Below are 72,089 nucleotides of genomic sequence, written 5' to 3'. Positions count from 1 at the left end.
ATGAATACGTGTTTGTTTTTCGAATTTGAGCTCTTTCTGCAATGGGCACTTTTCATGCTCTAAGCAGTTTTTCCTAACAAATGCAAGATATAGCATGGGCTATCTCCGCAAGGAAACTTCAGATGTGCAAAAGTCATGGTTTTTTCATCTTCGGGGAGGCAGGGGAACAGGAATATGTGTTTGTTTTGCGAATTTGAGCTCTATCTGCATTGGGCACTTTTCATGGTATAAGCAGTTTTTCCTAACAAATGCAAGATATAACATGGGCTATCTCCGCAAGGAAACTTCATATCTGCAAAAGTCATGGTTTTTTGGTCTTTGGGGAGGCAGGGGAACAGGAATATGTGTTTGTTTTTCGAATTTGAGCTCTATCTGCATTGGGCACTTTTCATGCTATAAGCCGTTTTTCCTAACAAATGCAAGATATAACATGGACTATCTCCGCAAGGAGACATCAGATCTGCAAAACTCATGGTTTTTTGGTGTTCAGTGAGCCGGGGGAACATGAATACGTGTTTGTTTTTCGAATTTGAACTCTTTCTGCAATGGGCACTTTTCATGCTCTAAGCAGTTTTTCCTAACAAATGCAAGATATAGCATGGGCTATCTCCGCAAGGAAACTTCAGATGTGCAAAAGTCATCGTTTTTTCATCTTCGGGGAGGCAGGGGAACAGGAATATGTGTTTGTTTTGCGAATTTTAGCTCTATCTGCATTGGGCACTTTTCATGCTATAAGCAGTTTTTCCTAACAAATGCAAGATATAATATGGGCTATCTCCGCAAGGAAACTTCATATCTGCAAAAGTCATGGTTTTTTGGTCTTTGGGGAGGCAGGGGAACAAGAATATGTGTTTGTTTTTCGAATTTGAGCTCTTTCTGCAATGGGCACTTTTCATACTATAAGCGGTTTTTCCTAACAAATGCGGGATATAGCATGGGCTCTCTCCGCAAGGAAACATCAGATCTGCAAAACTCATGGTTATTTGGTGTTCAGTGAGCCGGGGGAACATGAATACGTGTTGGTTTTTCGAATTTGAGCTCTTTCTGCAATGGGCACTTTTCATGCTCTAAGCAGTTTTTCCTAACAAATGCAAGATATCGCATGGGCTATCTCCGCAAGGAAACTTCAGATGTGCAAAAGTCATGGTTTTTTAGTCTTCGGGGAGGCAGGGGAATAGGAATATGTGTTTATTTTTCGAATTTGAGCTCTTTCTGCAATGGGCACTTTTCATACTATAAGCAGTTTTTCCTAACAAATGCAAGATATAGCATGGGATATCTCCGCAAGGAAACTTCAGATCTGCAAAAGTCATGGTTTTTTTTGTCTTCGGGGAGGCAGGGGAACATGAATATGTGTTTGTTTTGCGAATTTGAGCTCTATCTGCAATGGGCACTTTTCATGCTCTAAGCAGTTTTTACTAACAAATGCAAGATATAGCATGGGCTATCTCCGCAAGGAAACTTCAGATCTGCAAAAGTCATGGCTTTTTCATCTTCGGGGAGGCAGGGGAACAGGAATATGTGTTTGTTTTGCGAATTTGAGCTCTATCTGCATTGGGCACTTTTCATGCTATAAGCCGTTTTTCCTAACAAATGCAAGATATAACATGGGCTATCTCCGCAAGGAGACATCAGATCTGCAAAACTCATGGTTTTTTGGTGTTCAGTCAGCCGGGGGAACATGAATACGTGTTTATTTTTCGAATTTTTGCTCTTTCTGCAATGGGCACTTTTCATGCTCTAAGCAGTTTTTCCTAACAAATGCAAGATATAGCATGGACTATCTCCGGAAGGAAACTTCAGATGTGCAAAAGTCATGGTTTTTAGTCTTTGGGGAGGCAGGGGAACAGGAATATGTGTTTGTTTTTCGAATTTGAGCTCTTTCTGCATTGGGCACTTTTCATACTATAAGCGGTTTTTCCTAACAAATGCGGGATATAGCATGGGCTCTCTCCGCAAGGAAACATCAGATCTGCAAAACTCATGGTTTTCTGGTGTTCAGTGAGCCGGGGGAACATGAATACGTGTTTGTTTTTCGAATTTGAGCTCTTTCTGCAATGGGCACTTTTCATGCTCTAAGCAGTTTTTCCTAACAAATGCAAGATATAGCATGGGCAATCTCCGCAAGGAAACATCAGATCTGCAAACGTCATGGTTTTTTTTGTCTTCGGGGAGGCAGGGGAACAGGAATATGTGTTTGTTTTGCGAATTTGAGCTCTATCTGCAATGGACACTTTTCATGCTATAAGCAGTTTTTCCTAACAAATGCAAGATATAACATGGGCTCTCTCCGCAAGGAAACATCAGATCTCCAAAACTCATGGTTTTTTGGTGTTCAGTGAGCCGGGGGAACATGAATACGTGTTTGTTTTTCGAATTTGAGCTCTTTCTGCAATGGGCACTTTTCATGCTCTAAGCAGTTTTTCCTAACAAATGCAAGATATAGCATGGGCTATCTCCGCAAGGAAACTTCACATCTGCAAAAGTCATGGTTTTTTGGTCTTTGGGGAGGAAGGGGAACAGGAATATGTGTTTGTTTTGCGAATTTGAGCTCTATCTGCATTGGGCACTTTTCATGCTCTAAGCAGTTTTTCCTAACAAATGCAAGATATAACATGGGCTATCTCCGCAAGGAAACTTCACATCTGCAAAAGTCATGGTTTTTTGGTCTTTGGGGAGGCAGGGGAACAGGAATATGTGTTTGTTTTTCGAATTTGAGCTCTTTCTGCATTGGGCACTTTTCATACTATAAGCAGTTTTTCCTAACAAATGCAAGATATAGCATGGTCTATCTCCGCAAGGAAACTTCAGATCTGCAAAAGTCATGGTTTTTTCATCTTCGGGGAGGCAGGGGAACAGGAATATGTGTTTGTTTTGCGAATTTGAGCTCTTTCTGCAATGGGCACTTTTCATACTATAAGCAGTTTTTCCTAACAAATGCAAGATATAGCATGGGCAATCTGCAAGGAAACATCAGATCTGCAAAAGTCATGGTTTTTTTGTCTTCGGGGAGGCAGGGGAACAGGAATATGTGTTTGTTTTGCGAATTTGAGCTCTTTCTGCAATGGGCACTTTTCATGCTCTAAGCAGTTTTTCCTAACAAATGCAAGATATAGCATGGGCAATCTCCGCAAGGAAACTTCAGATCTGCAAAAGTCATTTTTTTTTGTGTTCGGGGAGGCAGGGGAACATGAATATGTGTGTGTTTTGCGAATTTGAGCTCTATCTGCAATGGGCACTTTTCATGCTATAAGCAGTTTTTCCTAACAAATGCGGGATATAGCATGGGCTATCACCGCAAGGAAACTTCAAATCTGCAAAAGTCATGGTTTTTTCATCTTCGGGGAGGCAGGGGAACAGGAATATGTGTTTGTTTTGCGAATTTGAGCTCTATCTGCATTGGGCACTTTTCATGCTCTAAGCAGTTTTTCCTAACAAATGCAAGATATAGCATGGGCTATCTCCGCAAGGAAACTTCAGATGTGCAAAAGTCATGGTTTTTTCATCTTCGGGGAGGCAGGGGAACAGGAATATGTGTTTGTTTTGCGAATTTGAGCTCTTTCTGCAATGGGCACTTTTCATGCTCTAAGCAGTTTTTCCTAACAAATGCAAGATATAGCATGGGCTATCTCCGCAAGGAGACATCAGATCTGCAAAACTCATGGTTCTTTGGTGTTCAGTCAGCCGGGGGAACATGAATACGTGTTTGTTTTTCGAATTTGAGCTCTTTCTGCAATGGGCACTTTTCATGCTCTAAGCAGTTTTTCCTAACAAATGAAAGATATAGCATGGGCTCTCTCCGCAAGGAGACATCAGATCTGCAAAACTCATAGTTTTTTGGTGTTCAGTGAGCCGGAGGAACATGAATACGTGTTTGTTTTTCGAATTTGAGCTCTTTCTGCTATGGGCACTTTTCATGCTCTAAGCAGTTTTTCCTAACAAATGCAAGATATAGCATGGGATATCTCCGCAAGGAAACTTCAGATCTGCAAAAGTCATGGTTTTTTGGTGTTCAGTCCGCCGGGGGAACATGAATACGTGTTTGTTTTTCGAATTTGAGCTCTTTCTGCAATGGGCACTTTTCATGCTCTAAGCAGTTTTTCCTAACAAATGCAAGATATAGCATGGGCTATCTCCGCAAGGAAACTTCAGATGTGCAAAAGTCATGGTTTTTTCATCTTCGGGGAGGCAGGGGAACAGGAATATGTGTTTGTTTTTCGAATTTGAGCTCTTTCTGCAATGGGCACTTTTCATACTATAAGCAGTTTTTCCTAACAAATGCAAGATATAGCATGGGCAATCTGCAAGGAAACATCAGATCTGCAAAAGTCATGGTTTTTTTGTCTTCGGGGAGGCAGGGGAATAGGAATATGTGTTTGTTTTGCGAATTTGAGCTCTTTCTGCAATGGGCACTTTTCATGCTCTAAGCAGTTTTTCCTAACAAATGCAAGATATAGCATGGGCAATCTCCGCAAGGAAACTTCAGATCTGCAAAAGTCATTTTTTTTTGTGTTCGGGGAGGCAGGGGAACATGAATATGTGTGTGTTTTGCGAATTTGAGCTCTATCTGCAATGGGCACTTTTCATGCTATAAGCAGTTTTTCCTAACAAATGCGGGATATAGCATGGGCTATCACCGCAAGGAAACTTCAAATCTGCAAAAGTCATGGTTTTTTCATCTTCGGGGAGGCAGGGGAACATGAATACGTGTTTGTTTTTCGAATTTGAGCTCTTTCTGCAATGGGCACTTTTCATGCTCTAAGCAGTTTTTCCTAACAAATGAAAGATATAGCATGGGCTCTCTCCGCAAGGAGACATCAGATCTGCAAAACTCATGGTTTTTTGGTGTTCAGTGAGCCGGGGGAACATGAATACGTGTTTGTTTTTCGAATTTGAGCTCTTTCTGCAATGGGCACTTTTCATGCTCTAAGCAGTTTTTCCTAACAAATGCAAGATATAGCATGGGCTATCTCCGCAAGGAAACTTCAGATGTGCAAAAGTCATCGTTTTTTCATCTTCGGGGAGGCAGGGGAACAGGAATATGTGTTTGTTTTGCGAATTTGAGCTCTATCTGCATTGGGCACTTTTCATGCTATAAGCAGTTTTTCCTAACAAATGCAAGATATAACATGGGCTATCTCCGCAAGGAAACTTCATATCTGCAAAAGTCATGTTTTTTTGGTCTTTGGGGAGGCAGGGGAACAGGAATATGTGTTTGTTTTTCGAATTTGAGCTCTTTCTGCAATGGGCACTTTTCATACTATAAGCGGTTTTTCCTAACAAATGCGGGATATAGCATGGGCTCTCTCCGCAAGGAAACATCAGATCTGCAAAACTCATGGTTTTTTGGTGTTCAGTGAGCCGGAGGAACATGAATACGTGTTTGTTTTTCGAATTTGAGCTCTTTCTGCAATGGGCACTTTTCATGCTCTAAGCAGTTTTTCCTAACAAATGCAAGATATAGCATGGGCTATCTCCGCAAGGAAACTTCAGATGTGCAAAAGTCATGGTTTTTTCATCTTCGGGAGGCAGGGGAACAGGAATATGTGTTTGTTTTGCGAATTTGAGCTCTATCTGCATTGGGCACTTTTTATGGTATAAGCAGTTTTTCCTAACAAATGCAAGATATAACATGGGCTATCTCCGCAAGGAAACTTCATATCTGCAAAAGTCATGGTTTTTTGGTCTTTGGGGAGGCAGGGGAACAGGAATATGTGTTTGTTTTTCGAATTTGAGCTCTATCTGCATTGGGCACTTTTCATGCTATAAGCCGTTTTTCCTAACAAATGCAAGATATAACATGGACTATCTCCGCAAGGAGACATCAGATCTGCAAAACTCATGGTTTTTTGGTGTTCAGTGAGCCGGGGGAACATGAATACGTGTTTGTTTTTCGAATTTGAACTCTTTCTGCAATGGGCACTTTTCATGCTCTAAGCAGTTTTTCCTAACAAATGCAAGATATAGCATGGGCTATCTCTGCAAGGAAACTTCAGATGTGCAAAAGTCATCGTTTTTTCATCTTCGGGGAGGCAGGGGAACAGGAATATGTGTTTGTTTTGCGAATTTTAGCTCTATCTGCATTGGGCACTTTTCATGCTATAAGCAGTTTTTCCTAACAAATGCAAGATATAATATGGGCTATCTCCGCAAGGAAACTTCATATCTGCAAAAGTCATGGTTTTTTGGTCTTTGGGGAGGCAGGGGAACAGGAATATGTGTTTGTTTTTCGAATTTGAGCTCTTTCTGCAATGGGCACTTTTCATACTATAAGCGGTTTTTCCTAACAAATGCGGGATATAGCATGGGCTCTCTCCGCAAGGAAACATCAGATCTGCAAAACTCATGGTTTTTTGGTGTTCAGTGAGCCGGGGGAACATGAATACGTGTTTGTTTTTCGAATTTGAGCTCTTTCTGCAATGGGCACTTTTCATGCTCTAAGCAGTTTTTCCTAACAAATGCAAGATATAGCATGGGCAATCTCCGCAAGGAAACATCAGATCTGCAAACGTCATGGTTTTTTTTGTCTTCGGGGAGGCAGGGGAACAGGAATATGTGTTTGTTTTGCGAATTTGAGCTCTTTCTGCAATGGGCACTTTTCATACTATAAGCAGTTTTTCCTAACAAATGCGGGATATAGCATGTGCTATCTCCGCAAGGAAACTTCAGATCTGCAAAAGTCATGGTTTTTTCATCTTCGGGGAGGCAGGGGAACAGGAATATGTGTTTGTTTTTCGAATTTGAGCTCTATCTGCATTGGGCACTTTTCATGCTATAAGCCGTTTTTCCTAACAAATGCAAGATATAACATGGACTATCTCCGCAAGGAGACATCAGATCTGCAAAACTCATGGTTTTTTGGTGTTCAGTGAGCCGGGGGAACATAAATACGTGTTTGTTTTTCGAATTTGAGCTCTTTCTGCAATGGGCACTTTTCATGCTCTAAGCAGTTTTTCCAAACAAATGCAAGATATAGCATGGGCAATCTGCAAGGAAACATCAGATCTGCAAAAGTCATGGTTTTTTTGTCTTCGGGGAGGCAGGGGAACAGGAATATGTGTTTGTTTTGCGAATTTGAGCTCTTTCTGCAATGGGCACTTTTCATGCTCTAAGCAGTTTTTCCTAACAAATGCAAGATATAGCATGGGCAATCTCCGCAAGGAAACTTCAGATCTGCAAAAGTCATTTTTTTTGTGTTCGGGGAGGCAGGGGAACATGAATATGTGTGTGTTTTGCGAATTTGAGCTCTATCTGCAATGGGCACTTTTCATGCTATAAGCAGTTTTTCCTAACAAATGCGGGATATAGCATGGGCTATCACCGCAAGGAAACTTCAAATCTGCAAAAGTCATGGTTTTTTCATCTTCGGGGAGGCAGGGGAACAGGAATATGTGTTTGTTTTGCGAATTTGAGCTCTATCTGCATTGGGCACTTTTCATGCTATAAGCAGTTTTTCCTAACAAATGCAAGATATAACATGGGCTATCTCTGCAAGGAGACATCAGATCTGCAAAACTCATGGTTTTTTGGTGTTCAGTCAGCCGGGGGAACATGAATACGTGTTTGTTTTTCGAATTTGAGCTCTTTCTGCAATGGGCACTTTTCATGCTCTAAGCAGTTTTTCCTAACAAATGAAAGATATAGCATGGGCTCTCTCCGCAAGGAGACATCAGATCTGCAAAACTCATGGTTTTTTGGTGTTCAGTGAGCCGGAGGAACATGAATACGTGTTTGTTTTTCGAATTTGAGCTCTTTCTGCAATGGGCACTTTTCATGCTCTAAGCAGTTTTTCCTAACAAATGCAAGATATAGCATGGGCTATCTCCGCAAGGAAACTTCAGATGTGCAAAAGTCATCGTTTTTTCATCTTCGGGGAGGCAGGGGAACAGGAATATGTGTTTGTTTTGCGAATTTGAGCTCTATCTGCATTGGGCACTTTTCATGCTATAAGCAGTTTTTCCTAACAAATGCAAGATATAACATGGGCTATCTCCGCAAGGAAACTTCATATCTGCAAAAGTCATGGTTTTTTGGTCTTTGGGGAGGCAGGGGAACAGGAATATGTGTTTGTTTTTCGAATTTGAGCTCTTTCTGCAATGGGCACTTTTCATACTATAAGCGGTTTTTCCTAACAAATGCGGGATATAGCATGGGCTCTCTCCGCAAGGAAACATCAGATCTGCAAAACTCATGGTTTTTTGGTGTTCAGTGAGCCGGAGGAACATGAATACGTGTTTGTTTTTCGAATTTGAGCTCTTTCTGCAATGGGCACTTTTCATGCTCTAAGCAGTTTTTCCTAACAAATGCAAGATATAGCATGGGCTATCTCCGCAAGGAAACTTCAGATGTGCAAAAGTCATGGTTTTTTCATCTTCGGGGAGGCAGGGGAACAGGAATATGTGTTTGTTTTGCGAATTTGAGCTCTATCTGCATTGGGCACTTTTCATGGTATAAGCAGTTTTTCCTAACAAATGCAAGATATAACATGGGCTATCTCCGCAAGGAAACTTCATATCTGCAAAAGTCATGGTTTTTTGGTCTTTGGGGAGGCAGGGGAACAGGAATATGTGTTTGTTTTTCGAATTTGAGCTCTATCTGCATTGGGCACTTTTCATGCTATAAGCCGTTTTTCCTAACAAATGCAAGATATAACATGGACTATCTCCGCAAGGAGACATCAGATCTGCAAAACTCATGGTTTTTTGGTGTTCAGTGAGCCGGGGGAACATGAATACGTGTTTGTTTTTCGAATTTGAACTCTTTCTGCAATGGGCACTTTTCATGCTCTAAGCAGTTTTTCCTAACAAATGCAAGATATAGCATGGGATATCTCCGCAAGGAAACTTCAGATCTGCAAAAGTCATCGTTTTTTCATCTTCGGGGAGGCAGGGGAACAGGAATATGTGTTTGTTTTGCGAATTTTAGCTCTATCTGCATTGGGCACTTTTCATGCTATAAGCAGTTTTTCCTAACAAATGCAAGATATAATATGGGCTATCTCCGCAAGGAAACTTCATATCTGCAAAAGTCATGGTTTTTTGGTCTTTGGGGAGGCAGGGGAACAGGAATATGTGTTTGTTTTTCGAATTTGAGCTCTTTCTGCAATGGGCACTTTTCATACTGTAAGCGGTTTTTCCTAACAAATGCGGGATATAGCATGGGCTCTCTCCGCAAGGAAACATCAGATCTGCAAAACTCATGGTTATTTGGTGTTCAGTGAGCCGGGGGAACATGAATACGTGTTGGTTTTTCGAATTTGAGCTCTTTCTGCAATGGGCACTTTTCATGCTCTAAGCAGTTTTTCCTAACAAATGCAAGATATCGCATGGGCTATCTCCGCAAGGAAACTTCAGATGTGCAAAAGTCATGGTTTTTTAGTCTTCGGGGAGGCAGGGGAATAGGAATATGTGTTTATTTTTCGAATTTGAGCTCTTTCTGCAATGGGCACTTTTCATACTATAAGCAGTTTTTCCTAACAAATGCAAGATATAGCATGGGATATCTCCGCAAGGAAACTTCAGATCTGCAAAAGTCATGGTTTTTTTTGTCTTCGGGGAGGCAGGGGAACATGAATATGTGTTTGTTTTGCGAATTTGAGCTCTATCTGCAATGGGCACTTTTCATGCTATAAGCAGTTTTTACTAACAAATGCAAGATATAACATGGGCTCTCTCCGCAAGGAAACATCAGATCTGCAAAACCCATGGTTTTTTTGTGTTCAGTGAGCCGGGGGAACATGAATATGTGTTTGTTTTTCGAATTTGAGCTCTATCTGCAATGGGCACTTTTCATGCTCTAAGCAGTTTTTCCTAACAAATGCAAGATATAGCATGGGCTATCTCCGCAAGGAAACTTCAGATGTGCAAAAGTCATGGCTTTTTCATCTTCGGGGAGGCAGGGGAACAGGAATATGTGTTTGTTTTGCGAATTTGAGCTCTATCTGCATTGGGCACTTTTCATGCTATAAGCAGTTTTTCCTAACAAATGCAAGATATAACATGGGCTATCTCCGCTAGGAAACTTCACATCTGCAAAAGTCATGGTTTTTTGGTCTTTGGGGAGGCAGGGGAACAGGAATATGTGTTTGTTTTTCAAATTTGAGCTCTTTCTGCAATGGGCACTTTTCATACTAGAAGCAGTTTTTCCTAACAAATGCGGGATATAGCATGGGCTATCTCCGCAAGGAAACTTCAGATCTGCAAAAGTCATGGTTTTTTCATCTTCGGGGAGGCAGGGGAACAGGAATATGTGTTTGTTTTTCGAATTTGAGCTCTATCTGCATTGGGCACTTTTCATGCTATAAGCCGTTTTTCCTAACAAATGCAAGATATAACATGGGCTATCTCCGCAAGGAGACATCAGATCTGCAAAACTCATGGTTTTTTGGTGTTCAGTCAGCCGGGGGAACATGAATACGTGTTTGTTTTTCGAATTTTTGCTCTTTCTGCAATGGGCACTTTTCATGCTCTAAGCAGTTTTTCCTAACAAATGCAAGATATAGCATGGACTATCTCCGCAAGGAAACTTCAGATGTGCAAAAGTCATGGTTTTTTAGTCTTCGGGGAGGCAGGGGAATAGGAATATGTGTTTGTTTTTCGAATTTGAGCTCTTTCTGCAATGGGCACTTTTCATACTATAAGCAGTTTTTCCTAACAAATGCAAGATATAGCATGGGATATCTCCGCAAGGAAACATCAGATCTGCAAAACTCATGGTTTTTTGGTGTTCAGTGAGCCGGGGGAACATGAATACGTGTTTGTTTTTCGAATTTGAGCTCTTTCTGCAATGGGCACTTTTCATGCTCTAAGCAGTTTTTCCAAACAAATGCAAGATATAGCATGGGCTATCTCCGCAAGGAAACTTCAGATGTGCAAAAGTCATGGTTTTTTCATCTTCGGGGAGGCAGGGGAACAGGAATATGTGTTTGTTTTGCGAATTTGAGCTCTATCTGCATTGGGCACTTTTCATGCTAAAAGCAGTTTTTCCTAACAAATGCAAGATATAACATGGGCTATCTCCGCAAGGAAACTTCATATCTGCAAAAGTCATGGTTTTTTGGTCTTTGGGGAGGCAGGGGAACAGGAATATGTGTTTGTTTTTCGAATTTGAGCTCTTTCTGCATTGGGCACTTTTCATACTATAAGCGGTTTTTCCTAACAAATGCGGGATATAGCATGGGCTCTCTCCGCAAGGAAACATCAGATCTGCAAAACTCATGGTTTTTTGGTGTTCAGTGCGCCGGGGGAACATGAATACGTGTTTGTTTTTCGAATTTGAGCTCTTTCTGCAATGGGCACTTTTCATGCTCTAAGCAGTTTTTCCTAACAAATGCAAGATATAGCATGGGCAATCTCCGCAAGGAAACATCAGATCTGCAAACGTCATGGTTTTTTTTGTCTTCGGGGAGGCAGGGGAACAGGAATATGTGTTTGTTTTGCGAATTTGAGCTCTATCTGCAATGGGCACTTTTCATGCTATAAGCAGTTTTTCCTAACAAATGCAAGATATAACATGGGCTCTCTCCGCAAGGAAACATCAGATCTCCAAAACTCATGGTTTTTTGGTGTTCAGTGAGCCGGGGGAACATGAATACGTGTTTGTTTTTCGAATTTGAGCTCTTTCTGCAATGGGCACTTTTCATGCTCTAAGCAGTTTTTCCTAACAAATGCAAGATATAGCATGGGCAATCTCCGCAAGGAAACATCAGATCTGCAAACGTCATGGTTTTTTTTGTCTTCGGGGAGGCAGGGGAACAGGAATATGTGTTTGTTTTTCGAATTTGAGCTCTTTCTGCATTGGGCACTTTTCATACTATAAGCAGTTTTTCCTAACAAATGCAAGATATAGCATGGTCTATCTCCGCAAGGAAACTTCAGATCTGCAAAAGTCATGGTTTTTTCATCTTCGGGGAGGCAGGGGAACAGGAATATGTGTTTGTTTTGCGAATTTGAACTCTATCTGCATTGGGCACTTTTCATGCTATAAGCAGTTTTTCCTAACAAATGCAAGATATAACATGGTCTATCTCCGGAAGGAGACATCAGATCTGCAAAACTCATGGTTTTTTGGTGTTCAGTCAGCCGGGGGAACATGAATACGTGTTTGTTTTTCGAATTTGAGCTCTTTCTGCTATGGGCACTTTTCATGCTCTAAGCAGTTTTTCCTAACAAATGCAAGATATAGCATGGGATATCTCCGCAAGGAAACTTCAGATCTGCAAAAGTCATGGTTTTTTGGTGTTCAGTCCGCCGGGGGAACATGAATACGTGTTTGTTTTTCGAATTTGAGCTCTTTCTGCAATGGGCACTTTTCATGCTCTAAGCAGTTTTTCCTAACAAATGCAAGATATAGCATGGGCTATCTCCGCAAGGAAACTTCAGATGTGCAAAAGTCATGGTTTTTTCATCTTCGGGGAGGCAGGGGAACAGGAATATGTGTTTGTTTTTCGAATTTGAGCTCTTTCTGCAATGGGCACTTTTCAAACTATAAGCAGTTTTTCCTAACAAATGCAAGATATAGCATGGGCAATCTGCAAGGAAACATCAGATCTGCAAAAGTCATGGTTTTTTTGTCTTCGGGGAGGCAGGGGAACAGGAATATGTGTTTGTTTTGCGAATTTGAGCTCTTTCTGCAATGGGCACTTTTCATGCTCTAAGCAGTTTTTCCTAACAAATGCAAGATATAGCATGGGCAATCTCCGCAAGGAAACTTCAGATCTGCAAAAGTCATTTTTTTTTGTGTTCGGGGAGGCAGGGGAACATGAATATGTGTGTGTTTTGCGAATTTGAGCTCTATCTGCAATGGGCACTTTTCATGCTATAAGCAGTTTTTCCTAACAAATGCGGGATATAGCATGGGCTATCACCGCAAGGAAACTTCAAATCTGCAAAAGTCATGGTTTTTTCATCTTCGGGGAGGCAGGGGAACAGGAATATGTGTTTGTTTTGCGAATTTGAGCTCTATCTGCATTGGGCACTTTTCATGCTATAAGCAGTTTTTCCTAACAAATGCAAGATATAACATGGGCTATCTCTGCAAGGAGACATCAGATCTGCAAAACTCATGGTTTTTTGGTGTTCAGTCAGCCGGGGGAACATGAATACGTGTTTGTTTTTCGAATTTGAGCTCTTTCTGCAATGGGCACTTTTCATGCTCTAAGCAGTTTTTCCTAACAAATGAAAGATATAGCATGGGCTCTCTCCGCAAGGAGACATCAGATCTGCAAAACTCATGGTTTTTTGGTGTTCAGTGAGCCGGGGGAACATGAATACGTGTTTGTTTTTCGAATTTGAGCTCTTTCTGCAATGGGCACTTTTCATGCTCTAAGCAGTTTTTCCTAACAAATGCAAGATATAGCATGGGCTATCTCCGCAAGGAAACTTCAGATGTGCAAAAGTCATCGTTTTTTCATCTTCGGGGAGGCAGGGGAACAGGAATATGTGTTTGTTTTGCGAATTTGAGCTCTATCTGCATTGGGCACTTTTCATGCTATAAGCAGTTTTTCCTAACAAATGCAAGATATAACATGGGCTATCTCCGCAAGGAAACTTCATATCTGCAAAAGTCATGTTTTTTTGGTCTTTGGGGAGGCAGGGGAACAGGAATATGTGTTTGTTTTTCGAATTTGAGCTCTTTCTGCAATGGGCACTTTTCATACTATAAGCGGTTTTTCCTAACAAATGCGGGATATAGCATGGGCTCTCTCCGCAAGGAAACATCAGATCTGCAAAACTCATGGTTTTTTGGTGTTCAGTGAGCCGGAGGAACATGAATACGTGTTTGTTTTTCGAATTTGAGCTCTTTCTGCAATGGGCACTTTTCATGCTCTAAGCAGTTTTTCCTAACAAATGCAAGATATAGCATGGGCTATCTCCGCAAGGAAACTTCAGATGTGCAAAAGTCATGGTTTTTTCATCTTCGGGGAGGCAGGGGAACAGGAATATGTGTTTGTTTTGCGAATTTTAGCTCTATCTGCATTGGGCACTTTTCATGCTATAAGCAGTTTTTCCTAACAAATGCAAGATATAATATGGGCTATCTCCGCAAGGAAACTTCATATCTGCAAAAGTCATGGTTTTTTGGTCTTTGGGGAGGCAGGGGAACAGGAATATGTGTTTGTTTTTCGAATTTGAGCTCTTTCTGCAATGGGCACTTTTCATACTATAAGCGGTTTTTCCTAACAAATGCGGGATATAGCATGGGCTCTCTCCGCAAGGAAACATCAGATCTGCAAAACTCATGGTTTTTTGGTGTTCAGTGAGCCGGGGGAACATGAATACGTGTTTGTTTTTCGAATTTGAGCTCTTTCTGCAATGGGCACTTTTCATGCTCTAAGCAGTTTTTCCTAACAAATGCAAGATATAGCATGGGCAATCTCCGCAAGGAAACATCAGATCTGCAAACGTCATGGTTTTTTTTGTCTTCGGGGAGGCAGGGGAACAGGAATATGTGTTTGTTTTGCGAATTTGAGCTCTATCTGCAATGGGCACTTTTCATGCTATAAGCAGTTTTTCCTAACAAATGCAAGATATAACATGGGCTCTCTCCGCAAGGAAACATCAGATCTGCAAAAGTCATGGTTTTTTCATCTTCGGGAGGCAGGGGAACAGGAATATGTGTTTGTTTTGCGAATTTGAGCTCTATCTGCATTGGGCACTTTTTATGGTATAAGCAGTTTTTCCTAACAAATGCAAGATATAACATGGGCTATCTCCGCAAGGAAACTTCACATCTGCAAAAGTCATGGTTTTTTGGTCTTTGGGGAGGAAGGGGAACAGGAATATGTGTTTGTTTTGCGAATTTGAGCTCTATCTGCATTGGGCACTTTTCATGCTCTAAGCAGTTTTTCCTAACAAATGCAAGATATAACATGGGCTATCTCCGCAAGGAAACTTCACATCTGCAAAAGTCATGGTTTTTTGGTCTTTGGGAAGGCAGGGGAACAGGAATATGTGTTTGTTTTTCGAATTTGAGCTCTTTCTGCATTGGGCACTTTTCATACTATAAGCAGTTTTTCCTAACAAATGCAAGATATAGCATGGTCTATCTCCGCAAGGAAACTTCAGATCTGCAAAAGTCATGGTTTTTTCATCTTCGGGGAGGCAGGGGAACAGGAATATGTGTTTGTTTTGCGAATTTGAGCTCTATCTGCATTGGGCACTTTTCATGCTATAAGCAGTTTTTCCTAACAAATGCAAGATATAACATAGTCTATCTCCGGAAGGAGACATCAGATCTGCAAAACTCATGGTTTTTTGGTGTTCAGTCAGCCGGGGGAACATGAATACGTGTTTGTTTTTCGAATTTGAGCTCTTTCTGCTATGGGCACTTTTCATGCTCTAAGCAGTTTTTCCTAACAAATGCAAGATATAGCATGGGATATCTCCGCAAGGAAACTTCAGATCTGCAAAAGTCATGGTTTTTTGGTGTTCAGTCAGCCGGGGGAACATGAATACGTGTTTGTTTTTCGAATTTGAGCTCTTTCTGCAATGGGCACTTTTCATGCTCTAAGCAGTTTTTCCTAACAAATGCAAGATATAGCATGGGCTATCTCCGCAAGGAAACTTCAGATGTGCAAAAGTCATGGTTTTTTCATCTTCGGGGAGGCAGGGGAACAGGAATATGTGTTTGTTTTTCGAATTTGAGCTCTTTCTGCAATGGGCACTTTTCATACTATAAGCAGTTTTTCCTAACAAATGCAAGATATAGCATGGGCAATCTGCAAGGAAACATCAGATCTGCAAAAGTCATGGTTTTTTTGTCTTCGGGGAGGCAGGGGAACAGGAATATGTGTTTGTTTTGCGAATTTGAGCTCTTTCTGCAATGGGCACTTTTCATGCTCTAAGCAGTTTTTCCTAACAAATGCAAGATATAGCATGGGCAATCTCCGCAAGGAAACTTCAGATCTGCAAAAGTCATTTTTTTTTGTGTTCGGGGAGACAGGGGAACATGAATATGTGTGTGTTTTGCGAATTTGAGCTCTATCTGCAATGGGCACTTTTCATGCTATAAGCAGGTTTCCTAACAAATGCGGGATATAGCATGGGCTATCACCGCAAGGAAACTTCAAATCTGCAAAAGTCATGGTTTTTTCATCTTCGGGGAGGCAGGGGAACAGGAATATGTGTTTGTTTTGCGAATTTGAGCTCTATCTGCATTGGGCACTTTTCATGCTATAAGCAGTTTTTCCTAACAAATGCAAGATATAACATGGGCTATCTCTGCAAGGAGACATCAGATCTGCAAAACTCATGGTTTTTTGGTGTTCAGTCAGCCGGGGGAACATGAATACGTGTTTGTTTTTCGAATTTGAGCTCTTTCTGCAATGGGCACTTTTCATGCTCTAAGCAGTTTTTCCTAACAAATGCAAGATATAGCATGGGCTCTCTCCGCAAGGAGACATCAGATCTGCAAAACTCATGGTTTTTTGGTGTTCAGTGAGCCGGGGGAACATGAATACGTGTTTGTTTTTCGAATTTGAGCTCTTTCTGCAATGGGCACTTTTCATGCTCTAAGCAGTTTTTCCTAACAAATGCAAGATATAGCATGGGCTATCTCCGCAAGGAAACTTCAGATGTGCAAAAGTCATCGTTTTTTCATCTTCGGGGAGGCAGGGGAACAGGAATATGTGTTTGTTTTGCGAATTTGAGCTCTATCTGCATTGGGCACTTTTCATGCTATAAGCAGTTTTTCCTAACAAATGCAAGATATAACATGGGCTATCTCCGCAAGGAAACTTCATATCTGCAAAAGTCATGGTTTTTTGGTCTTTGGGGAGGCAGGGGAACAGGAATATGTGTTTGTTTTTCTTATTTGAGCTCTTTCTGCAATGGGCACTTTTCATACTATAAGCGGTTTTTCCTAACAAATGCGGGATATAGCATGGGCTCTCTCCGCAAGGAAACATCAGATCTGCAAAACTCATGGTTTTTTGGTGTTCAGTGAGCCGGAGGAACATGAATACGTGTTTGTTTTTCGAATTTGAGCTCTTTCTGCAATGGGCACTTTTCATGCTCTAAGCAGTTTTTCCTAACAAATGCAAGATATAGCATGGGCTATCTCCGCAAGGAAACTTCAGATGTGCAAAAGTCATAGTTTTTTCATCTTCGGGGAGGCAGGGGAACAGGAATATGTGTTTGTTTTGCGAATTTGAGCTCTATCTGCATTGGGCACTTTTCATGGTATAAGCAGTTTTTCCTAACAAATGCAAGATATAACATGGGCTATCTCCGCAAGGAAACTTCATATCTGCAAAAGTCATGGTTTTTTGGTCTTTGGGGAGGCAGGGGAACAGGAATATGTGTTTGTTTTTCGAATTTGAGCTCTATCTGCATTGGGCACTTTTCATGCTATAAGCCGTTTTTCCTAACAAATGCAAGATATAACATGGACTATCTCCGCAAGGAGACATCAGATCTGCAAAACTCATGGTTTTTTGGTGTTCAGTGAGCCGGGGGAACATGAATACGTGTTTGTTTTTCGAATTTGAACTCTTTCTGCAATGGGCACTTTTCATGCTCTAAGCAGTTTTTCCTAACAAATGCAAGATATAGCATGGGCTATCTCCGCAAGGAAACTTCAGATGTGCAAAAGTCATCGTTTTTTCATCTTCGGGGAGGCAGGGGAACAGGAATATGTGTTTGTTTTGCAAATTTTAGCTCTATCTGCATTGGGCACTTTTCATGCTATAAGGAGTTTTTCCTAACAAATGCAAGATATAATATGGGCTATCTCCGCAAGGAAACTTCATATCTGCAAAAGTCATGGTTTTTTGGTCTTTGGGGAGGCAGGGGAACAGGAATATGTGTTTGTTTTTCGAATTTGAGCTCTTTCTGCATTGGGCACTTTTCATACTATAAGCGGTTTTTCCTAACAAATGCGGGATATAGCATGGGCTCTCTCCGCAAGGAAACATCAGATCTGCAAAACTCATGGTTTTTTGGTGTTCAGTGAGACGGGGGAACATGAATACGTGTTTGTTTTTCGAATTTGAGCTCTTTCTGCAATGGGCACTTTTCATGCTCTAAGCAGTTTTTCCTAACAAATGCAAGATATAGCATGGGCAATCTCCGCAAGGAAACATCAGATCTGCAAACGTCATGGTATTTTTTGTCTTCGGGGAGGCAGGGGAACAGGAATATGTGTTTGTTTTGCGAATTTGAGCTCTATCTGCAATGGGCACTTTTCATGCTATAAGCAGTTTTTCCTAACAAATGCAAGATATAACATGGGCTCTCTCCGCAAGGAAACATCAGATCTCCAAAACTCATGGTTTTTTGGTGTTCAGTGAGCCGGGGGAACATGAATATGTGTTTGTTTTTCGAATTTGAGCTCTTTCTGCAATGGGCACTTTTCATGCTCTAAGCAGTTTTTCCTAACAAATGCAAGATATAGCATGGGCTATCTCCGCAAGGAAACTTCACATCTGCAAAAGTCATGGTTTTTTGGTCTTTGGGGAGGAAGGGGAACAGGAATATGTGTTTGTTTTGCGAATTTGAGCTCTATCTGCATTGGGCACTTTTCATGCTCTAAGCAGTTTTTCCTAACAAATGCAAGATATAACATGGGCTATCTCCGCAAGGAAACTTCACATCTGCAAAAGTCATGGTTTTTTGGTCTTTGGGGAGGCAGGGGAACAGGAATATGTGTTTGTTTTTCGAATTTGAGCTCTTTCTGCATTGGGCACTTTTCATACTATAAGCAGTTTTTCCTAACAAATGCAAGATATAGCATGGTCTATCTCCGCAAGGAAACTTCAGATCTGCAAAAGTCATGGTTTTTTCATCTTCGGGGAGGCAGGGGAACAGGAATATGTGTTTGTTTTGCGAATTTGAGCTCTATCTGCATTGGGCACTTTTCATGCTATAAGCAGTTTTTCCTAACAAATGCAAGATATAACATGGTCTATCTCCGGAAGGAGACATCAGATCTGCAAAACTCATGGTTTTTTGGTGTTCAGTCAGCCGGGGGAACATGAATACGTGTTTGTTTTTCGAATTTGAGCTCTTTCTGCTATGGGCACTTTTCATGCTCTAAGCAGTTTTTCCTAACAAATGCAAGATATAGCATGGGATATCTCCGCAAGGAAACTTCAGATCTGCAAAAGTCATGGTTTTTTGGTGTTCAGTCAGCCGGGGGAACATGAATACGTGTTTGTTTTTCGAATTTGAGCTCTTTCTGCAATGGGCACTTTTCATGCTCTAAGCAGTTTTTCCTAACAAATGCAAGATATAGCATGGGCTATCTCCGCAAGGAAACTTCAGATGTGCAAAAGTCATGGTTTTTTCATCTTCGGGGAGGCAGGGGAACAGGAATATGTGTTTGTTTTTCGAATTTGAGCTCTTTCTGCAATGGGCACTTTTCATACTATAAGCAGTTTTTCCTAACAAATGCAAGATATAGCATGGGCAATCTGCAAGGAAACATCAGATCTGCAAAAGTCATGGTTTTTTTGTCTTCGGGGAGGCAGGGGAACAGGAATATGTGTTTGTTTTGCGAATTTGAGCTCTTTCTGCAATGGGCACTTTTCATGCTCTAAGCAGTTTTTCCTAACAAATGCAAGATATAGCATGGGCAATCTCCGCAAGGAAACTTCAGATCTGCAAAAGTCATTTTTTTTTGTGTTCGGGGAGACAGGGGAACATGAATATGTGTGTGTTTTGCGAATTTGAGCTCTATCTGCAATGGGCACTTTTCATGCTATAAGCAGGTTTCCTAACAAATGCGGGATATAGCATGGGCTATCACCGCAAGGAAACTTCAAATCTGCAAAAGTCATGGTTTTTTCATCTTCGGGGAGGCAGGGGAACAGGAATATGTGTTTGTTTTGCGAATTTGAGCTCTATCTGCATTGGGCACTTTTCATGCTATAAGCAGTTTTTCCTAACAAATGCAAGATATAACATGGGCTATCTCTGCAAGGAGACATCAGATCTGCAAAACTCATGGTTTTTTGGTGTTCAGTCAGCCGGGGGAACATGAATACGTGTTTGTTTTTCGAATTTGAGCTCTTTCTGCAATGGGCACTTTTCATGCTCTAAGCAGTTTTTCCTAACAAATGCAAGATATAGCATGGGCTCTCTCCGCAAGGAGACATCAGATCTGCAAAACTCATGGTTTTTTGGTGTTCAGTGAGCCGGGGGAACATGAATACGTGTTTGTTTTTCGAATTTGAGCTCTTTCTGCAATGGGCACTTTTCATGCTCTAAGCAGTTTTTCCTAACAAATGCAAGATATAGCATGGGCTATCTCCGCAAGGAAACTTCAGATGTGCAAAAGTCATCGTTTTTTCATCTTCGGGGAGGCAGGGGAACAGGAATATGTGTTTGTTTTGCGAATTTGAGCTCTATCTGCATTGGGCACTTTTCATGCTATAAGCAGTTTTTCCTAACAAATGCAAGATATAACATGGGCTATCTCCGCAAGGAAACTTCATATCTGCAAAAGTCATGGTTTTTTGGTCTTTGGGGAGGCAGGGGAACAGGAATATGTGTTTGTTTTTCTTATTTGAGCTCTTTCTGCAATGGGCACTTTTCATACTATAAGCGGTTTTTCCTAACAAATGCGGGATATAGCATGGGCTCTCTCCGCAAGGAAACATCAGATCTGCAAAACTCATGGTTTTTTGGTGTTCAGTGAGCCGGAGGAACATGAATACGTGTTTGTTTTTCGAATTTGAGCTCTTTCTGCAATGGGCACTTTTCATGCTCTAAGCAGTTTTTCCTAACAAATGCAAGATATAGCATGGGCTATCTCCGCAAGGAAACTTCAGATGTGCAAAAGTCATAGTTTTTTCATCTTCGGGGAGGCAGGGGAACAGGAATATGTGTTTGTTTTGCGAATTTGAGCTCTATCTGCATTGGGCACTTTTCATGGTATAAGCAGTTTTTCCTAACAAATGCAAGATATAACATGGGCTATCTCCGCAAGGAAACTTCATATCTGCAAAAGTCATGGTTTTTTGGTCTTTGGGGAGGCAGGGGAACAGGAATATGTGTTTGTTTTTCGAATTTGAGCTCTATCTGCATTGGGCACTTTTCATGCTATAAGCCGTTTTTCCTAACAAATGCAAGATATAACATGGACTATCTCCGCAAGGAGACATCAGATCTGCAAAACTCATGGTTTTTTGGTGTTCAGTGAGCCGGGGGAACATGAATACGTGTTTGTTTTTCGAATTTGAACTCTTTCTGCAATGGGCACTTTTCATGCTCTAAGCAGTTTTTCCTAACAAATGCAAGATATAGCATGGGCTATCTCCGCAAGGAAACTTCAGATGTGCAAAAGTCATCGTTTTTTCATCTTCGGGGAGGCAGGGGAACAGGAATATGTGTTTGTTTTGCAAATTTTAGCTCTATCTGCATTGGGCACTTTTCATGCTATAAGGAGTTTTTCCTAACAAATGCAAGATATAATATGGGCTATCTCCGCAAGGAAACTTCATATCTGCAAAAGTCATGGTTTTTTGGTCTTTGGGGAGGCAGGGGAACAGGAATATGTGTTTGTTTTTCGAATTTGAGCTCTTTCTGCAATGGGCACTTTTCATACTATAAGCGGTTTTTCCTAACAAATGCGGGATATAGCATGGGCTCTCTCCGCAAGGAAACATCAGATCTGCAAAACTCATGGTTATTTGGTGTTCAGTGAGCCGGGGGAACATGAATACGTGTTGGTTTTTCGAATTTGAGCTCTTTCTGCAATGGGCACTTTTCATGCTCTAAGCAGTTTTTCCTAACAAATGCAAGATATCGCATGGGCTATCTCCGCAAGGAAACTTCAGATGTGCAAAAGTCATGGTTTTTTAGTCTTCGGGGAGGCAGGGGAATAGGAATATGTGTTTATTTTTCGAATTTGAGCTCTTTCTGCAATGGGCACTTTTCATACTATAAGCAGTTTTTCCTAACAAATGCAAGATATAGCATGGGATATCTCCGCAAGGAAACTTCAGATCTGCAAAAGTCATGGTTTTTTGGTCTTTGGGGAGGCAGGGGAACAGGAATATGTGTTTGTTTTTCGAATTTGAGCTCTTTCTGCAATGGGCACTTTTCATACTATAAGCGGTTTTTCCTAACAAATGCGGGATATAGCATGGGCTCTCTCCGCAAGGAAACATCAGATCTGCAAAACTCATGGTTTTTTGGTGTTCAGTGAGCCGGAGGAACATGAATACGTGTTTGTTTTTCGAATTTGAGCTCTTTCTGCAATGGGCACTTTTCATGCTCTAAGCAGTTTTTCCTAACAAATGCAAGATATAGCATGGGCTATCTCCGCAAGGAAACTTCAGATGTGCAAAAGTCATGGTTTTTTCATCTTCGGGGAGGCAGGGGAACAGGAATATGTGTTTGTTTTGCGAATTTGAGCTCTATCTGCATTGGGCACTTTTCATGGTATAAGCAGTTTTTCCTAACAAATGCAAGATATAACATGGGCTATCTCCGCAAGGAAACTTCATATCTGCAAAAGTCATGGTTTTTTGGTCTTTGGGGAGGCAGGGGAACAGGAATATGTGTTTGTTTTTCGAATTTGAGCTCTATCTGCATTGGGCACTTTTCATGCTATAAGCCGTTTTTCCTAACAAATGCAAGATATAACATGGACTATCTCCGCAAGGAGACATCAGATCTGCAAAACTCATGGTTTTTTGGTGTTCAGTGAGCCGGGGGAACATGAATACGTGTTTGTTTTTCGAATTTGAACTCTTTCTGCAATGGGCACTTTTCATGCTCTAAGCAGTTTTTCCTAACAAATGCAAGATATAGCATGGGCTATCTCCGCAAGGAAACTTCAGATGTGCAAAAGTCATCGTTTTTTCATCTTCGGGGAGGCAGGGGAACAGGAATATGTGTTTGTTTTGCGAATTTTAGCTCTATCTGCATTGGGCACTTTTCATGCTATAAGCAGTTTTTCCTAACAAATGCAAGATATAATATGGGCTATCTCCGCAAGGAAACTTCATATCTGCAAAAGTCATGGTTTTTTGGTCTTTGGGGAGGCAGGGGAACAAGAATATGTGTTTGTTTTTCGAATTTGAGCTCTTTCTGCAATGGGCACTTTTCATACTATAAGCGGTTTTTCCTAACAAATGCGGGATATAGCATGGGCTCTCTCCGCAAGGAAACATCAGATCTGCAAAACTCATGGTTATTTGGTGTTCAGTGAGCCGGGGGAACATGAATACGTGTTGGTTTTTCGAATTTGAGCTCTTTCTGCAATGGGCACTTTTCATGCTCTAAGCAGTTTTTCCTAACAAATGCAAGATATCGCATGGGCTATCTCCGCAAGGAAACTTCAGATGTGCAAAAGTCATGGTTTTTTAGTCTTCGGGGAGGCAGGGGAATAGGAATATGTGTTTATTTTTCGAATTTGAGCTCTTTCTGCAATGGGCACTTTTCATACTATAAGCAGTTTTTCCTAACAAATGCAAGATATAGCATGGGATATCTCCGCAAGGAAACTTCAGATCTGCAAAAGTCATGGTTTTTTTTGTCTTCGGGGAGGCAGGGGAACATGAATATGTGTTTGTTTTGCGAATTTGAGCTCTATCTGCAATGGGCACTTTTCATGCTCTAAGCAGTTTTTACTAACAAATGCAAGATATAGCATGGGCTATCTCCGCAAGGAAACTTCAGATGTGCAAAAGTCATGGCTTTTTCATCTTCGGGGAGGCAGGGGAACAGGAATATGTGTTTGTTTTGCGAATTTGAGCTCTATCTGCATTGGGCACTTTTCATGCTATAAGCAGTTTTTCCTAACAAATGCAAGATATAACATGGGCTATCTCCGCAAGGAAACTTCACATCTGCAAAAGTCATGGTTTTTTGGTCTTTGGGGAGGCAGGGGAACAGGAATATGTGTTTGTTTTTCGAATTTGAGCTCTTTCTGCAATGGGCACTTTTCATACTATAAGCAGTTTTTCCTAACAAATGCGGGATATAGCATGGGCTATCTCCGCAAGGAAACTTCAGATCTGCAAAAGTCATGGTTTTTTCATCTTCGGGGAGGCAGGGGAACAGGAATATGTGTTTGTTTTTCGAATTTGAGCTCTATCTGCATTGGGCACTTTTCATGCTATAAGCCGTTTTTCCTAACGAATGCAAGATATAACATGGGCTATCTCCGCAAGGAGACATCAGATCTGCAAAACTCATGGTTTTTTGGTGTTCAGTCAGCCGGGGGAACATGAATACGTGTTTATTTTTCGAATTTTTGCTCTTTCTGCAATGGGCACTTTTCATGCTCTAAGCAGTTTTTCCTAACAAATGCAAGATATAGCATGGACTATCTCCGGAAGGAAACTTCAGATGTGCAAAAGTCATGGTTTTTAGTCTTTGGGGAGGCAGGGGAACAGGAATATGTGTTTGTTTTTCGAATTTGAGCTCTTTCTGCATTGGGCACTTTTCATACTATAAGCGGTTTTTCCTAACAAATGCGGGATATAGCATGGGCTCTCTCCGCAAGGAAACATCAGATCTGCAAAACTCATGGTTTTCTGGTGTTCAGTGAGCCGGGGGAACATGAATACGTGTTTGTTTTTCGAATTTGAGCTCTTTCTGCAATGGGCACTTTTCATGCTCTAAGCAGTTTTTCCTAACAAATGCAAGATATAGCATGGGCAATCTCCGCAAGGAAACATCAGATCTGCAAACGTCATGGTTTTTTTTGTCTTCGGGGAGGCAGGGGAACAGGAATATGTGTTTGTTTTGCGAATTTGAGCTCTATCTGCAATGGACACTTTTCATGCTATAAGCAGTTTTTCCTAACAAATGCAAGATATAACATGGGCTCTCTCCGCAAGGAAACATCAGATCTCCAAAACTCATGGTTTTTTGGTGTTCAGTGAGCCGGGGGAACATGAATACGTGTTTGTTTTTCGAATTTGAGCTCTTTCTGCAATGGGCACTTTTCATGCTCTAAGCAGTTTTTCCTAACAAATGCAAGATATAGCATGGGCTATCTCCGCAAGGAAACTTCACATCTGCAAAAGTCATGGTTTTTTGGTCTTTGGGGAGGAAGGGGAACAGGAATATGTGTTTGTTTTGCGAATTTGAGCTCTATCTGCATTGGGCACTTTTCATGCTCTAAGCAGTTTTTCCTAACAAATGCAAGATATAACATGGGCTATCTCCGCAAGGAAACTTCACATCTGCAAAAGTCATGGTTTTTTGGTCTTTGGGGAGGCAGGGGAACAGGAATATGTGTTTGTTTTTCGAATTTGAGCTCTTTCTGCATTGGGCACTTTTCATACTATAAGCAGTTTTTCCTAACAAATGCAAGATATAGCATGGTCTATCTCCGCAAGGAAACTTCAGATCTGCAAAAGTCATGGTTTTTTCATCTTCGGGGAGGCAGGGGAACAGGAATATGTGTTTGTTTTGCGAATTTGAGCTCTTTCTGCAATGGGCACTTTTCATACTATAAGCAGTTTTTCCTAACAAATGCAAGATATAGCATGGGCAATCTGCAAGGAAACATCAGATCTGCAAAAGTCATGGTTTTTTTGTCTTCGGGGAGGCAGGGGAACAGGAATATGTGTTTGTTTTGCGAATTTGAGCTCTTTCTGCAATGGGCACTTTTCATGCTCTAAGCAGTTTTTCCTAACAAATGCAAGATATAGCATGGGCAATCTCCGCAAGGAAACTTCAGATCTGCAAAAGTCATTTTTTTTTGTGTTCGGGGAGGCAGGGGAACATGAATATGTGTGTGTTTTGCGAATTTGAGCTCTATCTGCAATGGGCACTTTTCATGCTATAAGCAGTTTTTCCTAACAAATGCGGGATATAGCATGGGCTATCACCGCAAGGAAACTTCAAATCTGCAAAAGTCATGGTTTTTTCATCTTCGGGGAGGCAGGGGAACAGGAATATGTGTTTGTTTTGCGAATTTGAGCTCTATCTGCATTGGGCACTTTTCATGCTCTAAGCAGTTTTTCCTAACAAATGCAAGATATAGCATGGGCTATCTCCGCAAGGAAACTTCAGATGTGCAAAAGTCATGGTTTTTTCATTTTCGGGGAGGCAGGGGAACAGGAATATGTGTTTGTTTTGCGAATTTGAGCTCTTTCTGCAATGGGCACTTTTCATGCTCTAAGCAGTTTTTCCTAACAAATGCAAGATATAGCATGGGCTATCTCCGCAAGGAGACATCAGATCTGCAAAACTCATGGTTCTTTGGTGTTCAGTCAGCCGGGGGAACATGAATACGTGTTTGTTTTTCGAATTTGAGCTCTTTCTGCAATGGGCACTTTTCATGCTCTAAGCAGTTTTTCCTAACAAATGAAAGATATAGCATGGGCTCTCTCCGCAAGGAGACATCAGATCTGCAAAACTCATAGTTTTTTGGTGTTCAGTGAGCCGGAGGAACATGAATACGTGTTTGTTTTTCGAATTTGAGCTCTTTCTGCTATGGGCACTTTTCATGCTCTAAGCAGTTTTTCCTAACAAATGCAAGATATAGCATGGGATATCTCCGCAAGGAAACTTCAGATCTGCAAAAGTCATGGTTTTTTGGTGTTCAGTCCGCCGGGGGAACATGAATACGTGTTTGTTTTTCGAATTTGAGCTCTTTCTGCAATGGGCACTTTTCATGCTCTAAGCAGTTTTTCCTAACAAATGCAAGATATAGCATGGGCTATCTCCGCAAGGAAACTTCAGATGTGCAAAAGTCATGGTTTTTTCATCTTCGGGGAGGCAGGGGAACAGGAATATGTGTTTGTTTTTCGAATTTGAGCTCTTTCTGCAATGGGCACTTTTCATACTATAAGCAGTTTTTCCTAACAAATGCAAGATATAGCATGGGCAATCTGCAAGGAAACATCAGATCTGCAAAAGTCATGGTTTTTTTGTCTTCGGGGAGGCAGGGGAATAGGAATATGTGTTTGTTTTGCGAATTTGAGCTCTTTCTGCAATGGGCACTTTTCATGCTCTAAGCAGTTTTTCCTAACAAATGCAAGATATAGCATGGGCAATCTCCGCAAGGAAACTTCAGATCTGCAAAAGTCATTTTTTTTTGTGTTCGGGGAGGCAGGGGAACATGAATATGTGTGTGTTTTGCGAATTTGAGCTCTATCTGCAATGGGCACTTTTCATGCTATAAGCAGTTTTTCCTAACAAATGCGGGATATAGCATGGGCTATCACCGCAAGGAAACTTCAAATCTGCAAAAGTCATGGTTTTTTCATCTTCGGGGAGGCAGGGGAACATGAATACGTGTTTGTTTTTCGAATTTGAGCTCTTTCTGCAATGGGCACTTTTCATGCTCTAAGCAGTTTTTCCTAACAAATGAAAGATATAGCATGGGCTCTCTCCGCAAGGAGACATCAGATCTGCAAAACTCATGGTTTTTTGGTGTTCAGTGAGCCGGGGGAACATGAATACGTGTTTGTTTTTCGAATTTGAGCTCTTTCTGCAATGGGCACTTTTCATGCTCTAAGCAGTTTTTCCTAACAAATGCAAGATATAGCATGGGCTATCTCCGCAAGGAAACTTCAGATGTGCAAAAGTCATCGTTTTTTCATCTTCGGGGAGGCAGGGGAACAGGAATATGTGTTTGTTTTGCGAATTTGAGCTCTATCTGCATTGGGCACTTTTCATGCTATAAGCAGTTTTTCCTAACAAATGCAAGATATAACATGGGCTATCTCCGCAAGGAAACTTCATATCTGCAAAAGTCATGTTTTTTTGGTCTTTGGGGAGGCAGGGGAACAGGAATATGTGTTTGTTTTTCGAATTTGAGCTCTTTCTGCAATGGGCACTTTTCATACTATAAGCGGTTTTTCCTAACAAATGCGGGATATAGCATGGGCTCTCTCCGCAAGGAAACATCAGATCTGCAAAACTCATGGTTTTTTGGTGTTCAGTGAGCCGGAGGAACATGAATACGTGTTTGTTTTTCGAATTTGAGCTCTTTCTGCAATGGGCACTTTTCATGCTCTAAGCAGTTTTTCCTAACAAATGCAAGATATAGCATGGGCTATCTCCGCAAGGAAACTTCAGATGTGCAAAAGTCATGGTTTTTTCATCTTCGGGAGGCAGGGGAACAGGAATATGTGTTTGTTTTGCGAATTTGAGCTCTATCTGCATTGGGCACTTTTTATGGTATAAGCAGTTTTTCCTAACAAATGCAAGATATAACATGGGCTATCTCCGCAAGGAAACTTCATATCTGCAAAAGTCATGGTTTTTTGGTCTTTGGGGAGGCAGGGGAACAGGAATATGTGTTTGTTTTTCGAATTTGAGCTCTATCTGCATTGGGCACTTTTCATGCTATAAGCCGTTTTTCCTAACAAATGCAAGATATAACATGGACTATCTCCGCAAGGAGACATCAGATCTGCAAAACTCATGGTTTTTTGGTGTTCAGTGAGCCGGGGGAACATGAATACGTGTTTGTTTTTCGAATTTGAACTCTTTCTGCAATGGGCACTTTTCATGCTCTAAGCAGTTTTTCCTAACAAATGCAAGATATAGCATGGGCTATCTCTGCAAGGAAACTTCAGATGTGCAAAAGTCATCGTTTTTTCATCTTCGGGGAGGCAGGGGAACAGGAATATGTGTTTGTTTTGCGAATTTTAGCTCTATCTGCATTGGGCACTTTTCATGCTATAAGCAGTTTTTCCTAACAAATGCAAGATATAATATGGGCTATCTCCGCAAGGAAACTTCATATCTGCAAAAGTCATGGTTTTTTGGTCTTTGGGGAGGCAGGGGAACAGGAATATGTGTTTGTTTTTCGAATTTGAGCTCTTTCTGCAATGGGCACTTTTCATACTATAAGCGGTTTTTCCTAACAAATGCGGGATATAGCATGGGCTCTCTCCGCAAGGAAACATCAGATCTGCAAAACTCATGGTTTTTTGGTGTTCAGTGAGCCGGGGGAACATGAATACGTGTTTGTTTTTCGAATTTGAGCTCTTTCTGCAATGGGCACTTTTCATGCTCTAAGCAGTTTTTCCTAACAAATGCAAGATATAGCATGGGCAATCTCCGCAAGGAAACATCAGATCTGCAAACGTCATGGTTTTTTTTGTCTTCGGGGAGGCAGGGGAACAGGAATATGTGTTTGTTTTGCGAATTTGAGCTCTATCTGCAATGGGCACTTTTCATGCTATAAGCAGTTTTTCCTAACAAATGCAAGATATAACATGGGCTCTCTCCGCAAGGAAACATCAGATCTCCAAAACTCATGGTTTTTTGGTGTTCAGTGACCCGGGGGAACATGAATACGTGTTTGTTTTTCGAATTTGAGCTCTTTCTGCAATGGGCACTTTTCATGCTCTAAGCAGTTTTTCCTAACAAATGCAAGATATAGCATGGGCTATCTCCGCAAGGAAACTTCACATCTGCAAAAGTCATGGTTTTTTGGTCTTTGGGGAGGAAGGGGAACAGGAATATGTGTTTGTTTTGCGAATTTGAGCTCTATCTGCATTGGGCACTTTTCATGCTCTAAGCAGTTTTTCCTAACAAATGCAAGATATAACATGGGCTATCTCCGCAAGGAAACTTCACATCTGCAAAAGTCATGGTTTTTTGGTCTTTGGGAAGGCAGGGGAACAGGAATATGTGTTTGTTTTTCGAATTTGAGCTCTTTCTGCATTGGGCACTTTTCATACTATAAGCAGTTTTTCCTAACAAATGCAAGATATAGCATGGTCTATCTCCGCAAGGAAACTTCAGATCTGCAAAAGTCATGGTTTTTTCATCTTCGGGGAGGCAGGGGAACAGGAATATGTGTTTGTTTTGCGAATTTGAGCTCTATCTGCATTGGGCACTTTTCATGCTATAAGCAGTTTTTCCTAACAAATGCAAGATATAACATGGTCTATCTCCGGAAGGAGACATCAGATCTGCAAAACTCATGGTTTTTTGGTGTTCAGTCAGCCGGGGGAACATGAATACGTGTTTGTTTTTCGAATTTGAGCTCTTTCTGCTATGGGCACTTTTCATGCTCTAAGCAGTTTTTCCTAACAAATGCAAGATATAGCATGGGATATCTCCGCAAGGAAACATCAGATCTGCAAAACCCATGGTTTTTTTGTGTTCAGTGAGCCGGGGGAACATGAATATGTGTTTGTTTTTCGAATTTGAGCTCTATCTGCAATGGGCACTTTTCATGCTCTAAGCAGTTTTTCCTAACAAATGCAAGATATAGCATGGGCTATCTCCGCAAGGAAACTTCAGATGTGCAAAAGTCATGGCTTTTTCATCTTCGGGGAGGCAGGGGAACAGGAATATGTGTTTGTTTTGTGAATTTGAGCTCTATCTGCATTGGGCACTTTTCATGCTATAAGCAGTTTTTCCTAACAAATGCAAGATATAACATGGGCTATCTCCGCAAGGAAACTTCACATCTGCAAAAGTCATGGTTTTTTGGTCTTTGGGGAGGCAGGGGAACAGGAATATGTGTTTGTTTTTCGAATTTGAGCTCTTTCTGCAATGGGCACTTTTCATACTATAAGCAGTTTTTCCTAACAAATGCGGGATATAGCATGGGCTATCTCCGCAAGGAAACTTCAGATCTGCAAAAGTCATGGTTTTTTCATCTTCGGGGAGGCAGGGGAACAGGAATATGTGTTTGTTTTTCGAATTTGAGCTCTATCTGCATTGGGCACTTTTCATGCTATAAGCCGTTTTTCCTAACAAATGCAAGATATAACATGGACTATCTCCGCAAGGAGACATCAGATCTGCAAAACTCATGGTTTTTTGGTGTTCAGTGAGCCGGGGGAACATGAATACGTGTTTGTTTTTCGAATTTGAGCTCTTTCTGCAATGGGCACTTTTCATGCTCTAAGCAGTTTTTCCTAACAAATGCAAGATATAGCATGGGCTATCTCCGCAAGGAAACTTCAGATGTGCAAAAGTCATCGTTTTTTCATCTTCGGGGAGGCAGGGGAACAGGAATATGTGTTTGTTTTGCGAATTTTAGCTCTATCTGCATTGGGCACTTTTCATGCTATAAGCAGTTTTTCCTAACAAATGCAAGATATAATATGGGCTATCTCCGCAAGGAAACTTCATATCTGCAAAAGTCATGGTTTTTTAGTCTTCGGGGAGGCAGGGGAATAGGAATATGTGTTTATTTTTCGAATTTGAGCTCTTTCTGCAATGGGCACTTTTCATACTATAAGCAGTTTTTCCTAACAAATGCAAGATATAGCATGGGATATCTCCGCAAGGAAACTTCAGATCTGCAAAAGTCATGGTTTTTTTGTCTTCGGGGAGGCAGGGGAACATGAATATGTGTTTGTTTTGCGAATTTGAGCTCTTTCTGCAATGGGCACTTTTCATGCTCTAAGCAGTTTTTCCTAACAAATGCAAGATATAGCATGGGCTATCTCCGCAAGGAAACTTCAGATGTGCAAAAGTCATGGTTTTTTAGTCTTCGGGGAGGCAGGGGAATAGGAATATGTGTTTATTTTTCGAATTTGAGCTCTTTCTGCAATGGGCACTTTTCATACTATAAGCAGTTTTTCCTAACAAATGCAAGATATAGCATGGGATATCTCCGCAAGGAAACTTCAGATCTGCAAAAGTCATGGTTTTTTTGTCTTCGGGGAGGCAGGGGAACATGAATATGTGTTTGTTTTGCGAATTTGAGCTCTATCTGCAATGGGCACTTTTCATGCTATAAGCAGTTTTTACTAACAAATGCAAGATATAACATGGGCTCTCTCCGCAAGGAAACATCAGATCTGCAAAACCCATGGTTTTTTTGTGTTCAGTGAGCCGGGGGAACATGAATATGTGTTTGTTTTTCGAATTTGAGCTCTATCTGCAATGGGCACTTTTCATGCTCTAAGCAGTTTTTCCTAACAAATGCAAGATATAGCATGGGCTATCTCCGCAAGGAAACTTCAGATGTGCAAAAGTCATGGCTTTTTCATCTTCGGGGAGGCAGGGGAACAGGAATATGTGTTTGTTTTGCGAATTTGAGCTCTATCTGCATTGGGCACTTTTCATGCTATAAGCAGTTTTTCCTAACAAATGCAAGATATAACATGGGCTATCTCCGCAAGGAAACTTCACATCTGCAAAAGTCATGGTTTTTTGGTCTTTGGGGAGGCAGGGGAACAGGAATATGTGTTTGTTTTTCGAATTTGAGCTCTTTCTGCAATGGGCACTTTTCATACTACAAGGAGTTTTTCCTAACAAATGCAAGATATAGCATGGGATATCTCCGCAAGGAAACATCAGATCTGCAAAACTCATGGTTTTTTGGTGTTCAGTGAGCCGGGGGAACATGAATACGTGTTTGTTTTTCGAATTTGAGCTCTTTCTGCAATGGGCACTTTTCATGCTCTAAGCAGTTTTTCCAAACAAATGCAAGATATAGCATGGGCTATCTCCGCAAGGAAACTTCAGATGTGCAAAAGTCATGGTTTTTTCATCTTCGGGGAGGCAGGGGAACAGGAATATGTGTTTGTTTTGCGAATTTGAGCTCTATCTGCATTGGGCACTTTTCATGCTAAAAGCAGTTTTTCCTAACAAATGCAAGATATAACATGGGCTATCTCCGCAAGGAAACTTCATATCTGCAAAAGTCATGGTTTTTTGGTCTTTGGGGAGGCAGGGGAACAGGAATATGTGTTTGTTTTTCGAATTTGAGCTCTTTCTGCATTGGGCACTTTTCATACTATAAGCGGTTTTTCCTAACAAATGCGGGATATAGCATGGGCTCTCTCCGCAAGGAAACATCAGATCTGCAAAACTCATGGTTTTTTGGTGTTCAGTGAGCCGGGGGAACATGAATACGTGTTTGTTTTTCGAATTTGAGCTCTTTCTGCAATGGGCACTTTTCATGCTCTAAGCAGTTTTTCCTAACAAATGCAAGATATAGCATGGGCTATCTCCGCAAGGAAACTTCACATCTGCAAAAGTCATGGTTTTTTGGTCTTTGGGGAGGAAGGGGAACAGGAATATGTGTTTGTTTTGTGAATTTGAGCTCTATCTGCATTGGGCACTTTTCATGCTATAAGCAGTTTTTCCTGACAAATGCAAGATATAACATGGGCTATCTCCGCAAGGAAACTTCACATCTGCAAAAGTCATGGTTTTTTGGTCTTTGGGGAGGCAGGGGAACAGGAATATGTGTTTGTTTTTCGAATTTGAGCTCTTTCTGCAATGGGCACTTTTCATACTATAAGCAGTTTTTCCTAACAAATGCGGGATATAGCATGGGCTATCTCCGCAAGGAAACTTCAGATCTGCAAAAGTCATGGTTTTTTCATCTTCGGGGAGGCAGGGGAACAGGAATATGTGTTTGTTTTTCGAATTTGAGCTCTATCTGCATTGGGCACTTTTCATGCTATAAGCCGTTTTTCCTAACAAATGCAAGATATAACATGGACTATCTCCGCAAGGAGACATCAGATCTGCAAAACTCATGGTTTTTTGGTGTTCAGTGAGCCGGGGGAACATGAATACGTGTTTGTTTTTCGAATTTGAGCTCTTTCTGCAATGGGCACTTTTCATGCTCTAAGCAGTTTTTCCTAACAAATGCAAGATATAGCATGGGCTATCTCCGCAAGGAAACTTCAGATGTGCAAAAGTCATCGTTTTTTCATCTTCGGGGAGGCAGGGGAACAGGAATATGTGTTTGTTTTGCGAATTTTAGCTCTATCTGCATTGGGCACTTTTCATGCTATAAGCAGTTTTTCCTAACAAATGCAAGATATAATATGGGCTATCTCCGCAAGGAAACTTCATATCTGCAAAAGTCATGGTTTTTTGGTCTTTGGGGAGGCAGGGGAACAGGAATATGTGTTTGTTTTTCGAATTTGAGCTCTTTCTGCAATGGGCACTTTTCATACTATAAGCAGTTTTTCCTAACAAATGCGGGATATAGCATGGGCTCTCTCCGCAAGGAAACATCAGATCTGCAAAACTCATGGTTATTTGGTGTTCAGTGAGCCGGGGGAACATGAATACGTGTTTGTTTTTCGAATTTGAGCTCTTTCTGCAATGGGCACTTTTCATGCTCTAAGCAGTTTTTCCTAACAAATGCAAGATATAGCATGGGCTATCTCCGCAAGGAAACTTCAGATGTGCAAAAGTCATGGTTTTTTAGTCTTCGGGGAGGCAGGGGAATAGGAATATGTGTTTATTTTTCGAATTTGAGCTCTTTCTGCAATGGGCACTTTTCATACTATAAGCAGTTTTTCCTAACAAATGCAAGATATAGCATGGGATATCTCCGCAAGGAAACTTCAGATCTGCAAAAGTCATGGTTTTTTTGTCTTCGGGGAGGCAGGGGAACATGAATATGTGTTTGTTTTGCGAATTTGAGCTCTATCTGCAATGGGCACTTTTCATGCTATAAGCAGTTTTTACTAACAAATGCAAGATATAACATGGGCTCTCTCCGCAAGGAAACATCAGATCTGCAAAACCCATGGTTTTTTTGTGTTCAGTGAGCCGGGGGAACATGAATATGTGTTTGTTTTTCGAATTTGAGCTCTATCTGCAATGGGCACTTTTCATGCTCTAAGCAGTTTTTCCTAACAAATGCAAGATATAGCATGGGCTATCTCCGCAAGGAAACTTCAGATGTGCAAAAGTCATGGCTTTTTCATCTTCTGGGAGGCAGGGGAACAGGAATATGTGTTTGTTTTGCGAATTTGAGCTCTATCTGCATTGGGCACTTTTCATGCTATAAGCAGTTTTTCCTAACAAATGCAAGATATAACATGGGCTATCTCCGCAAGGAAACTTCACATCTGCAAAAGTCATGGTTTTTTGGTCTTTGGGGAGGCAGGGGAACAGGAATATGTGTTTGTTTTTCGAATTTGAGCTCTTTCTGCAATGGGCACTTTTCATACTACAAGGAGTTTTTCCTAACAAATGCAAGATATAGCATGGGATATCTCCGCAAGGAAACATCAGATCTGCAAAACTCATGGTTTTTTGGTGTTCAGTGAGCCGGGGGAACATGAATACGTGTTTGTTTTTCGAATTTGAGCTCTTTCTGCAATGGGCACTTTTCATGCTCTAAGCAGTTTTTCCAAACAAATGCAAGATATAGCATGGGCTATCTCCGCAAGGAAACTTCAGATGTGCAAAAGTCATGGTTTTTTCATCTTCGGGGAGGCAGGGGAACAGGAATATGTGTTTGTTTTGCGAATTTGAGCTCTATCTGCATTGGGCACTTTTCATGCTAAAAGCAGTTTTTCCTAACAAATGCAAGATATAACATGGGCTATCTCCGCAAGGAAACTTCATATCTGCAAAAGTCATGGTTTTTTGGTCTTTGGGGAGGCAGGGGAACAGGAATATGTGTTTGTTTTTCGAATTTGAGCTCTTTCTGCATTGGGCACTTTTCATACTATAAGCGGTTTTTCCTAACAAATGCGGGATATAGCATGGGCTCTCTCCGCAAGGAAACATCAGATCTGCAAAACTCATGGTTTTTTGGTGTTCAGTGAGCCGGGGGAACATGAATACGTGTTTGTTTTTCGAATTTGAGCTCTTTCTGCAATGGGCACTTTTCATGCTCTAAGCAGTTTTTCCTAACAAATGCAAGATATAGCATGGGCAATCTCCGCAAGGAAACATCAGATCTGCAAACGTCATGGTTTTTTTTGTCTTCGGGGAGGCAGGGGAACAGGAATATGTGTTTGTTTTGCGAATTTGAGCTCTATCTGCAATGGGCACTTTTCATGCTATAAGCAGTTTTTCCTAACAAATGCAAGATATAACATGGGCTCTCTCCGCAAGGAAACATCAGATCTCCAAAACTCATGGTTTTTTGGTGTTCAGTGAGCCGGGGGAACATGAATACGTGTTTGTTTTTCGAATTTGAGCTCTTTCTGCAATGGGCACTTTTCATGCTCTAAGCAGTTTTTCCTAACAAATGCAAGATATAGCATGGGCTATCTCCGCAAGGAAACTTCACATCTGCAAAAGTCATGGTTTTTTGGTCTTTGGGGAGGAAGGGGAACAGGAATATGTGTTTGTTTTGCGAATTTGAGCTCTATCTGCATTGGGCACTTTTCATGCTCTAAGCAGTTTTTCCTAACAAATGCAAGATATAACATGGGCTATCTCCGCAAGGAAACTTCACATCTGCAAAAGTCATGGTTTTTTGGTCTTTGGGGAGGCAGGGGAACAGGAATATGTGTTTGTTTTTCGAATTTGAGCTCTTTCTGCATTGGGCACTTTTCATACTATAAGCAGTTTTTCCTAACAAATGCAAGATATAGCATGGTCTATCTCCGCAAGGAAACTTCAGATCTGCAAAAGTAATGGTTTTTTCATCTTCGGGGAGGCAGGGGAACAGGAATATGTGTTTGTTTTGCGAATTTGAGCTCTATCTGCATTGGGCACTTTTCATGCTATAAGCAGTTTTTCCTAACAAATGCAAGATATAACATGGTCTATCTCCGGAAGGAGACATCAGATCTGCAAAACTCATGGTTTTTTGGTGTTCAGTCAGCCGGGGGAACATGAATACGTGTTTGTTTTTCGAATTTGAGCTCTTTCTGCTATGGGCACTTTTCATGCTCTAAGCAGTTTTTCCTAACAAATGCAAGATATAGCATGGGATATCTCCGCAAGGAAACTTCAGATCTGCAAAAGTCATGGTTTTTTGGTGTTCAGTCAGCCGGGGGAACATGAATACGTGTTTGTTTTTCGAATTTGAGCTCTTTCTGCAATGGGCACTTTTCATGCTCTAAGCAGTTTTTCCTAACAAATGCAAGATATAGCATGGGCTATCTCCGCAAGGAAACTTCAGATGTGCAAAAGTCATGGTTTTTTCATCTTCGGGGAGGCAGGGGAACAGGAATATGTGTTTGTTTTTCGAATTTCAGCTCTTTCTGCAATGGGCACTTTTCATACTATAAGCAGTTTTTCCTAACAAATGCAAGATATAGCATGGGCAATCTGCAAGGAAACATCAGATCTGCAAAAGTCATGGTTTTTTTGTCTTCGGGGAGGCAGGGGAACAGGAATACGTGTTTGTTTTGCGAATTTGAGCTCTTTCTGCAATGGGCACTTTTCATGCTCTAAGCAGTTTTTCCTAACAAATGCAAGATATAGCATGGGCAATCTCCGCAAGGAAACTTCAGATCTGCAAAAGTCATTTTTTTTTGTGTTCGGGGAGGCAGGGGAACATGAATATGTGTGTGTTTTGCGAATTTGAGCTCTATCTGCAATGGGCACTTTTCATGCTATAAGCAGTTTTTCCTAACAAATGCGGGATATAGCATGGGCTATCACCGCAAGGAAACTTCAAATCTGCAAAAGTCATGGTTTTTTCATCTTCGGGGAGGCAGGGGAACAGGAATATGTGTTTGTTTTGCGAATTTGAGCTCTATCTGCATTGGGCACTTTTCATGCTATAAGCAGTTTTTCCTAACAAATGCAAGATATAACATGGGCTATCTCTGCAAGGAGACATCAGATCTGCAAAACTCATGGTTTTTTGGTGTTCAGTCAGCCGGGGGAACATGAATACGTGTTTGTTTTTCGAATTTGAGCTCTTTCTGCAATGGGCACTTTTCATGCTCTAAGCAGTTTTTCCTAACAAATGCAAGATATAGCATGGGCTCTCTCCGCAAGGAAACATCATATCTGCAAAACTCATGGTTCTTTGGTGTTCAGTGAGCCGGGGGAACATGAATACGTGTTTGTTTTTCGAATTTGAGCTCTTTCTGCAATGGGCACTTTTCATACTATAAGCAGTTTTTCCTAACAAATGCAAGATATAGCATGGGCTATCTCTGCAAGGAAACTTCAGATCTGCAAAAGTCATGGTTTTTTTGTCTTCGGGGAGGCAGGGGAACAGGAATACGTGTTTGTTTTTCGAATTTGAGCTCTTTCTGCAATGGGCACTTTTCATGCTCTAAGCAGTTTTTCCTAACAAATGCAAGATATAGCATGGGCTATCTCCGCAAGGAAACTTCACATCTGCAAAAGTCATGGTTTTTTGGTCTTTGGGGAGGAAGGGGAACAGGAATATGTGTTTGTTTTGCGAATTTGAGCTCTATCTGCATTGGGCACTTTTCATGCTCTAAGCAGTTTTTCCTAACAAATGCAAGATATAACATGGGCTATCTCCGCAAGGAAACTTCAGATGTGCAAAAGTCATCGTTTTTTCATCTTCGGGGAGGCAGGGGAACAGGAATATGTGTTTGTTTTGCGAATTTTAGCTCTATCTGCATTGGGCACTTTTCATGCTATAAGCAGTTTTTCCTAACAAATGCAAGATATAATATGGGCTATCTCCGCAAGGAAACTTCATATCTGCAAAAGTCATGGTTTTTTGGTCTTTGGGGAGGCAGGGGAACAGGAATATGTGTTTGTTTTTCGAATTTGAGCTCTTTCTGCAATGGGCACTTTTCATACTATAAGCGGTTTTTCCTAACAAATGCGGGATATAGCATGGGCTCTCTCCGCAAGGAAACATCAGATCTGCAAAACTCATGGTTATTTGGTGTTCAGTGAGCCGGGGGAACATGAATACGTGTTTGTTTTTCGAATTTGAGCTCTTTCTGCAATGGGCACTTTTCATGCTCTAAGCAGTTTTTCCTAACAAATGCAAGATATAGCATGGGCTATCTCCGCAAGGAAACTTCAGATGTGCAAAAGTCATGGTTTTTTAGTCTTCGGGGAGGCAGGGGAATAGGAATATGTGTTTATTTTTCGAATTTGAGCTCTTTCTGCAATGGGCACTTTTCATACTATAAGCAGTTTTTCCTAACAAATGCAAGATATAGCATGGGATATCTCCGCAAGGAAACTTCAGATCTGCAAAAGTCATGGTTTTTTTGTCTTCGGGGAGGCAGGGGAACATGAATATGTGTTTGTTTTGCGAATTTGAGCTCTATCTGCAATGGGCACTTTTCATGCTATAAGCAGTTTTTACTAACAAATGCAAGATATAACATGGGCTCTCTCCGCAAGGAAACATCAGATCTGCAAAACCCATGGTTTTTTTGTGTTCAGTGAGCCGGGGGAACATGAATATGTGTTTGTTTTTCGAATTTGAGCTCTATCTGCAATGGGCACTTTTCATGCTCTAAGCAGTTTTTCCTAACAAATGCAAGATATAGCATGGGATATCTCCGCAAGGAAACTTCAGATCTGCAAAAGTCATGGTTTTTTTGTCTTCGGGGAGGCAGGGGAACATGAATATGTGTTTGTTTTGCGAATTTGAGCTCTATGTGCAATGGGCACTTTTCATGCTATAAGCAGTTTTTACTAACAAATGCAAGATATAACATGGGCAATCTCCGCAAGGAAACATCAGATCTGCAAACGTCATGGTTTTTTTGTCTTCGGGGAGGCAGGGGAACAGGAATATGTGTTTGTTTTGCGAATTTGAGCTCTATCTGCAATGGGCACTTTTCATGCTATAAGCAGTTTTTCCTAACAAATGCAAGATATAACATGGGCTCTCTCCGCAAGGAAACATCAGATCTCCAAAACTCATGGTTTTTTGGTGTTCAGTGAGCCGGGGGAACATGAATACGTGTTTGTTTTTCGAATTTGAGCTCTTTCTGCAATGGGCACTTTTCATGCTCTAAGCAGTTTTTCCTAACAAATGCAAGATATAGCATGGGCTATCTCCGCAAGGAAACTTCACATCTGCAAAAGTCATGGTTTTTTGGTCTTTGGGGAGGAAGGGGAACAGGAATATGTGTTTGTTTTGCGAATTTGAGCTCTATCTGCATTGGGCACTTTTCATGCTCTAAGCAGTTTTTCCTAACAAATGCAAGATATAACATGGGCTCTCTCCGCAAGGAAACATCAGATCTCCAAAACTCATGGTTTTTTGGTGTTCAGTTAGCCGGGGGAACATGAATACGTGTTTGTTTTTCGAATTTGAGCTCTTTCTGCAATGGACACTTTTCATACTATAAGCAGTTTTTCCTAACAAATGCAAGATATAGCATGGTCTATCTCCGCAAGGAAACTTCAGATCTGCAAAAGTCATGGTTTTTTCATCTTCGGGGAGGCAGGGGAACAGGAATATGTGTTTGTTTTTCGAATTTGAGCTCTATCTGCATTGGGCACTTTTCATGCTATAAGCAGTTTTTCCTAACAAATGCAAGATATAACATGGTCTATCTCCGGAAGGAGACATCAGATCTGCAAAACTCATGGTTTTTTGGTGTTCAGTCAGCCGGGGGAACATGAATACGTGTTTGTTTTTCGAATTTGAGCTCTTTCTGCAATGGGCACTTTTCATGCTCTAAGCAGTTTTTCCTAACAAATGCAAGATATAGCATGGGATATCTCCGCAAGGAAACTTCAGATCTGCAAAAGTCATGGTTTTTTTGTCTTCGGGGAGGCAGGGGAACATGAATATGTGTTTGTTTTGCGAATTTGAGCTCTATGTGCAATGGGCACTTTTCATGCTATAAGCAGTTTTTACTAACAAATGCAAGATATAACATGGGCAATCTCCGCAAGGAAACATCAGATCTGCAAACGTCATGGTTTTTTTGTCTTCGGGGAGGCAGGGGAACAGGAATATGTGTTTGTTTTGCGAATTTGAGCTCTATCTGCAATGGGCACTTTTCATGCTATAAGCAGTTTTTCCTAACAAATGCAAGATATAACATGGGCTCTCTCCGCAAGGAAACATCAGATCTCCAAAACTCATGGTTTTTTGGTGTTCAGTGAGCCGGGGGAACATGAATACGTGTTTGTTTTTCGAATTTGAGCTCTTTCTGCAATGGGCACTTTTCATGCTCTAAGCAGTTTTTCCTAACAAATGCAAGATATAGCATGGGCTATCTCCGCAAGGAAACTTCACATCTGCAAAAGTCATGGTTTTTTGGTCTTTGGGGAGGAAGGGGAACAGGAATATGTGTTTGTTTTGCGAATTTGAGCTCTATCTGCATTGGGCACTTTTCATGCTCTATGCAGTTTTTCCTAACAAATGCAAGATATAACATGGGCTCTCTCCGCAAGGAAACATCAGATCTCCAAAACTCATGGTTTTTTGGTGTTCAGTTAGCCGGGGGAACATGAATACGTGTTTGTTTTTCGAATTTGAGCTCTTTCTGCAATGGACACTTTTCATACTATAAGCAGTTTTTCCTAACAAATGCAAGATATAGCATGGTCTATCTCCGCAAGGAAACTTCAGATCTGCAAAAGTCATGGTTTTTTCATCTTCGGGGAGGCAGGGGAACAGGAATATGTGTTTGTTTTTCGAATTTGAGCTCTATCTGCATTGGGCACTTTTCATGCTATAAGCAGTTTTTCCTAACAAATGCAAGATATAACATGGTCTATCTCCGGAAGGAGACATCAGATCTGCAAAACTCATGGTTTTTTGGTGTTCAGTCAGCCGGGGCAACATGAATACGTGTTTGTTTTTCGAATTTGAGCTCTTTCTGCTATGGGCACTTTTCATGCTCTAAGCAGTTTTTCCTAACAAATGCAAGATATAGCATGGGATATCTCCGCAAGGAAACTTCAGATCTGCAAAAGTCATGGTTTTTTGGTGTTCAGTCAGCCGGGGGAACATGAATACGTGTTTGTTTTTCGAATTTGAGCTCTTTCTGCAATGGGCACTTTTCATGCTCTAAGCAGTTTTTCCTAACAAATGCAAGATATAGCATGGGATATCTCCGCAAGGAAACTTCAGATCTGCAAAAGTCATGGTTTTTTTGTCTTCGGGGAGGCAGGGGAACATGAATATGTGTTTGTTTTGCGAATTTGAGCTCTATGTGCAATGGGCACTTTTCATGCTATAAGCAGTTTTTACTAACAAATGCAAGATATAACATGGGCAATCTCCGCAAGGAAACATCAGATCTGCAAACGTCATGGTTTTTTTTGTCTTCGGGGAGGCAGGGGAACAGGAATATGTGTTTGTTTTGCGAATTTGAGCTCTATCTGCAATGGGCACTTTTCATGCTATAAGCAGTTTTTCCTAACAAATGCAAGATATAACATGGGCTCTCTCCGCAAGGAAACATCAGATCTCCAAAACTCATGGTTTTTTGGTGTTCAGTGAGCCGGGGGAACATGAATACGTGTTTGTTTTTCGAATTTGAGCTCTTTCTTCAATGGGCACTTTTCATGCTCTAAGCAGTTTTTCCTAACTAATGCAAGATATAGCATGGGCTATCTCCGCAAGGAAACTTCACATCTGCAAAAGTCATGGTTTTTTGGTCTTTGGGGAGGAAGGGGAACAGGAATATGTGTTTGTTTTGCGAATTTGAGCTCTATCTGCATTGGGCACTTTTCATGCTCTAAGCAGTTTTTCCTAACAAATGCAAGATATAACATGGGCTATCTCCGCAAGGAAACTTCACATCTGCAAAAGTCATGGTTTTTTGGTCTTTGGGGAGGCAGGGGAACAGGAATATGTGTTTGTTTTTCGAATTTGAGCTCTTTCTGCATTGGGCACTTTTCATACTATAAGCAGTTTTTCCTAACAAATGCAAGATATAGCATGGTCTATCTCCGCAAGGAAACTTCAGATCTGCAAAAGTCATGGTTTTTTCATCTTCGGGGAGGCAGGGGAACAGGAATATGTGTTTGTTTTGCGAATTTGAGCTCTATCTGCATTGGGCACTTTTCATGCTATAAGCAGTTTTTCCTAACAAATGCAAGATATAACATGGTCTATCTCCGGAAGGAGACATCAGATCTGCAAAACTCATGGTTTTTTGGTGTTCAGTCAGCCGGGGGAACATGAATACGTGTTTGTTTTTCGAATTTGAGCTCTTTCTGCTATGGGCACTTTTCATGCTCTAAGCAGTTATTCCTAACAAATGCAAGATATAGCATGGGATATCTCCGCAAGGAAACTTCAGATCTGCAAAACTCATGGTTATTTGGTGTTCAGTGAGCCGGGGGAACATGAATACGTGTTTGTTTTGCGAATTTGAGCTCTATCTGCAATGGGCACTTTTCATGCTATAAGCAGTTTTTACTAACAAATGCAAGATATAACATGGGCTCTCTCCCGCAAGGAAACATCAGATCTGCAAAACCCATGGTTTTTTTGTGTTCAGTGAGCCGGGGGAACATGAATATGTGTTTGTTTTTCGAATTTGAGCTCTATCTGCAATGGGCACTTTTCATGCTCTAAGCAGTTTTTCCTAACAAATGCAAGATATAGCATGGGCTATCTCCGCAAGGAAACTTCAGATGTGCAAAAGTCATGGCTTTTTCATCTTCGGGGAGGCAGGGGAACAGGAATATGTGTCTGTTTTGCGAATTTGAGCTCTATCTGCATTGGGCACTTTTCATGCTATAAGCAGTTTTTCCTAACAAATGCAAGATATAACATGGGCTATCTCCGCAAGGAAACTTCACATCTGCAAAAGTCATGGTTTTTTGGTCTTTGGGGAGGCAGGGGAACAGGAATATGTGTTTGTTTTTCGAATTTGAGCTCTTTCTGCAATGGGCACTTTTCATACTATAAGCAGTTTTTCCTAACAAATGCGGGATATAGCATGGGCTATCTCCGCAAGGAAACTTCAGATCTGCAAAAGTCATGGTTTTTTCATCTTCGGGGAGGCAGGGGAACAGGAATATGTGTTTGTTTTTCGAATTTGAGCTCTATCTGCATTGGGCACTTTTCATGCTATAAGCCGTTTTTCCTAACAAATGCAAGATATAACATGGGCAATCTCCGCAAGGAGACATCAGATCTTCAAAACTCATGGTTTTTTGGTGTTCAGTCAGCCGGGGGAACATGAATACGTGTTTGTTTTTCGAATTTGAGCTCTTTCTGCAATGGGCACTTTTCATGCTCTAAGCAGTTTTTCCTAACAAATGCAAGATATAGCATGGACTATCTCCGCAAGGAAACTTCAGATGTGCAAAAGTCATGGTTTTTTAGTCTTCGGGGAGGCAGGGGAATAGGAATATGTGTTTGTTTTTCGAATTTGTGCTCTTTCTGCAATGGGCACTTTTCATACTATAAGCAGTTTTTCCTAACAAATGCAAGATATAGCATGGGATATCTCCGCAAGGAAACATCAGATCTGCAAAACTCATGGTTTTTTGGTGTTCAGTGAGCCGGGGGAACATGAATACGTGTTTGTTTTTCGAATTTGAGCTCTTTCTGCAATGGGCACTTTTCATGCTCTAAGCAGTTTTTCCAAACAAATGGAAGATATAGCATGGGCTATCTCCGCAAGGAAACTTCAGATGTGCAAAAGTCATGGTTTTTTCATCTTCGGGGAGGCAGGGGAACAGGAATATGTGTTTGTTTTGCGAATTTGAGCTCTATCTGCATTGGGCACTTTTCATGCTAAAAGCAGTTTTTCCTAACAAATGCAAGATATAACATGGGCTATCTCCGCAAGGAAACTTCATATCTGCAAAAGTCATGGTTTTTTGGTCTTTGGGGAGGCAGGGGAACAGGAATATGTGTTTGTTTTTCGAATTTGAGCTCTTTCTGCATTGGGCACTTTTCATACTATAAGCGGTTTTTCCTAACAAATGCGGGATATAGCATGGGCTCTCTCCGCAAGGAAACATCAGATCTGCAAAACTCATGGTTTTTTGGTGTTCAGTGAGCCGGGGGAACATGAATACGTGTTTGTTTTTCGAATTTGAGCTCTTTCTGCAATGGGCACTTTTCATGCTCTAAGCAGTTTTTCCTAACAAATGCAAGATATAGCATGGGCAATCTCCGCAAGGAAACATCAGATCTGCAAACGTCATGGTTTTTTTTGTCTTCGGGGAGGCAGGGGAACAGGAATATGTGTTTGTTTTGCGAATTTGAGCTCTATCTGCAATGGGCACTTTTCATGCTATAAGCAGTTTTTCCTAACAAATGCAAGATATAACATGGGCTCTCTCCGCAAGGAAACATCAGATCTCCAAAACTCATGGTTTTTTGGTGTTCAGTGAGCCGGGGGAACATGAATACGTGTTTGTTTTTCGAATTTGAGCTCTTTCTGCAATGGGCACTTTTCATGCTCTAAGCAGTTTTTCCTAACAAATGCAAGATATAGCATGGGCTATCTCCGCAAGGAAACTTCACATCTGCAAAAGTCATGGTTTTTTGGTCTTTGGGGAGGAAGGGGAACAGGAATATGTGTTTGTTTTGCGAATTTGAGCTCTATCTGCATTGGGCACTTTTCATACTCTAAGCAGTTTTTCCTAACAAATGCAAGATATAACATGGGCTATCTCCGCAAGGAAACTTCACATCTGCAAAAGTCATGGTTTTTTGGTCTTTGGGGAGGCAGGGGAACAGGAATATGTGTTTGTTTTTCGAATTTGAGCTCTTTCTGCAATGGACACTTTTCATACTATAAGCAGTTTTTCCTAACAAATGCAAGATATAGCATGGTCTATCTCCGCAAGGAAACTTCAGATCTGCAAAAGTCATGGTTTTTTCATCTTCGGGGAGGCAGGGGAACAGGAATATGTGTTTGTTTTGCGAATTTGACCTCTATCTGCATTGGGCACTTTTCATGCTATAAGCAGTTTTTCCTAACAAATGCAAGATATAACATGGTCTATCTCCGGAAGGAGACATCAGATCTGCAAAACTCATGGTTTTTTGGTGTTCAGTCAGCCGGGGGAACATGAATACGTGTTTGTTTTTCGAATTTAAGCTCTTTCTGCTATGGGCACTTTTCATGCTCTAAGCAGTTTTTCCTAACAAATGCAAGATATAGCATGGGATATCTCCGCAAGGAAACTTCAGATCTGCAAAAGTCATGTTTTTTTGGTGTTCAGTCAGCCGGGGGAACATGAATACGTGTTTGTTTTTCGAATTTGAGCTCTTTCTGCAATGGGCACTTTTCATGCTCTAAGCAGTTTTTCCTATCAAATGCAAGATATAGCATGGGATATCTCCGCAAGGAAACTTCAGATCTGCAAAAGTCATGGTTTTTTTGTCTTCGGGGAGGCAGGGGAACATGAATATGTGTTTGTTTTGCGAATTTGAGCTCTATCTGCAATGGGCACTTTTCATGCTATAAGCAGTTTTTACTAACAAATGCAAGATATAACATGGGCTCTCTCCGCAAGGAAACATCAGATCTGCAAAACCCATGGTTTTTTTGTGTTCAGTGAGCCGGGGGAACATGAATATGTGTTTGTTTTTCGAATTTGAGCTCTATCTGCAATGGGCACTTTTCATGCTCTAAGCAGTTTTTCCTAACAAATGCAAGATATAGCATGGGCTATCTCCGCAAGGAAACTTCACATCTGCAAAAGTCATGGTTTTTTGGTCTTTGGGGAGGCAGGGGAACAGGAATATGTGTTTGTTTTTCGAATTTGAGCTCTTTCTGCAATGGGCACTTTTCATACTATAAGCAGTTTTTCCTAACAAATGCGGGATATAGCATGGGCTATCTCCGCAAGGAAACTTCAGATCTGCAAAAGTCATGGTTTTTTCATCTTCGGGGAGGCAGGGGAACAGGAATATGTGTTTGTTTTTCGAATTTGAGCTCTATCTGCATTGGGCACTTTTCATGCTATAAGCCGTTTTTCCTAACAAATGCAAGATATAACATGGGCTATCTCCGCAAGGAGACATCAGATCTGCAAAACTCATGGTTTTTTGGTGTTCAGTCAGCCGGGGGAACATGAATACGTGTTTGTTTTTCGAATTTGAGCTCTTTCTGCAATGGGCACTTTTCATGCTCTAAGCAGTTTTTCCTAACAAATGCAAGATATAGCATGGACTATCTCCGCAAGGAAACTTCAGATGTGCAAAAGTCATGGTTTTTTAGTCTTCGGGGAGGCAGGGGAATAGGAATATGTGTTTGTTTTTCGAATTTGAGCTCTTTCTGCAATGGGCACTTTTCATACTATAAGCAGTTTTTCCTAACAAATGCAAGATATAGCATGGGATATCTCCGCAAGGAAACATCAGATCTGCAAAACTCATGGTTTTTTGGTGTTCAGTGAGCCGGGGGAACATGAATACGTGTTTGTTTTTCGAATTTGAGCTCTTTCTGCAATGGGCACTTTTCATGCTCTAAGCAGTTTTTCCAAACAAATGCAAGATATAGCATGGGCTATCTCCGCAAGGAAACTTCAGATGTGCAAAAGTCATGGTTTTTTCATCTTCGGGGAGGCAGGGGAACAGGAATATGTGTTTGTTTTGCGAATTTGAGCTCTATCTGCATTGGGCACTTTTCATGCTAAAAGCAGTTTTTCCTAACAAATGCAAGATATAACATGGGCTATCTCCGCAAGGAAACTGCATATCTGCAAAAGTCATGGTTTTTGGTCTTTGGGGAGGCAGGGGAACAGGAATATGTGTTTGTTTTTCGAATTTGAGCTCTTTCTGCATTGGGCACTTTTCATACTATAAGCGGTTTTTCCTAACAAATGCGGGATATAGCATGGGCTCTCTCCGCAAGGAAACATCAGATCTGCAAAACTCATGGTTTTTTGGTGTTCAGTGAGCCGGGGGAACATGAATACGTGTTTGTTTTTCGAATTTGAGCTCTTTCTGCAATGGGCACTTTTCATGCTCTAAGCAGTTTTTCCTAACAAATGCAAGATATAGCATGGGCAATCTCCGCAAGGAAACATCAGATCTGCAAACGTCATGGTTTTTTTTGTCTTCGGGGAGGCAGGGGAACAGGAATATGTGTTTGTTTTGCGAATTTGAGCTCTATCTGCAATGGGCACTTTTCATGCTATAAGCAGTTTTTCCTAACAAATGCAAGATATAACATGGGCTCTCTCCGCAAGGAAACATCAGATCTCCAAAACTCATGGTTTTTTGGTGTTCAGTGAGCCGGGGGAACATGAATACGTGTTTGTTTTTCGAATTTGAGCTCTTTCTGCAATGGGCACTTTTCATGCTCTAAGCAGTTTTTCCTAACAAATGCAAGATATAGCATGGGCTATCTCCGCAAGGAAACTTCACATCTGCAAAAGTCATGGTTTTTTGGTCTTTGGGGAGGAAGGGGAACAGGAATATGTGTTTGTTTTGCGAATTTGAGCTCTATCTGCATTGGGCACTTTTCATGCTCTAAGCAGTTTTTCCTAACAAATGCAAGATATAACATGGGCTATCTCCGCAAGGAAACTTCACATCTGCAAAAGTCATGGTTTTTTGGTCTTTGGGGAGGCAGGGGAACAGGAATATGTGTTTGTTTTTCGAATTTGAGCTCTATCTGCATTGGGCACTTTTCATGCTATAAGCCGTTTTTCCTAACAAATGCAAGATATAACATGGGCTATCTCCGCAAGGAGACATCAGATCTGCAAAACTCATGGTTCTTTGGTGTTCAGTCAGCCGGGGGAACATGAATACGTGTTTGTTTTTCGAATTTGAGCTCTTTCTGCAATGGGCACTTTTCATACTATAAGCAGTTTTTCCTAACAAATGCAAGATATAGGATGGGCTATCTCTGCAAGGAAACTTCAGATCTGCAAAAGTCATGGTTTTTTTGTCTTCGGGGAGGCAGGGGAACAGGAATATGTGTTTGTTTTTCGAATTTGAGCTCTTTCTGCAATGGGCACTTTTCATGCTCTAAGCAGTTTTTCCTAACAAATGCAAGATATAGCATGGGCTATCTCCGCAAGGAAACTTCAGATGTGCAAAAGTCATGGCTTTTTCATCTTCGGGGAGGCAGGGGAACAAGAATATGTGTTTGTTTTGCGAATTTGAGCTCTATCTGCATTGGGCACTTTTCATGCTATAAGCAGTTTTTCCTAACAAATGCAAGATATAACATGGGCTATCTCCGCAAGGAAACCTCAGATGTGCAAAAGTTATGGTTTTTTCATCTTCGGGGAGGCAGGGGAACAGGAATATGTGTTTGTTTTTCGAATTTGAGCTCTTTCTGCAATGGGCACTTTTCATACTATAAGCAGTTTTTCCTAACAAATGCAAGATATAGCATGGGCAATCTGCAAGGAAACATCAGATCTGCAAAAGTCATGGTTTTTTTGTCTTCGGGGAGGCAGGGGAACAGGAATATGTGTTTGTTTTGCGAATTTGAGCTCTATCTGCAATGGGCACTTTTCATGCTATAAGCAGTTTTTCCTAACAAATGCGGGATATAGCATGGGCTATCTCCGCAAGGAAACTTCAAATCTGCAAAAGTCATGGTTTTTTCATCTTCGGGGAGGCAGGGGAACAGGAATATGTGTTTGTTTTGCGAATTTGAGCTCTATCTGCATTGGGCACTTTTCATGCTATAAGCAGTTTTTCCTAACAAATGCAAGATATAACATGGGCTATCTCTGCAAGGAAACTTCAGATCTGCAAAAGTCATGGTTTTTTTGTCTTCGGGGAGGCAGGGGAACAGGAATATGTGTTTGTTTTTCGAATTTGAGCTCTTTCTGCAATGGGCACTTTTCATGCTCTAAGCAGTTTTTCCTAACAAATGCAAGATATAGCATGGGCTATGTCCGCAAGGAAACTTCAGATGTGCAAAAGTCATGGTTTTTTCATCTTCGGGGAGGCAGGGGAACAGGAATATGTGTTTGTTTTTCGAATTTGAGCTCTTTCTGCAATGGGCACTTTTCATACTATAAGCAGTTTTTCCTAACAAATGCAAGATATAGCATGGGCAATCTGCAAGGAAACATCAGATCTGCAAAAGTCATGGTTTTTTTGTCTTCGGGGAGGCAGGGGAACAGGAATATGTGTTTGTTTTGCGAATTTGAGCTCTATCTGCAATGGGCACTTTTCATGCTATAAGCAGTTTTTCCTAACAAATGCGGGATATAGCATGGGCTATCTCTGCAAGGAAACTTCAAATCTGCAAAAGTCATGGTTTTTTCATCTTCGGGGAGGCAGGGGAACAGGAATATGTGTTTGTTTTGCGAATTTGAGCTCTATCTGCATTGGGCACTTTTCATGCTATAAGCAGTTTTTCCTAACAAATGCAAGATATAACATGGGCTATCTCTGCAAGGAAACTTCAGATCTGCAAAAGTCATGGTTTTTTTGTCTTCGGGGAGGCAGGGGAAAAGGAATAAGTGTGTTTGTTTTTCGAATTTGAGCTCTTTCTGCAATGGGCACTTTTCATGCTCTAAGCAGTTTTTCCTAACAAATGCAAGATATAGCATGGGCTATCTCCGCAAGGAAACTTCAGATGTGCAAAAGTCATGGCTTTTTCATCTTCGGGGAGGCAGGGGAACAAGAATATGTGTTTGTTTTGCGAATTTGAGCTCTATCTGCATTGGGCACTTTTCATGCTCTAAGCAGTTTTTCCTAACAAATGCAAGATATAACATGGGCTATCTCCGCAAGGAAACTTCACATCTGCAAAAGTCATGGTTTTTTGGTCTTTGGGGAGGCAGGGGAACAGGAATATGTGTTTGTTTTTCGAATTTGAGCTCTTTCTGCAATGGGCACTTTTCATACTATAAGCAGTTTTTCCTAACAAATGCGGGATATAGCATGGGCTATCTCCACAAGGAAACTTCAGATCTGCAAAAGTCATGGTTTTTTCATCTTCGGGGTTGCAGGGGAACAGGAATATGTGTTTGTTTTTCGAATTTGAGCTCTATCTGCATTGGGCACTTTTCATGCTATAAGCCGTTTTTCCTAACAAATGCAAGATATAACATGGGCTATCTCCGCAAGGAGACATCAGATCTGCAAAACTCATGGTTTTTTGGTGTTCAGTCAGCCGGGGGAACATGAATACGTGTTTGTTTTTCGAATTTGAGCTCTTTCTGCAATGGGCACTTTTCATGCTCTAAGCAGTTTTTCCTAACAAATGCAAGATATAGCATGGGCTATCTCCGCAAGGAAACTTCAGATGTGCAAAAGTCATGGCTTTTTCATCTTCGGGGAGGCAGGGGAACAAGAATATGTGTTTGTTTTACGAATTTGAGCTCTATCTGCATTGGGCACTTTTCATGCTCTAAGCAGTTTTTCCTAACAAATGCAAGATATAACATGGGCTATCTCCGCAAGGAAACTTCACATCTGCAAAAGTCATGGTTTTTTGGTCTTTGGGGAGGCAGGGGAACAGGAATATGTGTTTGTTTTTCGAATTTGAGCTCTTTCTGCAATGGGCACTTTTCATACTATAAGCAGTTTTTCCTAACAAATGCGGGATATAGCATGGGCTATCTCCGCAAGGAAACTTCAGATCTGCAAAAGTCATGGTTTTTTCATCTTCGGGGTTGCAGGGGAACAGGAATATGTGTTTGTTTTTCGAATTTGAGCTCTATCTGCATTGGGCACTTTTCATGCTATAAGCCGTTTTTCCTAACAAATGCAAGATATAACATGGGCTATCTCCGCAAGGAGACATCAGATCTGCAAAACTCATGGTTTTTTGGTGTTCAGTGAGCCGGGGGAACATGAATACGTGTTTGTTTTTCGAATTTGAGCTCTTTCTGCAATGGGCACTTTTCATGCTCTAAGCAGTTTTTCCTAACAAATGCAAGATATAGCATGGACTATCTCCGCAAGGAAACTTCAGATGTGCAAAAGTCATGGTTTTTTAGTCTTCGGGGAGGCAGGGGAATAGGAATATGTGTTTGTTTTTCGAATTTGAGCTCTTTCTGCAATGGGCACTTTTCATACTATAAGCAGTTTTTCCTAACAAATGCGGGATATAGCATGGGCTCTCTCCGCAAGGAAACATCAGATCTGCAAAACTCATGGTTTTTTGGTGTTCAGTGAGCCGGGGGAACATGAATACGTGTTTGTTTTTCGAATTTGAGCTCTTTCTGCAATGGGCACTTTTCATGCTCTAAGCAGTTTTTCCTAACAAATGCAAGATATAGCATGGGCTATCTCCGCAAGGAAACTTCAGATGTTCAAAGGTCATGGTTTTTTCATCTTCGGGGAGGCAGGGGAACAGGAATATGTGTTTGTTTTGCGAATTTGAGCTCTATCTGCATTGGGCACTTTTCATGCTAAAAGCAGTTTTTCCTAACAAATGCAAGATATAACATGGGCTATCTCCGCAAGGAAACTTCATATCTGCAAAAGTCATGGTTTTTTGGTCTTTGGGGAGGCAGGGGAACAGGAATATGTGTTTGTTTTTCGAATTTGAGCTCTTTCTGCATTGGGCACTTTTCATACTATAAGCGGTTTTTCCTAACAAATGCGGGATATAGCATGGGCTCTCTCCGCAAGGAAACATCAGATCTGCAAAACTCATGGTTTTTTGGTGTTCAGTGAGCCGGGGGAACATGAATACGTGTTTGTTTTTCGAATTTGAGCTCTTTCTGCAATGGGCACTTTTCATGCTCTAAGCAGTTTTTCCTAACAAATGCAAGATATAGCATGGGCTATCTTCGCATGGAAACTTCAGATGTGCAAAAGTCATGGTTTTTTAGTCTTCGGGGAGGCAGGGGAACAGGAATATGTGTTTGTTTTTCGAATTTGAGCTCTTTCTGCAATGGGCACTTTTCATGCTCTAAGCAGTTTTTCCTAACAAATGCAAGATATAGCATGGGCTATCTCCGCAAGGAAACTTCACATCTGCAAAAGTCTTGATTTTTTGGTCTTTGGGGAGGCAGGGGAACAGGAATATGTGTTTGTTTTTCGAATTTGAGCTCTTTCTGCAATGGGCACTTTTCATACTATAAGCAGTTTTTCCTAACAAATGCGGGATATAGCATGGGCTATCTCCGCAAGGAAACTTCAGATCTGCAAAAGTCATGGTTTTTTCATCTTCGGGGAGGAAGGGGAACAGGAATATGTGTTTGTTTTGCGAATTTGAGCTCTATCTGCATTGGGCACTTTTCATGCTATCAGCAGTTTTTCCTAACAAATGCAAGATATAACATGGGCTATCTCCGGAAGGAGACATCAGATCTGCAAAACTCATGGTTTTTTGGTGTTCAGTCAGCCGGGGGAACATGAATACGTGTTTGTTTTTCGAATTTGAGCTCTTTCTGCTATGGGCACTTTTCATGCTCTAAGCAGTTTTTCCTAACAAATGCAAGATATAGCATGGGATATCTCCGCAAGGAAACTTCAGATCTGCAAAAGTCATGGTTTTTTGGTGTTCAGTCAGCCGGGGGAACATGAATACGTGTTTGTTTTTCGAATTTGAGCTCTTTCTGCAATGGGCACTTTTCATGCTCTAAGCAGTTTTTCCTAACAAATGCAAGATATAGCATGGGCTATCTCCGCAAGGAAACTTCAGATGTGCAAAAGTCATGGTTTTTTCATCTTCGGGGAGGCAGGGGAACAGGAATATGTGTTTGTTTTTCGAATTTGAGCTCTTTCTGCAATGGGCACTTTTCATGCTATAAGCCGTTTTTCCTAACAAATGCAAGATTTAACATGGGCTATCTCTGCAAGGAGACATCAGATCTGCAAAAGTCATGGTTTTTTTGTCTTCGGGGAGGCAGGGGAACAGGAATATGTGTTTGTTTTTCGAATTTGAGCTCTTTCTGCAATGGGCACTTTTCATGCTCTAAGCAGTTTTTCCCAACAAATGCAAGATATAGCATGGACTATCTCCGCAAGGAAACTTCAGATGTGCAAAAGTCATGGTTTTTTAGTCTTCGGGGAGGCAGGGGAATAGGAATATGTGTTTGTTTTTCGAATTTGAGCTCTTTCTGCAATGGGCACTTTTCATACTATAAGCAGTTTTTCCTAACAAATGCAAGATATAGCATGGGATATCTCCGCAAGGAAACATCAGATCTGCAAAACTCATGGTTTTTTGGTGTTCAGTGAGCCGGGGGAACATGAATACGTGTTTGTTTTTCGAATTTGAGCTCTTTCTGCAATGGGCACTTTTCATGCTCTAAGCAGTTTTTCCAAACAAATGCAAGATATAGCATGGGCTATCTCCGCAAGGAAACTTCAGATGTGCAAAAGTCATGGTTTTTTCATCTTCGGGGAGGCAGGGGAACAGGAATATGTGTTTGTTTTGCGAATTTGAGCTCTATCTGCATTGGGCACTTTTCATGCTAAAAGCAGTTTTTCCTAACAAATGCAAGATATAACATGGGCTATCTCCGCAAGGAAACTGCATATCTGCAAAAGTCATGGTTTTTGGTCTTTGGGGAGGCAGGGGAACAGGAATATGTGTTTGTTTTTCGAATTTGAGCTCTTTCTGCATTGGGCACTTTTCATACTATAAGCGGTTTTTCCTAACAAATGCGGGATATAGCATGGGCTCTCTCCGCAAGGAAACATCAGATCTGCAAAACTCATGGTTTTTTGGTGTTCAGTGAGCCGGGGGAACATGAATACGTGTTTGTTTTTCGAATTTGAGCTCTTTCTGCAATGGGCACTTTTCATGCTCTAAGCAGTTTTTCCTAACAAATGCAAGATATAGCATGGGCAATCTCCGCAAGGAAACATCAGATCTGCAAACGTCATGGTTTTTTTTGTCTTCGGGGAGGCAGGGGAACAGGAATATGTGTTTGTTTTGCGAATTTGAGCTCTATCTGCAATGGGCACTTTTCATGCTATAAGCAGTTTTTCCTAACAAATGCAAGATATAACATGGGCTCTCTCCGCAAGGAAACATCAGATCTCCAAAACTCATGGTTTTTTGGTGTTCAGTGAGCCGGGGGAACATGAATACGTGTTTGTTTTTCGAATTTGAGCTCTTTCTGCAATGGGCACTTTTCATGCTCTAAGCAGTTTTTCCTAACAAATGCAAGATATAGCATGGGCTATCTCCGCAAGGAAACTTCACATCTGCAAAAGTCATGGTTTTTTGGTCTTTGGGGAGGAAGGGGAACAGGAATATGTGTTTGTTTTGCGAATTTGAGCTCTATCTGCATTGGGCACTTTTCATGCTCTAAGCAGTTTTTCCTAACAAATGCAAGATATAACATGGGCTATCGCCGCAAGGAAACTTCACATCTGCAAAAGTCATGGTTTTTTGGTCTTTGGGGAGGCAGGGGAACAGGAATATGTGTTTGTTTTTCGAATTTGAGCTCTATCTGCATTGGGCACTTTTCATGCTATAAGCCGTTTTTCCTAACAAATGCAAGATATAACATGGGCTATCTCCGCAAGGAGACATCAGATCTGCAAAACTCATGGTTCTTTGGTGTTCAGTCAGCCGGGGGAACATGAATACGTGTTTGTTTTTCGAATTTGAGCTCTTTCTGCAATGGGCACTTTTCATACTATAAGCAGTTTTTCCTAACAAATGCAAGATATAGGATGGGCTATCTCTGCAAGGAAACTTCAGATCTGCAAAAGTCATGGTTTTTTTGTCTTCGGGGAGGCAGGGGAACAGGAATATGTGTTTGTTTTTCGAATTTGAGCTCTTTCTGCAATGGGCACTTTTCATGCTCTAAGCAGTTTTTCCTAACAAATGCAAGATATAGCATGGGCTATCTCCGCAAGGAAACTTCAGATGTGCAAAAGTCATGGCTTTTTCATCTTCGGGGAGGCAGGGGAACAAGAATATGTGTTTGTTTTGCGAATTTGAGCTCTATCTGCATTGGGCACTTTTCATGCTATAAGCAGTTTTTCCTAACAAATGCAAGATATAACATGGGCTATCTCCGCAAGGAAACCTCAGATGTGCAAAAGTTATGGTTTTTTCATCTTCGGGGAGGCAGGGGAACAGGAATATGTGTTTGTTTTTCGAATTTGAGCTCTTTCTGCAATGGGCACTTTTCATACTATAAGCAGTTTTTCCTAACAAATGCAAGATATAGCATGGGCAATCTGCAAGGAAACATCAGATCTGCAAAAGTCATGGTTTTTTTGTCTTCGGGGAGGCAGGGGAACAGGAATATGTGTTTGTTTTGCGAATTTGAGCTCTATCTGCAATGGGCACTTTTCATGCTATAAGCAGTTTTTCCTAACAAATGCGGGATATAGCATGGGCTATCTCCGCAAGGAAACTTCAAATCTGCAAAAGTCATGGTTTTTTCATCTTCGGGGAGGCAGGGGAACAGGAATATGTGTTTGTTTTGCGAATTTGAGCTCTATCTGCATTGGGCACTTTTCATGCTATAAGCAGTTTTTCCTAACAAATGCAAGATATAACATGGGCTATCTCTGCAAGGAAACTTCAGATCTGCAAAAGTCATGGTTTTTTTGTCTTCGGGGAGGCAGGGGAACAGGAATATGTGTTTGTTTTTCGAATTTGAGCTCTTTCTGCAATGGGCACTTTTCATGCTCTAAGCAGTTTTTCCTAACAAATGCAAGATATAGCATGGGCTATGTCCGCAAGGAAACTTCAGATGTGCAAAAGTCATGGTTTTTTCATCTTCGGGGAGGCAGGGGAACAGGAATATGTGTTTGTTTTTCGAATTTGAGCTCTTTCTGCAATGGGCACTTTTCATACTATAAGCAGTTTTTCCTAACAAATGCGGGATATAGCATGGGCTATCTCTGCAAGGAAACTTCAAATCTGCAAAAGTCATGGTTTTTTCATCTTCGGGGAGGCAGGGGAACAGGAATATGTGTTTGTTTTGCGAATTTGAGCTCTATCTGCATTGGGCACTTTTCATGCTATAAGCAGTTTTTCCTAACAAATGCAAGATATAACATGGGCTATCTCTGCAAGGAAACTTCAGATCTGCAAAAGTCATGGTTTTTTTGTCTTCGGGGAGGCAGGGGAAAAGGAATAAGTGTGTTTGTTTTTCGAATTTGAGCTCTTTCTGCAATGGGCACTTTTCATGCTCTAAGCAGTTTTTCCTAACAAATGCAAGATATAGCATGGGCTATCTCCGCAAGGAAACTTCAGATGTGCAAAAGTCATGGCTTTTTCATCTTCGGGGAGGCAGGGGAACAAGAATATGTGTTTGTTTTGCGAATTTGAGCTCTATCTGCATTGGGCACTTTTCATGCTCTAAGCAGTTTTTCCTAACAAATGCAAGATATAACATGGGCTATCTCCGCAAGGAAACTTCACATCTGCAAAAGTCATGGTTTTTTGGTCTTTGGGGAGGCAGGGGAACAGGAATATGTGTTTGTTTTTCGAATTTGAGCTCTTTCTGCAATGGGCACTTTTCATACTATAAGCAGTTTTTCCTAACAAATGCGGGATATAGCATGGGCTATCTCCACAAGGAAACTTCAGATCTGCAAAAGTCATGGTTTTTTCATCTTCGGGGTTGCAGGGGAACAGGAATATGTGTTTGTTTTTCGAATTTGAGCTCTATCTGCATTGGGCACTTTTCATGCTATAAGCCGTTTTTCCTAACAAATGCAAGATATAACATGGGCTATCTCTGCAATTAGACATCAGATCTGCAAAACTCATGGTTTTTTGGTGTTCAGTCAGCCGGGGGAACATGAATACGTGTTTGTTTTTCGAATTTGAGCTCTTTCTGCAATGGGCACTTTTCATGCTCTAAGCAGTTTTTCCTAACAAATGCAAGATATAGCATGGGCTATCTCCGCAAGGAAACTTCAGATGTGCAAAAGTCATGGCTTTTTCATCTTCGGGGAGGCAGGGGAACAAGAATATGTGTTTGTTTTACGAATTTGAGCTCTATCTGCATTGGGCACTTTTCATGCTCTAAGCAGTTTTTCCTAACAAATGCAAGATATAACATGGGCTATCTCCGCAAGGAAACTTCACATCTGCAAAAGTCATGGTTTTTTGGTCTTTGGGGAGGCAGGGGAACAGGAATATGTGTTTGTTTTTCGAATTTGAGCTCTTTCTGCAATGGGCACTTTTCATACTATAAGCAGTTTTTCCTAACAAATGCGGGATATAGCATGGGCTATCTCCGCAAGGAAACTTCAGATCTGCAAAAGTCATGGTTTTTTCATCTTCGGGGTTGCAGGGGAACAGGAATATGTGTTTGTTTTTCGAATTTGAGCTCTATCTGCATTGGGCACTTTTCATGCTATAAGCCGTTTTTCCTAACAAATGCAAGATATAACATGGGCTATCTCCGCAAGGAGACATCAGATCTGCAAAACTCATGGTTTTTTGGTGTTCAGTGAGCCGGGGGAACATGAATACGTGTTTGTTTTTCGAATTTGAGCTCTTTCTGCAATGGGCACTTTTCATCTTCGGGGTTGCAGGGGAACAGGAATATGTGTTTGTTTTTCGAATTTGAGCTCTATCTGCATTGGGCATTTTTCATGCTCTAAGCAGTTTTTCCTAACAAATGCAAGATATAGCATGGGCTATCTCCGCAAGGAAACTTCAGATGTTCAAAGGTCATGGTTTTTTCATCTTCGGGGAGGCAGGGGAACAGGAATATGTGTTTGTTTTGCGAATTTGAGCTCTATCTGCATTGGGCACTTTTCATGCTAAAAGCAGTTTTTCCTAACAAATGCAAGATATAACATGGGCTATCTCCGCAAGGAAACTTCATATCTGCAAAAGTCATGGTTTTTTGGTCTTTGGGGAGGCAGGGGAACAGGAATATGTGTTTGTTTTTCGAATTTGAGCTCTTTCTGCATTGGGCACTTTTCATACTATAAGCGGTTTTTCCTAACAAATGCGGGATATAGCATGGGCTCTCTCCGCAAGGAAACATCAGATCTGCAAAACTCATGGTTTTTTGGTGTTCAGTGAGCCGGGGGAACATGAATACGTGTTTGTTTTTCGAATTTGAGCTCTTTCTGCAATGGGCACTTTTCATGCTCTAAGCAGTTTTTCCTAACAAATGCAAGATATAGCATGGGCTATCTTCGCATGGAAACTTCAGATGTGCAAAAGTCATGGTTTTTTAGTCTTCGGGGAGGCAGGGGAACAGGAATATGTGTTTGTTTTTCGAATTTGAGCTCTTTCTGCAATGGGCACTTTTCATGCTCTAAGCAGTTTTTCCTAACAAATGCAAGATATAGCATGGGCTATCTCCGCAAGGAAACTTCACATCTGCAAAAGTCTTGATTTTTTGGTCTTTGGGGAGGCAGGGGAACAGGAATATGTGTTTGTTTTTCGAATTTGAGCTCTTTCTGCAATGGGCACTTTTCATACTATAAGCAGTTTTTCCTAACAAATGCGGGATATAGCATGGGCTATCTCCGCAAGGAAACTTCAGATCTGCAAAAGTCATGGTTTTTTCATCTTCGGGGAGGAAGGGGAACAGGAATATGTGTTTGTTTTGCGAATTTGAGCTCTATCTGCATTGGGCACTTTTCATGCTATCAGCAGTTTTTCCTAACAAATGCAAGATATAACATGGGCTATCTCCGGAAGGAGACATCAGATCTGCAAAACTCATGGTTTTTTGGTGTTCAGTCAGCCGGGGGAACATGAATACGTGTTTGTTTTTCGAATTTGAGCTCTTTCTGCTATGGGCACTTTTCATGCTCTAAGCAGTTTTTCCTAACAAATGCAAGATATAGCATGGGATATCTCCGCAAGGAAACTTCAGATCTGCAAAAGTCATGGTTTTTTGGTGTTCAGTCAGCCGGGGGAACATGAATACGTGTTTGTTTTTCGAATTTGAGCTCTTTCTGCAATGGGCACTTTTCATGCTCTAAGCAGTTTTTCCTAACAAATGCAAGATATAGCATGGGCTATCTCCGCAAGGAAACTTCAGATGTGCAAAAGTCATGGTTTTTTCATCTTCGGGGAGGCAGGGGAACAGGAATATGTGTTTGTTTTTCGAATTTGAGCTCTTTCTGCAATGGGCACTTTTCATGCTATAAGCCGTTTTTCCTAACAAATGCAAGATTTAACATGGGCTATCTCTGCAAGGAGACATCAGATCTGCAAAAGTCATGGTTTTTTTGTCTTCGGGGAGGCAGGGGAACAGGAATATGTGTTTGTTTTTCGAATTTGAGCTCTTTCTGCAATGGGCACTTTTCATGCTCTAAGCAGTTTTTCCCAACAAATGCAAGATATAGCATGGGCAATCTCCGCAAGGAAACTTCAGATCTGCAAAAGTCATTTTTTTTTGTGTTCGGGGAGGCAGGGGAACATGAATACGTGTTTGTTTTTCGAATTTGAGCTCTTTCTGCAATGGGCACTTTTCATGCTCTAAGCAGTTTTTCCTAACAAATGCAAGATATAGCATGGGCTCTCTCCGCAAGGAAACATCATATCTGCAAAACTCATGGTTCTTTGGTGTTCAGTGAGCCGGGGGAACATGAATACGTGTTTGTTTTTCGAATTTGAGCTCTTTCTGCAATGGGCACTTTTCATACTATAAGCAGTTTTTCCTAACAAATGCAAGATATAGCATGGGCTATCTCTGCAAGGAAACTTCAGATCTGCAAAAGTCATGGTTTTTTTGTCTTCGGGGAGGCAGGGGAACAGGAATATGTGTTTGTTTTTCGAATTTGAGCTCTTTCTGCAATGGGCACTTTTCATGCTCTAAGCAGTTTTTCCTAACAAATGCAAGATATAGCATGGGCTATCTCCGCAAGGAAACTTCAGATGTGCAAAAGTCATGGCTTTTTCATCTTCGGGGAGGCAGGGGAACAAGAATATGTGTTTGTTTTGCGAATTTGAGCTCTATCTGCATTGGGCACTTTTCATGCTCTAAGCAGTTTTTCCTAACAAATGCAAGATATAACATGGGCTATCTCCGCAAGGAAACTTCACATCTGCAAAAGTCATGGTTTTTTGGTCTTTGGGGAGGCAGGGGAACAGGAATATGTGTTTGTTTTTCGAATTTGAGCTCTTTCTGCAATGGGCACTTTTCATGCTCTAAGCAGTTTTTCCTAACAAATGCAAGATATAGCATGGACTATCTCCGCAAGGAAACTTCAGATGTGCAAAAGTCATGGTTTTTTAGTCTTCGGGGAGGCAGGGGAATAGGAATATGTGTTTGTTTTTCGAATTTGAGCTCTTTCTGCAATGGGCACTTTTCATACTATAAGCAGTTTTTCCTAACAAATGCGGGATATAGCATGGGCTCTCTCCGCAAGGAAACATCAGATCTGCAAAACTCATGGTTTTTTGGTGTTCAGTGAGCCGGGGGAACATGAATACGTGTTTGTTTTTCGAATTTGAGCTCTTTCTGCAATGGGCACTTTTCATGCTCTAAGCAGTTTTTCCTAACAAATGCAAGATATAGCATGGGCTCTCTCCGCAAGGAAACATCATATCTGCAAAACTCATGGTTCTTTGGTGTTCAGTGAGCCGGGGGAACATGAATACGTGTTTGTTTTTCGAATTTGAGCTCTTTCTGCAATGGGCACTTTTCATACTATAAGCAGTTTTTCCTAACAAATGCAAGATATAGCATGGGCTATCTCTGCAAGGAAACTTCAGATCTGCAAAAGTCATGGTTTTTTTGTCTTCGGGGAGGCAGGGGAACAGGAATATGTGTTTGTTTTTCGAATTTGAGCTCTATCTGCAATGGGCACTTTTCATGCTATAAGCAGTTTTTCCTAACAAATGCAAGATATAACATGGGCTCTCTCCGCAAGGAAACATCAGATCTGCAAAACTCATGGTTTTTTGGTGTTCAGTGAGCCGGGGGAACATGAATACGTGTTTGTTTTTCGAATTTGAGCTCTTTCTGCAATGGGGACTTTTCATGCTCTAAGCAGTTTTTCCTAACAAATGCAAGATATAGCATGGGCTATCTCCGCAAGGAAACTTCACATCTGCAAAAGTCATGGTTTTTTGGTCTTTGGGGAGGCAGGGGAACAGGAATATGTGTTTGTTTTTCGAATTTGAGCTCTTTCTGCAATGGGCACTTTTCATACTATAAGCAGTTTTTCCTAACAAATGCGGGATATAGCATGGGCTATCTCCGCAAGGAAACTTCAGATCTGCAAAAGTCATGGTTTTTTCATCTTCGGGGAGGAAGGGGAACAGGAATATGTGTTTGTTTTGCGAATTTGAGCTCTATCTGCATTGGGCACTTTTCATGCTATCAGCAGTTTTTCCTAACAAATGCAAGATATAACATGGGCTATCTCCGGAAGGAGACATCAGATCTGCAAAACTCATGGTTTTTTGGTGTTCAGTCAGCCGGGGGAACATGAATACGTGTTTGTTTTTCGAATTTGAGCTCTTTCTGCTATGGGCACTTTTCATGCTCTAAGCAGTTTTTCCTAACAAATGCAAGATATAGCATGGGATATCTCCGCAAGGAAACTTCAGATCTGCAAAAGTCATGGTTTTTTGGTGTTCAGTCAGCCGGGGGAACATGAATACGTGTTTGTTTTTCGAATTTGAGCTCTTTCTGCAATGGGCACTTTTCATGCTCTAAGCAGTTTTTCCTAACAAATGCAAGATATAGCATGGGCTATCTCCGCAAGGAAACTTCAGATGTGCAAAAGTCATGGTTTTTTCATCTTCGGGGAGGCAGGGGAACAGGAATATGTGTTTGTTTTTCGAATTTGAGCTCTTTCTGCAATGGGCACTTTTCATACTATAAGCAGTTTTTCCCAACAAATGCAAGATATAGCATGGGCAATCTCTGCAAGGAAACATCAGATCTGCAAAAGTCATGGTTTTTTTGTCTTCGGGGAGGCAGGGGAACAGGAATATGTGTTTATTTTGCGAATTTGAGCTCTTTCTGCAATAGGCACTTTTCATGCTCTAAGCAGTTTTTCCTAACAAATGCAAGATATAGCATGGGCAATCTCTGCAAGGAAACATCAGATCTGCAAAAGTCATGGTTTTTTTGTCTTCGGGGAGGCAGGGGAACAGGAATATGTGTTTGTTTTGCGAATTTGAGCTCTTTCTGCAATAGGCACTTTTCATGCTCTAAGCAGTATTTCCTAACAAATGCAAGATATAGCATGGGCAATCTCCGCAAGGAAACTTCAGATCTGCAAAAGTCATTTTTTTTTTTTGTGTTCGGGGAGGCAGGGGAACATGAATACGTGTTTGTTTTTCGAATTTGAGCTCTTTCTGCAATGGGTACTTTTCATGCTCTAAGCAGTTTTTCCTAACAAATGCAAGATATAGCATGGGCTCTCTCCGCAAGGAAACATCATATCTGCAAAACTCATGGTTCTTTGGTGTTCAGTCAGCCGGGGGAACATGAATACGTGTTTGTTTTTCGAATTTGAGCTCTTTCTGCAATGGGCACTTTTCATACTATAAGCAGTTTTTCCTAACAAATGCAAGATATAGGATGGGCTATCTCTGCAAGGAAACTTCAGATCTGCAAAAGTCATGGTTTTTTTGTCTTCGGGGAGGCAGGGGAACAGGAATATGTGTTTGTTTTTCGAATTTGAGCTCTTTCTGCAATGGGCACTTTTCATGCTCTAAGCAGTTTTTCCTAACAAATGCAAGATATAGCATGGGCTATCTCCGCAAGGAAACTTCAGATGTGCAAAAGTCATGGCTTTTTCATCTTCGGGGAGGCAGGGGAACAAGAATATGTGTTTGTTTTGCGAATTTGAGCTCTATCTGCATTGGGCACTTTTCATGCTATAAGCAGTTTTTCCTAACAAATGCAAGATATAACATGGGCTATCTCCGCAAGGAAACCTCAGATGTGCAAAAGTTATGGTTTTTTCATCTTCGGGGAGGCAGGGGAACAGGAATATGTGTTTGTTTTTCGAATTTGAGCTCTTTCTGCAATGGGCACTTTTCATACTATAAGCAGTTTTTCCTAACAAATGCAAGATATAGCATGGGCAATCTGCAAGGAAACATCAGATCTGCAAAAGTCATGGTTTTTTTGTCTTCGGGGAGGCAGGGGAACAGGAATATGTGTTTGTTTTGCGAATTTGAGCTCTATCTGCAATGGGCACTTTTCATGCTATAAGCAGTTTTTCCTAACAAATGCGGGATATAGCATGGGCTATCTCCGCAAGGAAACTTCAAATCTGCAAAAGTCATGGTTTTTTCATCTTCGGGGAGGCAGGGGAACAGGAATATGTGTTTGTTTTGCAAATTTCAGCTCTATCTGCATTGGGCACTTTTCATGCTATAAGCAGTTTTTCCTAACAAATGCAAGATATAACATGGGCTATCTCTGCAAGGAAACTTCAGATCTGCAAAAGTCATGGTTTTTTTGTCTTCGGGGAGGCAGGGGAACAGGAATATGTGTTTGTTTTTCGAATTTGAGCTCTTTCTGCAATGGGCACTTTTCATGCTCTAAGCAGTTTTTCCTAACAAATGCAAGATATAGCATGGGCTATCTCCGCAAGGAAACTTCAGATGTGCAAAAGTCATGGTTTTTTCATCTTCGGGGAGGCAGGGGAACAGGAATATGTGTTTGTTTTTCGAATTTGAGCTCTTTCTGCAATGGGCACTTTTCATACTATAAGCAGTTTTTCCTAACAAATGCAAGATATAGCATGGGCAATCTGCAAGGAAACATCAGATCTGCAAAAGTCATGGTTTTTTTGTCTTCGGGGAGGCAGGGGAACAGGAATATGTGTTTGTTTTGCGAATTTGAGCTCTATCTGCAATGGGCACTTTTCATGCTATAAGCAGTTTTTCCTAACAAATGCGGGATATAGCATGGGCTATCTCTGCAAGGAAACTTCAAATCTGCAAAAGTCATGGTTTTTTCATCTTCGGGGAGGCAGGGGAACAGGAATATGTGTTTGTTTTGCGAATTTGAGCTCTATCTGCATTGGGCACTTTTCATGCTATAAGCAGTTTTTCCTAACAAATCCAAGATATAACATGGGCTATCTCTGCAAGGAAACTTCAGATCTGCAAAAGTCATGGTTTTTTTGTCTTCGGGGAGGCAGGGGAACAGGAATAAGTGTGTTTGTTTTTCGAATTTGAGCTCTTTCTGCAATGGGCACTTTTCATGCTCTAAGCAGTTTTTCCTAACAAATGCAAGATATAGCATGGGCTATCTCCGCAAGGAAACTTCAGATGTGCAAAAGTCATGGCTTTTTCATCTTCGGGGAGGCAGGGGAACAAGAATATGTGTTTGTTTTGCGAATTTGAGCTCTATCTGCATTGGGCACTTTTCATGCTCTAAGCAGTTTTTCCTAACAAATGCAAGATATAACATGGGCTATCTCCGCAAGGAAACTTCACATCTGCAAAAGTCATGGTTTTTTGGTCTTTGGGGAGGCAGGGGAACAGGAATATGTGTTTGTTTTTCGAATTTGAGCTCTTTCTGCAATGGGCACTTTTCATACTATAAGCAGTTTTTCCTAACAAATGCGGGATATAGCATGGGCTATCTCCACAAGGAAACTTCAGATCTGCAAAAGTCATGGTTTTTTCATCTTCGGGGTTGCAGGGGAACAGGAATATGTGTTTGTTTTTCGAATTTGAGCTCTATCTGCATTGGGCACTTTTCATGCTATAAGCCGTTTTTCCTAACAAATGCAAGATATAACATGGGCTATCTCCGCAAGGAGACATCAGATCTGCAAAACTCATGGTTTTTTGGTGTTCAGTCAGCCGGGGGAACATGAATACGTGTTTGTTTTTCGAATTTGAGCTCTTTCTGCAATGGGCACTTTTCATGCTCTAAGCAGTTTTTCCTAACAAATGCAAGATATAGCATGGGCTATCTCCGCAAGGAAACTTCAGATGTGCAAAAGTCATGGCTTTTTCATCTTCGGGGAGGCAGGGGAACAAGAATATGTGTTTGTTTTACGAATTTGAGCTCTATCTGCATTGGGCACTTTTCATGCTCTAAGCAGTTTTTCCTAACAAATGCAAGATATAACATGGGCTATCTCCGCAAGGAAACTTCACATCTGCAAAAGTCATGGTTTTTTGGTCTTTGGGGAGGCAGGGGAACAGGAATATGTGTTTGTTTTTCGAATTTGAGCTCTTTCTGCAATGGGCACTTTTCATACTATAAGCAGTTTTTCCTAACAAATGCGGGATATAGCATGGGCTATCTCCGCAAGGAAACTTCAGATCTGCAAAAGTCATGGTTTTTTCATCTTCGGGGTTGCAGGGGAACAGGAATATGTGTTTGTTTTTCGAATTTGAGCTCTATCTGCATTGGGCACTTTTCATGCTATAAGCCGTTTTTCCTAACAAATGCAAGATATAACATGGGCTATCTCCGCAAGGAGACATCAGATCTGCAAAACTCATGGTTTTTTGGTGTTCAGTGAGCCGGGGGAACATGAATACGTGTTTGTTTTTCGAATTTGAGCTCTTTCTGCAATGGGCACTTTTCATGCTCTAAGCAGTTTTTCCTAACAAATGCAAGATATAGCATGGACTATCTCCGCAAGGAAACTTCAGATGTGCAAAAGTCATGGTTTTTTAGTCTTCGGGGAGGCAGGGGAATAGGAATATGTGTTTGTTTTTCGAATTTGAGCTCTTTCTGCAATGGGCACTTTTCATACTATAAGCAGTTTTTCCTAACAAATGCGGGATATAGCATGGGCTCTCTCCGCAAGGAAACATCAGATCTGCAAAACTCATGGTTTTTTGGTGTTCAGTGAGCCGGGGGAACATGAATACGTGTTTGTTTTTCGAATTTGAGCTCTTTCTGCAATGGGCACTTTTCATGCTCTAAGCAGTTTTTCCTAACAAATGCAAGATATAGCATGGGCTATCTCCGCAAGGAAACTTCAGATGTTCAAAGGTCATGGTTTTTTCATCTTCGGGGAGGCAGGGGAACAGGAATATGTGTTTGTTTTGCGAATTTGAGCTCTATCTGCATTGGGCACTTTTCATGCTAAAAGCAGTTTTTCCTAACAAATGCAAGATATAACATGGGCTATCTCCGCAAGGAAACTTCATATCTGCAAAAGTCATGGTTTTTTGGTCTTTGGGGAGGCAGGGGAACAGGAATATGTGTTTGTTTTTCGAATTTGAGCTCTTTCTGCATTGGGCACTTTTCATACTATAAGCGGTTTTTCCTAACAAATGCGGGATATAGCATGGGCTCTCTCCGCAAGGAAACATCAGATCTGCAAAACTCATGGTTTTTTGGTGTTCAGTGAGCCGGGGGAACATGAATACGTGTTTGTTTTTCGAATTTGAGCTCTTTCTGCAATGGGCACTTTTCATGCTCTAAGCAGTTTTTCCTAACAAATGCAAGATATAGCATGGGCTATCTTCGCATGGAAACTTCAGATGTGCAAAAGTCATGGTTTTTTAGTCTTCGGGGAGGCAGGGGAACAGGAATATGTGTTTGTTTTTCGAATTTGAGCTCTTTCTGCAATGGGCACTTTTCATGCTCTAAGCAGTTTTTCCTAACAAATGCAAGATATAGCATGGGCTATCTCCGCAAGGAAACTTCACATCTGCAAAAGTCTTGATTTTTTGGTCTTTGGGGAGGCAGGGGAACAGGAATATGTGTTTGTTTTTCGAATTTGAGCTCTTTCTGCAATGGGCACTTTTCATACTATAAGCAGTTTTTCCTAACAAATGCGGGATATAGCATGGGCTATCTCCGCAAGGAAACTTCAGATCTGCAAAAGTCATGGTTTTTTCATCTTCGGGGAGGAAGGGGAACAGGAATATGTGTTTGTTTTGCGAATTTGAGCTCTATCTGCATTGGGCACTTTTCATGCTATCAGCAGTTTTTCCTAACAAATGCAAGATATAACATGGGCTATCTCCGGAAGGAGACTTCAGATCTGCAAAACTCATGGTTTTTTGGTGTTCAGTCAGCCGGGGGAACATGAATACGTGTTTGTTTTTCGAATTTGAGCTCTTTCTGCTATGGGCACTTTTCATGCTCTAAGCAGTTTTTCCTAACAAATGCAAGATATAGCATGGGATATCTCCGCAAGGAAACTTCAGATCTGCAAAAGTCATGGTTTTTTGGTGTTCAGTCAGCCGGGGGAACATGAATACGTGTTTGTTTTTCGAATTTGAGCTCTTTCTGCAATGGGCACTTTTCATGCTCTAAGCAGTTTTTCCTAACAAATGCAAGATATAGCATGGGCTATCTCCGCAAGGAAACTTCAGATGTGCAAAAGTCATGGTTTTTTCATCTTCGGGGAGGCAGGGGAACAGGAATATGTGTTTGTTTTTCGAATTTGAGCTCTTTCTGCAATGGGCACTTTTCATGCTATAAGCCGTTTTTCCTAACAAATGCAAGATTTAACATGGGCTATCTCTGCAAGGAGACATCAGATCTGCAAAAGTCATGGTTTTTTTGTCTTCGGGGAGGCAGGGGAACAGGAATATGTGTTTGTTTTTCGAATTTGAGCTCTTTCTGCAATGGGCACTTTTCATGCTCTAAGCAGTTTTTCCCAACAAATGCAAGATATAGCATGGGCAATCTCCGCAAGGAAACTTCAGATCTGCAAAAGTCATTTTTTTTTGTGTTTGGGGAGGCAGGGGAACATGAATACGTGTTTGTTTTTCGAATTTGAGCTCTTTCTGCAATGGGCACTTTTCATGCTCTAAGCAGTTTTTCCTAACAAATGCAAGATATAGCATGGGCTCTCTCCGCAAGGAAACATCATATCTGCAAAACTCATGGTTCTTTGGTGTTCAGTGAGCCGGGGGAACATGAATACGTGTTTGTTTTTCGAATTTGAGCTCTTTCTGCAATGGGCACTTTTCATACTATAAGCAGTTTTTCCTAACAAATGCAAGATATAACATGGGCTATCTCCGGAAGGAAACTTCAGATCTGCAAAAAGTCATGGGTTTTTTGTCTTCGGGGAGGCAGGGGAACAGGAATACGTGTTTGTTTTTCGAATTTGAGCTCTTTCTGCAATGGGCACTTTTCATGCTCTAAGCAGTTTTTCCTAACAATTGCAAGATATAGCATGGGCTATCTCTGCAAGGAAACTTCAGATCTGCAAAAGTCATGGTTTTTTGGTGTTCAGTCAGCCGGGGGAACATGAATACGTGTTTGTTTTTCGAATTTGAGCTCTTTCTGCAATGGGCAGTTTTCATGCTCTAAGCAGTTTTTCCTAACAAATGCAAGATATAGCATGGGCTATCTCCGCAAGGAAACTTCAGATGTGCAAAAGTCATGGTTTTTTCATCTTCGGGGAGGCAGGGGAACAGGAATATGTGTTTGTTTTGCGAATTTGAGCTCTATCTGCATTGGGCACTTTTCATGCTATAAGCAGTTTTTCCTAACAAATGCAAGATATAACATGGGCTATCTCTGCAAGGAGACTTCAGATCTGCAAAAGTCATGGTTTTTTTGTCTTCGGGGAGGCAGGGGAACAGGAATATGTGTTTGTTTTTCGAATTTGAGCTCTTTCTGCAATGGGCACTTTTCATGCTCTAAGCAGTTTTTCCTAACAAATGCAAGATATAGCATGGGCTATCTCCGCAAGGAAACTTCAGATGTGCAAAAGTCATGGTTTTTTCATCTTCGGGGAGGCAGGGGAACAGGAATATGTGTTTGTTTTTCGAATTTGAGCTCTTTCTGCAATGGGCACTTTTCATACTATAAGCAGTTTTTCCTAACAAATGCAAGATATAGTATGGGCAATCTGCAAGGAAACATCAGATCTGCAAAAGTCATGGTTTTTTTGTCTTCGGGGAGGCAGGGGAACAGGAATATGTGTTTGTTTTGCGAATTTGAGCTCTATCTGCAATGGGCACTTTTCATGCTATAAGCAGTTTTTCCCAACAAATGCAAGATATAGCATGGGCAATCTCCGCAAGGAAACTTCAGATCTGCAAAAGTCATTTTTTTTTGTGTTTGGGGAGGCAGGGGAACATGAATACGTGTTTGTTTTTCGAATTTGAGCTCTTTCTGCAATGGGCACTTTTCATGCTCTAAGCAGTTTTTCCTAACAAATGCAAGATATAGCATGGGCTCTCTCCGCAAGGAAACATCATATCTGCAAAACTCATGGTTCTTTGGTGTTCAGTGAGCCGGGGGAACATGAATACGTGTTTGTTTTTCGAATTTGAGCTCTTTCTGCAATGGGCACTTTTCATACTATAAGCAGTTTTTCCTAACAAATGCAAGATATAACATGGGCTATCTCCGGAAGGAAACTTCAGATCTGCAAAAAGTCATGGGTTTTTTGTCTTCGGGGAGGCAGGGGAACAGGAATACGTGTTTGTTTTTCGAATTTGAGCTCTTTCTGCAATGGGCACTTTTCATGCTCTAAGCAGTTTTTCCTAACAATTGCAAGATATAGCATGGGCTATCTCTGCAAGGAAACTTCAGATCTGCAAAAGTCATGGTTTTTTGGTGTTCAGTCAGCCGGGGGAACATGAATACGTGTTTGTTTTTCGAATTTGAGCTCTTTCTGCAATGGGCAGTTTTCATGCTCTAAGCAGTTTTTCCTAACAAATGCAAGATATAGCATGGGCTATCTCCGCAAGGAAACTTCAGATGTGCAAAAGTCATGGTTTTTTCATCTTCGGGGAGGCAGGGGAACAGGAATATGTGTTTGTTTTGCGAATTTGAGCTCTATCTGCATTGGGCACTTTTCATGCTATAAGCAGTTTTTCCTAACAAATGCAAGATATAACATGGGCTATCTCTGCAAGGAGACTTCAGATCTGCAAAAGTCATGGTTTTTTTGTCTTCGGGGAGGCAGGGGAACAGGAATATGTGTTTGTTTTTCGAATTTGAGCTCTTTCTGCAATGGGCACTTTTCATGCTCTAAGCAGTTTTTCCTAACAAATGCAAGATATAGCATGGGCTATCTCCGCAAGGAAACTTCAGATGTGCAAAAGTCATGGTTTTTTCATCTTCGGGGAGGCAGGGGAACAGGAATATGTGTTTGTTTTTCGAATTTGAGCTCTTTCTGCAATGGGCACTTTTCATACTATAAGCAGTTTTTCCTAACAAATGCAAGATATAGTATGGGCAATCTGCAAGGAAACATCAGATCTGCAAAAGTCATGGTTTTTTTGTCTTCGGGGAGGCAGGGGAACAGGAATATGTGTTTGTTTTGCGAATTTGAGCTCTATCTGCAATGGGCACTTTTCATGCTATAAGCAGTTTTTCCTAACAAATGCGGGATATAGCATGGGCTATCTCTGCAAGGAAACTTAAAATCTGCAAAAGTCATGGTTTTTTCATCTTCGGGGAGGCAGGGGAACAGGAATATGTGTTTGTTTTGCGAATTTGAGCTCTATCTGCATTGGGCACTTTTCATGCTATAAGCAGTTTTTCCTAACAAATGCAAGATATAACATGGGCTATCTCTGCAAGGAAACTTCAGATCTGCAAAAGTCATGGTTTTTTTGTCTTCGGGGAGGCAGGGGAACAGGAATATGTGTTTGTTTTTCGAATTTGAGCTCTTTCTGCAATGGGCACTTTTCATGCTCTAAGCAGTTTTTCCTAACAAATGCAAGATATAGCATGGGCTATCTCCGCAAGGAAACTTCAGATGTGCAAAAGTCATGGCTTTTTCATCTTCGGGGAGGCAGGGGAACAAGAATATGTGTTTGTTTTGCGAATTTGAGCTCTATCTGCATTGGGCACTTTTCATGCTCTAAGCAGTTTTTCCTAACAAATGCAAGATATAACATGGGCTATCTCCGCAAGGAAACTTCACATCTGCAAAAGTCATGGTTTTTTGGTCTTTGGGGAGGCAGGGGAACAGGAATATGTGTTTGTTTTTCGAATTTGAGCTCTATCTGCATTGGGCACTTTTCATACTATAAGCAGTTTTTCCTAACAAATGCGGGATATAGCATGGGCTATCTCCGCAAGGAAACTTCAGATCTGCAAAAGTCATGGTTTTTTCATCTTCGGGGTTGCAGGGGAACAGGAATATGTGTTTGTTTTTCGAATTTGAGCTCTATCTGCATTGGGCACTTTTCATGCTATAAGCCGTTTTTCCTAACAAATGAAAGATATAACATGGGCTATCTCCGCAAGGAGACATCAGATCTGCAAAACTCATGGTTTTTTGGTGTTCAGTCAGCCGGGGGAACATGAATACGTGTTTGTTTTTCGAATTTGAGCTCTTTCTGCAATGGGCACTTTTCATGCTCTAAGCAGTTTTTCCTAACAAATGCAAGATATAGCATGGGCTCTCTCCGCAAGGAAACATCATATCTGCAAAACTCATGGTTCTTTGGTGTTCAGTGAGCCGGGGGAACATGAATACGTGTTTGTTTTTCGAATTTGAGCTCTTTCTGCAATGGGCACTTTTCATACTATAAGCAGTTTTTCCTAACAAATGCAAGATATAGCATGGGCTATCTCTGCAAGGAAACTTCAGATCTGCAAAAGTCATGGTTTTTTTGTCTTCGGGGAGGCAGGGGAACAGGAATATGTGTTTGTTTTTCGAATTTGAGCTCTTTCTGCAATGGGCACTTTTCATGCTCTAAGCAGTTTTTCCTAACAAATGCAAGATATAGCATGGGCTATCTCCGCAAGGAAACTTCAGATGTGCAAAAGTCATGGCTTTTTCATCTTCGGGGAGGCAGGGGAACAAGAATATGTGTTTGTTTTGCGAATTTGAGCTCTATCTGCATTGGGCACTTTTCATGCTATAAGCAGTTTTTCCTAACAAATGCAAGATATAACATGGGCTATCTCCGCAAGGAAACCTCAGATGTGCAAAAGTTA

This window comes from Vipera ursinii, assembly GCF_947247035.1.
Source record: "Vipera ursinii genome assembly, chromosome: Z".
NCBI classification, from domain to species: Eukaryota; Metazoa; Chordata; class Lepidosauria; order Squamata; family Viperidae; genus Vipera; species Vipera ursinii.
Note: the sequence above shows the minus strand (reverse complement) of the source record.